The 72,089-nt window shown below is 40.4% G+C and overlaps 6 gene segments (V, D, J or C); 4 read left to right on the plus strand and 2 right to left on the minus strand.

The window, feature by feature from the left end:
- The first annotated feature begins 5,643 nt into the window (after positions 1 to 5,643).
- On the plus strand, positions 5,644 to 6,107 carry LOC137064368 (immunoglobulin kappa variable 3-15-like). The segment is given in 2 exon segments: positions 5,644 to 5,692; positions 5,785 to 6,107. Coding segments are annotated over 2 exon segments (372 nt in total).
- Positions 6,108 to 22,061: 15,954 nt separating this feature from the next.
- LOC137064369 (immunoglobulin kappa variable 3-15-like) lies at positions 22,062 to 22,660 on the plus strand. The segment is given in 2 exon segments: positions 22,062 to 22,107; positions 22,338 to 22,660. Coding segments are annotated over 2 exon segments (369 nt in total).
- Positions 22,661 to 33,493: 10,833 nt separating this feature from the next.
- LOC137064370 (immunoglobulin kappa variable 1-27-like) lies at positions 33,494 to 33,958 on the plus strand. The segment is given in 2 exon segments: positions 33,494 to 33,542; positions 33,639 to 33,958. Coding segments are annotated over 2 exon segments (369 nt in total).
- A 6,319-nt stretch (positions 33,959 to 40,277) lies between these two features.
- Positions 40,278 to 41,922, minus strand: LOC137064371 (immunoglobulin lambda constant 7-like). The segment is given in 3 exon segments: positions 40,278 to 40,600; positions 41,628 to 41,676; positions 41,887 to 41,922. Coding segments are annotated over 3 exon segments (408 nt in total).
- Positions 41,923 to 42,670: 748 nt separating this feature from the next.
- On the plus strand, positions 42,671 to 44,177 carry LOC137065384 (immunoglobulin kappa variable 3-20-like). The segment is given in 2 exon segments: positions 42,671 to 42,756; positions 42,854 to 44,177. Coding segments are annotated over 2 exon segments (375 nt in total).
- Positions 44,178 to 54,564: 10,387 nt separating this feature from the next.
- LOC137064373 (immunoglobulin lambda constant 7-like) lies at positions 54,565 to 57,404 on the minus strand. The segment is given in 4 exon segments: positions 54,565 to 54,887; positions 56,007 to 56,055; positions 56,960 to 57,032; positions 57,307 to 57,404. Coding segments are annotated over 4 exon segments (543 nt in total).
- Between the last annotated feature and the right edge of the window lie 14,685 nt (positions 57,405 to 72,089).

The following is a 72,089-nucleotide window of genomic DNA, read 5'->3' on the forward strand; positions in this document are numbered from 1 at the left end:
GGGAAATTCCTCTGGAGATTTTATGGCTCTTTGTTTCAAGCTTGAATCAATGGGTCTCTGCCCATTCATACTCTAATTAATGCAACAAACACACACTGCATTCTCTGAATAAGTGACACACATGGAAGTGTAAGTCGTGAAGTGAGCATTAATTTGATAGGAGACATATATGAGGTTACCTGAGCTAGTAAGTTGTTAAGACAAAGACAAAAAGATGCAAAATACCATACAGAAGAAACATTTTACAAGACAGTTATGTGTTTACATACAATGTCCTGGGGTGCATGTTCATTTACAGATGGTTGTCTATAATTTGAGGCAAAAGCGTGTGTTTTACAAGCTTTGTGTCTTTAACTCTGGACTTTTCATGTGGCCAAATTCTTTTGGGCCGTAAAACGTCTTATCAGATGGTTTCCAGGGTAACGGAGAATCTTTCTCTGTTGTGTTGGGGGAAGGTCTGTTACTAAGCACAAAGCATTCAAAACATATTTGTTAAATGTAACTGGCGATTGTGTGTTTGAGTCGCCTGAGTCGCTACAACAAATATAAAGGAAGAAGGTATTGAGAATTTTACACAAATTATATTAGCAACAAAGGAGCCCCCATAAGGACAGTTAAAATACAGGTCAATGTCCCCAAAAGCCATCATAAATACTCATCACTGCCTATGAGGTTAAAGTGCCGACCAAACTTTCAGGTTTGTTTAGAAGGTGTTTGTCACGTCACAGACAAGGGAAAATGGTGCGAAGACTGATGTGCAAAAGAAGTGGTAATTTATTATAAAACGAAACAAATACAAAACAAAACTCACAAGGGGGCAAAAATACATAATCAAAACATAAACTCAAAAACATACCAGAACAGAATCACGGGGAGGACGGGAGACGCAGACATTACAACAATACCACAAAGACTGACAAACACCAGGAACCACAAAGACTGACAAACACCAGGAGCTTATAACAGGGAACAAATGAGGCAGGGACCGAGGAAACACAGGTGGGAGAAATCAAACACTAATTAGATAACAAGGGGGGAGGGATCAGACAATGACAGAAGCACAAAGGCCATACTGACAAAACCCACATGTGCACACAAGACAGGACAGGCATGTGAAATTACATCCCTCCTTAAGGAGCAGCTACCAGACGCTCCACTAGGGACGGGTGGGACGGGTGGGACGGGAGGGACGAACAGGGGAAACAGAGAAAGAAGGAACAAACAAAGGGGGGGTCAACAAGGAAGAATGGGGAAAACAAAATTTTCTGGAGGCCATGGAGGCCCACAAAGTTCAGGCGTCCAGGGAGGCGCGGTCAGGGCAGGGCGCCAGGTCGGCGCAGGCAGGGCAGGGTCCACTGAAACACGATCCACCGGTACAGGGACCACCGGCAAAGGAACCACCGGAACAGATCCACCGGCACTGGGACCACCGGAACACAATCAACCGGAACACGATCCACCGGCACAGGGACCACCGGAACACTATCCACCGGCACTGGGACCACCGGAACAGGCGTGGAGGAAGCCTTTCTCCTCCGCCGCCGCCTCGAGGCCACTGGAGCAGGAACCACTGACACACAATCCACTGGAACACGATCCACCGGAATACGAACCACTGGAACTGAGTTCACCGGAACACGGACCACTGGCACAGGGACCACCGGAATACGATCCATTGGAACTGGGACCACCTGATCCATCACCAAAGGAGCCCTCCTTCTCTTCCTCCTCCCTCTCCCCAAAGGGGTCATCGGAGGACTGGGGACCTGGCAGTCTGTGAGGATAAGTGGAGGAGGACCAAGCAGACGAAGGACACCCTTCCATAACTCTCCTCCACCACCACGATTGTACATAAATCCCACAAACTGCCAAAATGATAAAATCCCCAGCATTCCCATCTTCCAAGCGCTAACAGGCTCATTTAATCCATTGTTAATGATGTCCTTGAGCTCTGCCACGCTGATGTTGAGCCCCTTCTGCAAAGACGAACCGGTGCGCAAACTCCTTCACGCTGGTTCCCTCCTGCCGGAGGGAGAGGAGCTTGCGCCGTCTTCCTGCCATGGGTGAAGCAGAGGGGCAGGGAGATGGGAAAAGGAAGCCTTCCATCTAGCTGAGTCCTCTAATGGTGGTATTGTTCTGTCACATCACAGACAAGGGAAAATGGTGCGAAGACTCATGTGCAAAAGAAGTGGCAATTTATTAGAAAAAGAAACATAAATAGAAAACAAAACCCACAAGGGGGCAAAAATACATAATCAAAACATACACTCAAAAACATACCAGAACAGAATCACGGGGAGGACAGGAGACGCAGACATTACAACGATACCACAAAGACTGTCAAACACCAGGAGCTTATAACAGGGAACAAATGAGGCAGGGACCGAGAAAACACAGGTGGGAGAAATCAAACACTAATGAGATAACGAGGGGGGAGGGATCAGACAATGACAGAAGCACAAAGGCCATACTGACAAAACCCACATGTGCACACAAGACAGGACAGGCATGTGACAATGGTATCTATCGTTTGTGGTAAGTTGTTTAAAATGTAGAAATCAATATAATTATATTACAATTTGTAATAATAATAATAATAATAATAATACATTTTATTTATAATGCACTTTATATTAAACAAAATCTCAAAGTGCTACAGAATTAAAAACAATCAACAACAATAAATAAATAAGTAAATTAATAAAATAAAATAAATAAAACTGAAAAATAAAATAAAATAAAGAAGTAACAAGTCAACTAAAAGCTCAATTAAAATTTGTCATTCATAACTCACGAATGTAGATAGGTATCGTAAATATGTGCAAAAAAATCCAGCATGCACTAACAGGGTTGGGACAAAGCCTGTAATAATGCCATCCTCGCATCGTTCTGTCAAACACATTCTGATAAACATTGTTGCTGGGAAATAATTATTACTACAGTATAATGTATACTGTGCAGCTCTGAAGCTAAATGGTTCTAAAACAACTTGTCTTATTACCTGTGTGTCTGTTGGTGAGGGGATCACAGAATCTCCTGCTGGTTGAGTGACTGGATGTGATTCTGGGCCCAGCTAAAAATCAAATTAAAAATTCAATGTTCATTGTTGAACCGTTTCTATCGCACACGTTCGATCTTTCGGATCACCGGTACAGAATCGAAAACTGTTTCTATTGGACATGTTCGATCCTTCTGATCACCAGTACAGAATTGAGAATCGTTTCTATCGCACACGTTCGATCTTTCGGATCAGCAGTACAGAATCGAGAACCGTTTCTATCGGACACGTTCGATCCTTCGGATCACCAGTACAGTATCGAGAATCGTTTCTATCAGACACGTTCGATCTTTCAGATCACCAGTACAGAATTGAGAATCGTTTCTATCGGACACGTTCGATCTTTCGGATCAGCAGTACAGAATCAAGAATCGTTTCTATCGGACACGTTCGATCTTTCGGATCACCAGTACAGTATCGAGAACCGTTTCTATCGGACACGTTCGATCTTTCGGATCACCGGTACAGAATCAAGAACCGTTCCTATCGGACACGTTCGATCAAGTATCGAGAACCGTTTCTATCGGACACGTTCGATCTTTCGGATCACCGGTACAGAATCAAGAACCGTTCCTATCGGACACGTTCGATCAAGTATCGAGAACCGTTTCTATCGGACACGTTCGATCCTTCGGATCACCAGTACAGTATCGAGAATCGTTTCTATCAGACACGTTCGATCTTTCAGATCACCAGTACAGAATTGAGAATCGTTTCTATCGGACACGTTCGATCTTTCGGATCAGCAGTACAGAATCAAGAATCGTTTCTATCGGACACATTCGATCTTTCGGATAACCAGTACAGAATCGAGAACCGTTTCTATCGGACACGTTCGATCTTTCGGATCACCAGTACAGAATCGAGAACCGTTTCTATCGGACACGTTCGATCAAGTATCGAGAACCGTTTCTATCGGACACGTTCGATCCTTCGGATCACCAGTACAGTATCGAGAATTGTTTCTATCAGACACGTTCGATCTTTCAGATCACCAGTACAGAATTGAGAATCGTTTCTATCGGACACGTTCGATCTTTCGGATCAGCAGTACAGAATCAAGAATCGTTTCTATCGGACACATTCGATCTTTCGGATCAGCAGTACAGAATTGAGAACCGTTTCTATCGGACACGTTCGATCTTTCGGATAACCAGTACAGAATCGAGAACCGTTTCTATCGGACACGTTCGATCTTTCGGATCAGCAGTACAGAATCGAGAACCGTTTCTATCGGACACGTTCGATCAAGTATCGAGTACCGTTTCTATCAGACACGTTCGGTCTTTCAGATCACCAGTACAGAATCGAGAACCGTTTCTATCGGACACGTTCGATCTTTCGGATCACCAGTACAGAATCGAGAACCGTTTCTATCGGACACGTTCGATCTTTCGGATCACCAGTACAGAATCGAGAACCGTTTCTATCGGACACGTTTGATCTTTCGGATCACCAGTACAGAATAGAGAACCGTTTCTATCGGACACGTTCGATCTTTCGGATCACCAGTACAGAATCGAGAACCGTTTCTATCGGACACGTTCGATCTTTCGGATCACCAGTACAGAATCGAGAACCGTTTCTATCGGACACGTTCGATCTTTCGGATCACCAGTACAGAACCGAGAACCGTTTCTATCGGACACGTTCGATCTTTCGGATCACCAGTACAGAATCGAGAACCGTTTCTATCGGACACGTTCGATCTTTCGGATCAACTGTACAGAATCGAGAACCGTTTCTATCGGACACGTTCGGTCTTTCAGATCACCAGTACAGTGCTACAGAAAGTGTAGAATGATTTTTTTAAACTAAAGTACATACAATTATAAACTGCAAAAAAAAAATGTAAAAGTGATCATTTTTGTCATGTTCATTTTTAATGTGGCGGAGAGACTGTTCTTCCTTTGTTTGTTATGAAACATTAGGACAATATATTGAGGTCATTATAAAAACTTCAATTTAAGACCATTTTCAAAATATACTCAAAATGTTGCAAGCAAAATGTTCTAATTTTGTTAACTTGTCACATTAGAAGAACATTTATAAAGAACATTCAACATCTCATCGCTTAATGATATCCTCAAAACAGTTTCCTAATGTGGCAGAGAGAATGTTGTTATTATGAAACTTTGACAATGTTTTTTTTTAAGATCATTGTACAGCTTGTTACCTCAGAAACATTACTAAAACATCCTTTGAATGTTGCAGTTAAAATGTTATATCTTGGTTTGCATTTAACGCTACAGGAAAAAAATTTAAATGAGAAAACATTCTTAAAATATTCATTAAACATTACATTCAAATTTTTTCTTCAGAACATTAACCCAACTTTAGGGAATGTTAGCCAAACTTCTGAAAACGTTCCCTGCAAGCTGGGATTATTCTTAAAGTGAAATCTTCAATGTCTAGAGTGTGTGAGTGTGTTCTGAGCTCAAGCTGTTGTAAATCCTGCCCACTTCTTTGCATTGTCAGCACATGCTTCAGTCTGAGAGTGTTTATAGTGCTGTGAGTTTAACACTTCATGACTGAGAGCAGAACAGAACACAATCTTCATCATCACACAAGACACAAGAACAACAATGAACACCATCATCATCTTCATCTGGACTCTCACTCTGTTTGCTCAAGGTTTGTGCTAAAATATTCAGGATTAATATAAAGGATTAATCATTCTTTTAACTTGTCAAATATATAAAATTTTCATGTCTGTTTTCTTTCAGAGTGTAGAGGACAGATCACAGTAACTCAGAGTCCATTAATAACAGCTCAACCAGGACAAGACGTCAGAATAAACTGTAAAACCAGCAGTAGTGTGTATAGGAGTAATCGTTTAGCCTGGTACTCACAGAAACCTGAAGAAGCTCCTAAACTCCTCATGTATTACGCATCAACCCGTTATACTGGAGCTCCATCTAGATTCAGTGGCAGTGGATCTGGCAGTGATTTCACTCTGACCATCAGTGGAGTCCAGACTGAAGATACAGGAGATTATTACTGTCAGAGTGAACACTCGATCAGTGGAAGCTGGGTGTTCACACAGTGATAAAGAGTCGTACAAAAACCTGTGTCAGTCAGACGTCACAGTGACTGCACTGATACAGCTGAGAGATACTGCAGCTGCTGATGGACCATCACACACAACACAATGGGGGATCAAACCTTTCACACACTTTATTTAGTTTTCACACTTTATTTAGTATCACAAAAAATGTTTAGCGAAGTTTCTAGAGAGACTTTAAAAAAAAAAATAATAGAGTAAATATAAATGTATATGTAGTAATTTATGTTTTTGTGTGAAATATCGGTCAGTGCTGATATTGATCATGGCAGCTCTGGGATGTTCCAGATCACAGTGGCCCTCATTTATCATAAGTGCAAACACCACATTTCCAGCGTACACCCAAACCCACGGTGACTTTGAGATTTATCAATAAGGACGTTAGCGTACGGCACGCTCAAATCCTACGCCATATTATGACCCACTGTAAAAAAAAAAAAAACAACAACAACATAGTAATTATAAACTTCAGTGTTTATTTTTGTGCAACATGGACTTCAATGTTAAATTTGTGTGACTATACCAATATGCGTTCCCCCAGTTGCGAGCCTGTGCGCTTTACCTGACGGTTCAGGGTTAGGCCCGGCAGCTGCGCACGGACTGGGACTGAAAATAATTCAGACTGACAAAATAATAAAAATGACATTCTTCTTCTTTTAAATAATAAAAAAATAAATAATAACGACATTCTTCTTCTAAATAACAATAAGCGTCATTAATAATAAAAATCATAATAATAATAAGAATCTTACAAATTGTCTTGCAATTATTAATGTGAATGAATGGTGCTCCACATCACATCATCATCATATCGTACACGCCAATAGCCTACATGTGCTGTCACGGATCTGCTGGGCTCCTCCTCTTTGCTCTTTCCTGTTCATTACGGCTCCCCTACAGGTGATGGAGCACAGGTGTGGTGTGTTGTGCTTGTGATTGCCTCAAGGATCGCGTGTGATTGATTCCATTTCCATCTTGGGCTTTAAAGATCTCTCCAGAGCTGGTGGAAGAGGCCGCCACTTCTCCTTTTCTCCCGCACCGTTTTGACATTTTTGTTTCCTTTTGCATGACACTTCATATCACTTATTGCCTACATGTTTCATTTCTCAACCTAACCTATACACTGACTTTATTTAACTTGCGTTGTTCATTATTTATCTTCAATAAATATATTTCTTTAAATGAACACTCCGCGTGGTCTTCCCTCTCTGTTTACATAGCCTGGAATAGGCAGAATGTAACAGTGCCGTGATACGAAATTAAATGCTAATTGTTTCAAAACATGTTCTGTGAAATAATGCATTGTGATGGTAATTTATCATCCAAACACACTTCTCAACCCCCACACTATTAGCAGTACTCATAATTTAGGTCCACATTTTGTTTTTGTGGGCGGCTTTATTCCCACTCTTTAAACTCCCAAATAAAATATTGTCGCTTTTTTCCATTTCCCTGGTGATGGTCTCGATGGTCATCTCACTAGTCCACTAGTCAGGACACTGATCAGGGAGTCAGCCCATTGATTTATGTCCTAATCAGTGCCCTGACTAGTGGACTAGGTAGAAGATTGAGACGCGCCCAATCTCCACGTCGGAGAAGTTTCGCTTCTTTGCCGTCTTCCGAGTGTCCATGGCGGAAAATGAGGGCGTGGGGGAGGCGGAGACTTGAATATATAGGGGCGTGTTATTCTAATGACGATCCTTTTCAGCCGCAGCATTTATCAAGGGCAGGTATTACCTGTGTCCCAAAGTGAAGTGCGCGCACTTCGAAGGCCGCATTTGAAGTGAGATTACGTCATTCCTGCACTACGAAGGCTGTCCCAATGTGAAGGCTGCTCCTCTGAAGGCCACATTTGAAGTGTGATTACGTCACAGCGGCACTACGAAGGCTGTCCCAATGTGAAGGCTGCACCTCTGAAGGCCACATTTGAAGTGTGATTACGTCACAGCGGCACTACGAAGGCTGTCCCAATGTGAAGGCTGCACCTCTGAAGGCCGCATTTGAAGTGAGATTACGTCATTCCTGCACTACGAAGGCTGTCCCAATGTGAAGGCTGCTCCTCTGAAGGCCACATTTGAAGTGCGATTACGTCACAGCGGCACTACGAAGGCTGTCCCAATGTGAAGGCTGCACCTCTGAAGGCCACATTTGAAGTGTGATTACGTCACAGCGGCACTACGAAGGCTGTCCCAATGTGAGGGCTGCTCCTCTGAAGGCCACATTTGAAGTGTGATTACGTCACAGCGGCACTACGAAGACTGTCCCAATGTGAAGGCTGCTCCTCTGAAGGCCACATTTGAAGTGCGATTACGTCACAGCGGCACTACGAAGGCTGTCCCAATGTGAAGGCTGCACCTCTGAAGGCCACATTTGAAGTGTGATTACATCACAGCGGCACTACGAAGACTGTCCCAATGTGAGGGCTGCTCCTCTGAAGGCCACATTTGAAGTGTGATTACGTCCCAAAGTGAAGGCTGCTCCTCTGAAGGCCACATTTGAAGTGTGATTACGTCACAGCGGCACTACGAAGACTGTCCCAATGTGAAGGCTGCTCCTCTGAAGGCCACATTTGAAGTGTGATTACGTCACAGCGGCACTACGAAGACTGTCCCAATGTGAAGGCTGCACCTCTGAAGGCCGCATTTGAAGTGTGATGGCGTCACAGCGGCACTACGAAGGCTGTCCCAATGTGAAGGCTGCACCTCTGAAGGCCACATTTGAAGTGTGATTACGTCACAGCGGCACTACGAAGGCTGTCCCAATGTGAAGGCTGCTCCTCTGAAGGCCACATTTGAAGTGCGATTACATCACAGCGGCACTACGAAGGCTGTCCCAATGTGAAAAGCTGCACCCTCTGAAGGCCACATTTGAAGTGTGATTACGTCACAGCGGCACTACGAAGACTGTCCCAATGTGAAGGCTGCACCTCTGAAGGCTGCATTTGAAGTGCGATTACATCACAGCGGCACTACGAAGGCTGTCCCAATGTGAAGGCTGCACCTCTGAAGGCCACATTTGAAGTGTGATTACGTCACAGCGGCACTACGAAGGCTGTCCCAATGTGAAGGCTGCACCTCTGAAGGCCACATTTGAAGTGTGATTACGTCACAGCGGCACTACGAAGGCTGTCCCAATGTGAAGGCTGCACCTCTGAAGGCTGCATTTGAAGTGCGATTACATCACAGCGGCACTACGAAGGCTGTCCCAATGTGAAGGCTGCACCTCTGAAGGCCACATTTGAAGTGTGATTACGTCACAGCGGCACTACGAAGGCTGTCCCAATGTGAAGGCTGCACCTTTGAAGGCCGCATTTGAAGTGAGATTACGTCACAGCGGCACTACGAAGGCTGTCCCAATGTGAAGGCTGCACCTTTGAAGGCCGCATTTGAAGTGAGATTACGTCATTCCTGCACTACGAAGGCTGTCCCAATGTGAAGGCTGCTCCTCTGAAGGCCACATTTGAAGTGCGATTACATCACAGCGGCACTACGAAGGCTGTCCCAATGTGAAGGCTGCACCTCTGAAGGCCACATTTGAAGTGTGATTACGTCACAGCGGCACTACGAAGGCTGTCCCAATGTGAAGGCTGCACCTTTGAAGGCCGCATTTGAAGTGAGATTACGTCACAGCGGCACTACGAAGGCTGTCCCAATGTGAAGGCTGCACCTCTGAAGGCCACATTTGAAGTGAGATTACGTCACAGCGGCACTACGAAGGCTGTCCCAATGTGAAGGCTGCACCTCTGAAGGCCACATTTGAAGTGTGATTACGTCACAGCGGCACTACGAAGGCTGTCCCAATGTGAAGGCTGCACCTCTGAAGGCCGCATTTGAAGTGTGATTACGTCACAGCGGCACTACGAAGGCTGTCCCAATGTGAAGGCTGCACCTCTGAAGGCCGCATTTGAAGTGTGATTACGTCACAGCGGCACTACGAAGGCTGTCCCAATGTGAAGGCTGCACCTCTGAAGGCCGCATTTGAAGTGCGATTACGTCACAGCGGCACTACGAAGGCTGTCCCAATGTGAAGGCTGCACCTCTGAAGGCCGCATTTGAAGTGTGATTACGTCACAGCGGCACTACGAAGACTGTCCCAATGTGAAGGCTGCTCCTCTGAAGGCCACATTTGAAGTGTGATTACGTCACAGCGGCACTACGAAGACTGTCCCAATGTGAAGGCTGCACCTCTGAAGGCCGCATTTGAAGTGTGATGGCGTCACAGCGGCACTACGAAGGCTGTCCCAATGTGAAGGCTGCACCTCTGAAGGCCACATTTGAAGTGTGATTACGTCACAGCGGCACTACGAAGGCTGTCCCAATGTGAAGGCTGCTCCTCTGAAGGCCACATTTGAAGTGCGATTACATCACAGCGGCACTACGAAGGCTGTCCCAATGTGAAAAGCTGCACCCTCTGAAGGCCACATTTGAAGTGTGATTACGTCACAGCGGCACTACGAAGACTGTCCCAATGTGAAGGCTGCACCTCTGAAGGCTGCATTTGAAGTGCGATTACATCACAGCGGCACTACGAAGGCTGTCCCAATGTGAAGGCTGCACCTCTGAAGGCCACATTTGAAGTGTGATTACGTCACAGCGGCACTACGAAGGCTGTCCCAATGTGAAGGCTGCACCTCTGAAGGCCACATTTGAAGTGTGATTACGTCACAGCGGCACTACGAAGGCTGTCCCAATGTGAAGGCTGCACCTCTGAAGGCTGCATTTGAAGTGCGATTACATCACAGCGGCACTACGAAGGCTGTCCCAATGTGAAGGCTGCACCTCTGAAGGCCACATTTGAAGTGTGATTACGTCACAGCGGCACTACGAAGGCTGTCCCAATGTGAAGGCTGCACCTTTGAAGGCCGCATTTGAAGTGAGATTACGTCACAGCGGCACTACGAAGGCTGTCCCAATGTGAAGGCTGCACCTTTGAAGGCCGCATTTGAAGTGAGATTACGTCATTCCTGCACTACGAAGGCTGTCCCAATGTGAAGGCTGCTCCTCTGAAGGCCACATTTGAAGTGCGATTACATCACAGCGGCACTACGAAGGCTGTCCCAATGTGAAGGCTGCACCTCTGAAGGCCACATTTGAAGTGTGATTACGTCACAGCGGCACTACGAAGGCTGTCCCAATGTGAAGGCTGCACCTTTGAAGGCCGCATTTGAAGTGAGATTACGTCACAGCGGCACTACGAAGGCTGTCCCAATGTGAAGGCTGCACCTCTGAAGGCCACATTTGAAGTGAGATTACGTCACAGCGGCACTACGAAGGCTGTCCCAATGTGAAGGCTGCACCTCTGAAGGCCACATTTGAAGTGTGATTACGTCACAGCGGCACTACGAAGGCTGTCCCAATGTGAAGGCTGCACCTCTGAAGGCCGCATTTGAAGTGTGATTACGTCACAGCGGCACTACGAAGGCTGTCCCAATGTGAAGGCTGCACCTCTGAAGGCCGCATTTGAAGTGTGATTACGTCACAGCGGCACTACGAAGGCTGTCCCAATGTGAAGGCTGCACCTCTGAAGGCCGCATTTGAAGTGCGATTACGTCACAGCGGCACTACGAAGGCTGTCCCAATGTGAAGGCTGCACCTCTGAAGGCCACATTTGAAGTGCGATTACGTCACAGCGGCACTACGAAGGCTGTCCCAATGTGAAGGCTGCACCTCTGAAGGCCACATTTGAAGTGCGATTACGTCACAGCGGTGCGACGAAGGCTGTCCCAATGTGAAGGCTGCTCCTCTGAAGGCCACATTTGAAGTGCGATTACGTCACAGCGGCACTACGAAGACTGTCCCAATGTGAAGGCTGCACCTCTGAAGGCCACATTTGAAGTGTGATTACGTCACAGCGGCACTAGGAAGGCTGTCCCAATGTGAAGGCTGCACCCTCTGAAGGCCACATTTGAAGTGTGATTACGTCACAGCGGCACTACGAAGGCTGTCCCAATGTGAAGGCTGCACCTCTGAAGGCCACATTTGAAGTGTGATTACGTCACAGCGGCACTACGAAGGCTGTCCCAATGTGAAGGCTGCACCTTTGAAGGCCACATTTGAAGTGCGATTGCGTCACAGCGGCACTACGAAGGCTGTCCCAATGTGAAGGCTGCTCCTCTGAAGGCCACATTTGAAGTGCGATTACGTCACAGCGGCACTACGAAGGCTGTCCCAATGTGAAGGCTGCACCTTTGAAGGCCGCATTTGAAGTGAGATTACGTCATTCCTGCACTACGAAGGCTGTCCCAATGTGAAGGCTGCACCTCTGAAGGCCACATTTGAAGTGTGATTACGTCACAGCGGCACTACGAAGGCTGTCCCAATGTGAAGGCTGCTCCTCTGAAGGCCGCATTTGAAGTGAGATTACGTCACAGCGGTGCGACGAAGGCTGTCCCAATGTGAAGGCTGCACCTTTGAAGGCCGCATTTGAAGTGAGATTACGTCATTCCTGCACTACGAAGGCTGTCCCAATGTGAAGGCTGCACCTCTGAAGGCCACATTTGAAGTGTGATTACGTCACAGCGGTGCGACGAAGACTGCCGCAATTCATGAGCGACTTCAAAATGCGCTCTTCGGTTCTCAGGCAAAGGAAGGGTACAGCAGATGGGACCTTCCCACAACTTCGCAGCCTTCCCTATCCCAGAATTCATAGCACACTGGTGACTACAGGATTTGACAGGTCCGCATTCCCGCGGCACTCGATCAGATTTCCCAGTTAAAGATGTAGCGGTCGGTAGCCTAACTCAACGTGTAGCCTGGATACTATCGAACACAACAGCGCAAGCGCTTTAAGTAAATAAAATGTTTAGTGCATTCGCACAGTTCCCAGTTCCCTGCCCTGAGAAACCAAGATGAACTTTAATTTCCCAATTTTTAAATGCTATTTATTTCGCAACCATTCTCTCAAGAAGATGAATCAGTTTATTACCACCCTTTTCGCTGTTTCTTTCTTTTTTTTCATACACTTTCTTTAAATAGCCTTCAAAATATAATCTGCAGGGCTGTATTTTCGTCCTGCTCCCACTATGCACCGCACCACTCCGCTCCCCCGTAAAATTCACTCCGTGCTCACCCGCTATAAATTATTTTATTCCCGACCCGACTGATCCAGCTAAATTTAGATTTTGTTTCCAGAATCTATCTTTTAAATTCCCCTTACAGAAAGAGAGACACTGGGGATAGGAATTGTCCGTGCAATCATTTATTTTTCTTATAGACGGCTATCACCGTAGCTAAAACAAATATCACAGAAAAATAGGCTAAATCAAATGTGACATCTGTCACTCAGAATTATAAGAAAAAATGTAAATAAACGAAAACGGCTGACTTAGAAGCTAAAAAAAGCTTTTTATATGAATGAATGAATAAATGTTCACTGACGACGGTCAAAGATCGATCCTCCTAAGGCTGAATCCGTGGCCGACACAGAACAATTTAAATGGCTAGGCTATAGTATTAGCTTATTATTTTGTATGCAAGTTATTTGTAAATTAAACAAAGAAATGCTGTCTATTGTTCATTTTCGTTAACTTCAAACGTAGGCTAAATTAAAGAGAAGTGGTTGTTCTGTAGCCTATTGTTTATTTTTGTAATGCACGTTATCATTTGTAGCTACATTAAACACATTTATATATGTTTATACATAGTATTTTCTTGTCATGTAATTTAAAATGTGTAAATGAAAATAAATTGGTCTATACATTAGCCTACCCTTTTTACAACTATAGCCTATTTATAGACCAATAATATAACTTAAGTTTAACATCAGAAATAACAGAAATTTTAATTATCAGCCAAACCAGAAGAAAACACTTTTCTACACTTTCATTGCGCTGAGCGGGAGAAGCTGGAGCTGGACCGGGATGGGGACCAGAAACACTTGCACAATAGAGACTGTGGTTAGGCCTGAGCGGGACATCATCTTCTGGGATGAGCAGGGCATATTTCCACTGTCCGCAGCTCTGCGGGGCTGAATCGGTCGGCGGCTGGCATGTCATAAAAAGTAGACAATGCATCTGAGATGATGAGTTGAATGAAAATAAGTAGGCCAACTTTAAAAAAAACTTGGACGTATATATATAGGCTAAATGTTTAAAATATATTGTAACATTTACATTTAACATAAGAAATAAACTGTTAACTAATATTTGCAATATTTAAGCGGCTAGATTTACATGCTATGGTCCGGTCTCCCATCGTCGCAGGCTTTGAAGCATGTCAAAACCCAATAAAAAGCTAAAAAATATATATATATTTCAACAGCCTATTGCACTAGACCAATGCACAGCAGCTTCAGTCCTGTATTGTGTTGACCTCATATTGCAAAACAGTTCAACTTTCAAATAGACATGGGTCCTTTTAGCCTAAACTTAGGGCCATTATGGGAATATTGTTTAGCTTATTTTTGGTTTAATTTGGTTTACTTTAATAATTTAATTTATTTAATTATTTTGTTTTGCTATAATTTTTATGCCAGCTTGCGATGCCCCCCCCTAGCATCCCCTCGCGGCACCCAGGGGTCCCTGTCCCCACTTTGAAAAGCACTGCTATAAAGCATATGACTTCAGTTTCTGGAGGGAAAGGGCTTTCTTATGCCTTTTGAAGCAGTGAAAATATTCTTAATATTGCATACACTGGAACTGAAATATTATTGTATACCGTAGTGTATAATGGACAATGAATATTAAAACAACAAAATTGATATGAGTAAAAGGTAGTTTCAAATACAACATGTGTGGCTATAAGGGATTTTCTGACATCTGTTTCATATTCTTCTCAGGTATGAAGAATACAGAGGGGTGGGGTACCCAAAACAAGCCCAATATTATTATATTATTATCATCAGTATAATTTATGATCAATAATTTATCAATAAATGAGCCTGCAACATATTAAATTGAAATCTCTTGGCATTTAAAAAAACAAATACAGATGGGATTTTACAAAATTCTCCAAGTCGCAATAAAGACTGTGAACAGAAGAGGTTTGGAGATGGAAAAAGAGAAAAAGTGACGTGAAGGACTCCAGTCGGAGTTACTGCACACATCGTAGGAGCAGTGGTGAACATGCACACTAAAAACCGTAAAAAGGATAAGCCCTGCATTTTTATTTTTATTTTTATAATGGCCTGTCATAATAAATAGCCTAGATTGTAAAAAAAATATTTTTAAAATTAAATTAGGTGGCTCACCTCCCTGTTTCCTCTCCATATCTGTACATCTCTGCTGGTTGCATTGTTTGTAAAAAAAAAAAATAATAATAATAATAATTCGTCTATTTAGGTCTATGAACTATCATTACATTTATAGCATCACATCACATGCCTGCACGTTGAACGGGATTTTTCTTCAATGAGGGGAAGGAGGCGGGATGTATGAGGACGAATGACTACAGCACTTTTATCGTGGCACTATGGCTATTAGCTGTGAGAAGACAGTGTCAGGCAATGTATTTGGACAAAACAGCGACCATAAATGTAAAGAAACGAAGTTCCTTGTCATATTTTCCTAACAAGCAACCACATTTTTTCAAATAAGCCCAAAAAAACTTAACCCGTAACTCAAGATTTTTTACCGCGACTTGCCAAAAAAAGAAGCCCAAAGTCACGTGTTATACGCGGACTTGGTAGCTATGGATACTGTCGAATCAAACCAACGTGGGACTACAGTGATTGTATGTCGTGGAGGCAGCGCGCGTGCTCTCTGCATCCATACAGGTGCACATTTTTTTCACAGATACACTGAGAGCGGCGCAGTCATGTGAAAAAAAATTGCCCCAGGTTTTCATGGAAAGTAGCAATGCCTTCTCGAGTCAAAAGGCGCAAGTCCAAGTGAAGTCACGAGTCATTGATGTTAAAGTCCAAGTTGAGTTGCAAGTCTTTGTACATTTTGTCGAGCCGAGTCCGAAGTCATCAAATTCATGACTCGAGTCTAACTCGAGTCCAAGTCACATGACTCAAGTCCACAACTCTGCCTAAAGGTATGTTCTGTTAGACACGTACACATAAGCAAAACGATCTATAACAATGCAATATTACATATAAAAAATATGTTTTACTCACATAAGTGTGTTGCACCATTCCTGTCGGATCCAATATAGAGAAACAGCATTGTGTTTTAATCGCAAATGTCTAAATCCAGCTCCACCTGAGACTTAATTACAAACGATTCCACAGTGAAATGAAGTCAACACACGAATGTCTTCCCCACGTCAGCTGGAACTTCATTAAAAATAAAGTTCAACCACACATTACTAAATATTAGGATCCGAAGGAAGCTTATGCAGCGACTGTTCTTCCACAACCAGGAATAGCGCAATAGCTTGCTATCTTCTTTGCATCTCCATGAGTCGGTGGGCCGGGCTACTGAACTACACATGCTTATTAGTCTGTGTAGGCGGTGTTTAATCGCGCACTGACGTCAGTACGAAGCACACTGTTGTTTGCAGGGCCTCGTGTCTTTAAAAGCTTTTCTTTGACTAACACAAACGTTTTCAGCTCTGAAACTTAGAGGATATTCTTATATCACCATGACCTTTTATATATCAAAAGCTCAAGGGAAAGATGATTTCTCGTGAGTGAGATGCTCTTATTAGTAAGGGATAATTTACACCCAGCCGGTTGCAATCGCAGAATAAACCCTGACAGAGTGATCAGGACCCCAACGCAAAGCAGATGTGGATAGAATCCCGCTAATTACACGGCTAACAGTTACTTGTAAAATAGTAAAATAAACACAAAATATTGCCTTGATTTTAAATATTTTATTATATCTTCCGCAAAGCTTCCGCAAAGAAAAACAACTCCAAACTGCTTTAAGCCTTTAACTATTGCTGAAATGATTTGTTTTCTTTTTTTACCATATAGGTTGAAATTAATGCTGAAAGGCATATTTCACCCATAAACTAAAATTAGCCCATGATTTACTTACCCTCAAGTCATCCTAGGTGTATATGACATTCTTCTTTCAGACAAATAAAATCAGGAGTTATATTTGAAAAGTCCTGGCAAATCCAAGCTTTGGCAGTAGTTGTATCTCTGTTTTTGAAGTCCATAAAAAATGCATCTATCCGTTAAATTACGTGCTCCACACGGCTTTAGGGGCTCCTGAAGAGAATCTCCTGAATAAGAAAAATGTCCATATTTAAAACTTAAAGCTCTGGCCGATCGCCTTCCGTGGAAAAAGAGTTGAAAGTGCCTTCTTGCAATTTAAGATATGTACGGCCTTTTGACCTGTAGAGGCACTTTCAACACTTTTCCCATGAGTTGAATACGGAATGTGATCGGACGAAATGCCTTTATTAAATCCACGGAGCCATGTGGAGCAGTTATTTGACGGACTGATGCATTTTTTATTTGTCATTATAAAGCTTGGATTAGCCAGGACTTTTTATATATAACTTATTTGTCTGAAAGAAGAATGTCATATACACCTAGGATAACTCGAGGGTGAGTAAATCATGATTAAATCACCTTGAAGTCTTCTTCATTGTAACCCGTGGTGGTGAAGTGTTTCTGTCACACGATGGCACGTTAAGCATATAAGTAGGACCGGTCAAGATAACTCGGTGTACCCGGATGAGCGGTGTATTCAATTTTGGCGGTTGTTATCTGGGAATAACACACTGCTGGAATATGCGATTGACCAATCAGAATCAAGTATTTCACAGAGCCGTGTAATAATATTATTTAAATTAAGTCAGATGCCCATGTGAAGTAATTTATGTGTAAAATTAAGAGGACAACCTGACTGCTGCAATCCTTTAGTCACAAACATTTGTATAACAATATGCATAATCAGTGGTGGAAAAAGCACACATTTTTTACTTCAAGTAGAAAGAGAACTTGATTTAATATTACTCTGATATATGTAGAAGTGCCTATTTATTAATCTACTTAAGTCAAGGTGCATGTGGACTAGAGGGCTGCATTGGGATTGAGTCCCGCCGGGTCCCAACGCAAATCTCGCGGGAGCGGGTGGTTTGAATTTTGCTGCGGGCGGGAATGGGCGGCTAAAAATGTGGTCTAATGTGGACTACTGAGAGTGGTAAAGGATCAGCCAATCAGAGAATACACATCTTTTTAAGAAAGATTTATTCTTGCATGTAACAAGGAATTACAGGCTTTTCAGAGAAGGTGAAGGGTAAGATTTTTTTTGTTATGTTTTGCAATAAAAGCAAAGTTTTTCCAAATGAAAATATTCTAATAAAATACTTGGATATTGCCCACCGCTGTACGTAATCATAGGTGCACATTCACACAATGTACAAACTTTCTTTTGTACCGACTCAAGTACCGGAAGCGCTAGAGCAACAACACGAGTAATTATGACATGGAATCTGTCGACCAATCAAAATGCAGTGGGAGGAGTTCATGTTATAGCTCCACCCCCTGGATCTTGTGTTCTGCAGTGAGGGGCTACTAGCCTGACAAGCCAGACCCACATCAAGATGTTTGGTCTGGAAACTCACCATAGACAGGGCTCAATCCGAGGGGCGGATAAACGGTTGTCTTTCAAACTCCCTCTGCACGCGATAGGATAGCGCTACACCAACCGGAGCAACGGCGGTGAAGGGGAGCTCGCTCCTCGCTGACTGATTAAACATTCGCGGTATCCGGTCGGCTAAACTCCGAACACATCTTCCCTTTTTAAGAATGACTTCAGTGCCGCTCTTTGTTCTTTTCTCAGAGGAAAGCTTAACTCCAAGTCTTCCGGAGGCGCGGGCAGAGCTGATTCGAAAGACCGCCGTTCGCCAGTTTCTGTGTTGACTAGAAGATTGTGTTACTAGAAGCACGCAAACGCAACTCAGCCGTCGTCATTATGGCCCCGCCCGCCTACTCTATAGCCTACACGATGTGATTGGGCCGTCCAGATTCTGAGGAATACAGCTCAGATAGGAATTGAGAGTTGCTAGACCACACTTGCGGGCAAATTAGATTTGCTGCCGCTAGGGTGCGTCTAGATTTCTAGGCTAAGGGGCTACTGGACCGAGCAGTGAGTTCAATATTACTCTGACTCAGTCTCCGCTAATAACAGATCACTCTGAATTGTACTGTAGATGCATGCATTTACTGTAAAGCTGCTTTTGGAGTAAATGTGAATTGATGCGACTGCATCAGGGGAAGAATAGCATCTTTATCGTCCTCGAGGATATAGTTGGCAGCCGTGGTGTTATTGGTGCTGGCCCCACTTTATATTAGGTAGCCTTAACTACTATGTACTTACATCAAAAAATAAGTACAATGTACTTACTGTGCCCATATTGTATTGCAAAACACCTATGCTGATATTTAGGTAGGATACGGGTAGAGTTAGGGACAGGTGTGTCGATATGGGTCAGTTTAAGGGTAGGGTTAGGTGTAAGAGAAGTGCCAACTGTGTAATTACAAATGTAACTACAGAAATTAATTACAGATGTAATTACATGCAGGTATTTTTTATAATGTAAGTACAATGTAAACACATGTAGATACACAATAAGTGCATTGTATTAAATGATTAATTACAATGTTAGTACATAGTAGTTAAGGCCACCTAATATAAAGTGGGTCCTTGGTGCTTCTTCGGTCGGTCATGCCCTGAGGCGTTCCCATACAGTGAGATACTGAACGAATGTTAGAAAGAGAACTCTGTGTCTGTATCATTGATGAGTGATGAGTAGCTCTCTTCAGTCTGTTAAAACACGTCTGAGGTCTGGCTGTCCTCCTCCAGTCTGTGTGCTGTTGAGCTTTAGGGCCGCGGCGCTTTTTAGTGGCGAACTTCAAGTCAGACCATTTTTTCTTCACCTAAATGAACAACTGGATAAAACCATTTCCTCAGTCTACTATTGCAGTGGGGAAAACTATTAATTACAACATGAGTTTGGACATTAAGTCATTAAAATAATTAAAACAATTTATAACATTCAGCTCACTTTTTAAAGTCAGGTTTAATCTAGTCTCATATGAGCTGATGATGAGTCCTGATGAACTTCAGGTGTGTGGGAAATGTGAGAAAAATAGGCAACATGAAAATATTACAACATGTCAACATTGATTCCAATGGACTTTTTGTTTAGTTCACTCTAAATATAATACAATTATATATTTATTGATTTCTCATTGTTAGCATACTCATACTCTAAAGTGTAGCACATTACTGAACTTATACAGAAATCATTTTTGTGTTTGACAAACATGTTTAAAATGATCTACACTCATGATTCTCCAACTCTAGAGTCTCATCAGCCAAACAGAAACAACAAATATTTCACAATTAATCACTAAAAGGTTGACCAACATTCTTCTGAAAGGGAAATCTTCCATGTAGAGAGTGTGTAAGTGTGTGTAACATGCTTGCTGCTGACGGTACTCGTCTGTATGACGCTCACTCACGGGAGGTTTGCAGCCTTGCAGGTGAAGTTCAATGTTGCGTTACATTATTTATTTCATAAAACACTGAGAGCGGAAAGTACATTGCTCATTCTTCGGACCAGTTCAATTACGTCACATCGCTGCCTGACCTTGATTGTGACGATAAACTGTTTTGAAATAAAATGGCCAAGCGTTACGTGATCCCGAGAAGAACCGGAAAATGTCCTGCTGTTTGGAGGTAAGTAATAAGTAATGTCACAAAACGTGAATAAAAAGTTGAATGAACATGAACCTGACCTTATCTCTTATATTCTGTTAACAGATTGCGTTCTTCACGAGTGTTTGCTGTCAGCTGTCCCTGATGACGTGTAAGCGGTCATCAGACGCAAGTGTAATGAGCAGCTCACCAGAAAATTGAATATAATGTGTAATTTATATTTCTGTATAGAGATGGTCAATGGAATTAGTTCTATTATGTGTTTTCCAACATCTTCCAGTGTTAATTTAATGAAAAACATAGTAAGTTCATTTTGTTTAGCTTTACTGAAACCATTTATAAAAATCATTGGGCTTGTTTAATGAAATGTCTCTTCATTAGTTAAGTGTGTTAGATTTGATTTAATTTATTGTAATGTCCTTGAAAACAAATGCATTCAACATTGGGAAAGTAAGTCAGTAAGCAGTTCATTAAAATGTAATGTGTAGCACATTTAAAATAACTGTATTGTGTGACATTATGTAATTCAAAGTATATTGTACAATGTATAAGTAATGACGCATTGTATTGTTATTGACTACAAAGTGTATATGTTTAGTCATTTGAATAAGTCAAGGTAAATAAAATATATATTATATTCATAGTATATTGCTTGTGTGTTCTGAAGATACTGGTAATTATTTTGTCATTTATTAAAACACAAATAAAGTATTATATAACACAAAGTGTACTTATAATACAAATAAAATATACTTATAATACAAATAAAGCAGATTTAATATCACTAAGCATGTTAATTAGTCACTATACTTAAAGTGTACTAAGTATACTTAAAGTTGTTCAAATTTAGCACACAAAAGTACACTAAATACACTTGAAGTTGTGCTTTGACACAATTTAATTACAACTTAAATATACTTAGTACAAAATTAGTTGTGTCAAAATAGCACACTTCAAGTTAACTAGTCATTAACACACTTCAAGTTAACTAGTCATTAACACACTTCAAGTTAACTAGTCATTAACACACTTCAAGTTAACTAGTCATTAACACACTTCAAGTTAACTAGTCATTAACACACTTCAAGTTAACTAGTCATTAACACACTTCAAGTTAACTAGTCATTAACACACTTCAAGTTAACTAGTCATTAACACACTTCAAGTATACTGACAATGAGTCTGGCCGCAAGTATACTTAGTATACTTTTTTTCACTAGGGATGAGCACAAGCTGTTGTAAATCCTGCCCACTTCTTTGCATTGTCAGCACATGCTTCAGTCTGAGAGTGTTTATAGTGCTGTGAGTTTAACACTTCATGACTGAGAGCAGAACAGAACACAATCTTCATCATCACACAAGACACAAGAACAACAATGAACACCATCATCATCTTCATCTGGACCTTGCTCTGTATATCAGGTATATAGAGAAACACTGATTGGTTGGTTAATATTTTATAAATATAGCACAAATATTTCTATTTCTAATTATTATTCAGTTTTTGTTTTGTATTTGTTTATTTGAATAGGGACACGTATGTCACATAAACACATGTTACATACTACAACATTTTAGCCAAAGCTAATTCTCAATACCGTCCCGTTGTGTTAATGTTCTTCACATTTGAATCCTATGCATTTCTCTTCCAGCCTCCGGTGGACAGATCACAGTTACTCAAACTCCTGTAGTTCATTCAGTTTCACCAGGACAGACTGTAGAGATGAGATGCACCGCCAGCACTCCTTTAACAGGCTGCAGTCCACCCTGTCTGTCCTGGTACTCACAGAAACCTGGAGAAGCTCCTAAACTCCTCATATATGTGACATCAAACCGTTATACTGGAACTCCATCTAGATTCAGTGGCAGTGGATCTGGCAGTGATTTCACTCTGACCATCAGTGGAGTCCAGACTGAAGATACAGGAGATTATTACTGTCAGAGTTATCACAATGATCCAGTGTTCACACAGTGATAAAGAGTCGTACAAAAACCTGTGTCAGTCAGACGTCACAGTGACTGCACTGATACAGCTGAGAGATACTGCAGCTGCTGATGGACCATCACACACAACACAATGGGGTATCAAACCTTTCACACACTTTATTTAGTTATTATGGTGGAAGTGAACATGTAACACAATCTTATATCCCATAATTAGTCTCTGTTTCAGACTCTCTCCCCCTCATACATTCACACAAACACAGCTGCTCACAGACGTGACCTGTTTTCTGAATCCAGCGTATCATTAATAGTTTTGTGGATTGAACTCTTGGAGCTCTTCCTCTCTAACCGAGTCAAGGACGATCTCAGCAGTCCAGAGGCTTCAGACACTGACAGTGTTTCATTATAAACTGATGAACATGAACAAACCTCATCTCTCCATTAGTCCAACTCTTCTGACTCATTTCAGAGAATAAAGTGTCAGACAGTGAAACTCATATTTGCATCATCAGGTGATTGTGTTCCTCTCAGAATAGAGCAGCTCCATCAGCAGATGTTCAGCGTCCTCACAGGAGCTTCATGTTACTGGAATCCACTACTTCTCTTCTTTCTGGAGATATACTGGCCTTACAAACTAGACAATAAACTCTAATGTTTCTGTGGAAGACACACAATTACTTTAATTTTAATTTGCTGAGAGTCATGAAAATTTAGAAATTGAAACATTAAAAGCAGATCACGTTACAGTAAGGATGTGTTTGTTGCGCTAGATGAAAGTGTTCATTACCTCAACGAAGGACAATGTACTGTTTATCTGTTTCATATCCCCTTCTTTATTTTTCTAAATAATAATAATTAATAATAATAATTCTTATATTTAGTCTGCACGCTCCCATTGGCCAGACATGGCTTCATCTTCATGGGCTAAAACACATGAATGAGCCTGTGACTAATGTTAAAAGTTATCATTATCATTAGTACACAACACGTTATCATGATTTGGGGTGGCTCTTATAATGAATTGTTACAATTTTATGATCACTTAAACAACAATGATAGGAATATAAAACTGAGCATGGAACATTCCAAAACGGCGATTAACTTTTCAGATCTAACCATTTCTATTGGCAAAGATGGGAAACTCCATACTACTGTATATCGTAAAACAACAGATAGGAACACTATGTTGAAAGCAGATCGTTTCCATCCAAATTGGCTAAAAAATAATATACCTTTTGGCCAGTTCCAACATCTTAGACGGATTTGTGATACTGATAATGAATATGAAGTGCAAGCTAAAATCCTGTCCAATCGATTTTTAGAAAGGGGCTATCACACAGAAATTGTACAAAATGCTTATAAGAAAGCCGAGTGTATTTCTAGACCAGAGCTATTCGAGAAGAAGACAAAACGATCCTGTTCACATAATCAGGCTTATTTAGTGACAGAATATAGCTCTTTAGCCAATCCCATAAAAAGGAGTATACACTCAAATTGGAATCTCATTAAAAGTGATCCTGTTCTTAGAGAAGTGTTTTCTGCATCTCCAAAAATTAGTTTCAAGAGGGCTCCAACTCTACGAGATAGGCTAGTATCTAGTCATCTTCCTGCTCAAAAACAGACCACTTGGCTTAACAGACAATTAAAAGGTACTTATAAATGTGGGTCTTGTAACCATTGTTCTAACATTAAAGATGGCAAAGAATTCTGTAATTTTAAGACAGACAAGAGGTATAACATAAAGACATTCGTTAATTGCAACACCACTCTTGTGGTATACAGGTTATCATGCCAATGTGGATGTTTTTATGTAGGCTGGACCAAGAGACGTCTCAAAGACAGAGTATCGGAGCATAAAAATGCCATTAGAAAAGCTCATTTAGATTAGCCTATGGCAAAACATTTTCAAAATGTGCACAATAGTAATCCAGAAGGACTACTGGGTTTAGAAATGATCAAAAAGAGCATTCGGGGTGGTGACCGATTACAATTACTTTTACAGAGAGAAACATTTTATATATATATGAGTTACAGGCCACAATACACCCTGGTTTGAATAAAGAAATAGATTTCAGCTCCTTTTTATGATCTGCCTTTCATTGCTATGTAACCTCCTAGTGGACCTTCTCTGTATGTGCATGTGATTTGTCATTCAGGTGTTTCTGATCAGCATCTATAAAAGAGTAAATTGTTTGATTGTAATACATACCCTGAAGAAGGCTGTTTGGGCCGCTACGCGTGGGTTGTTTTTTTCTCCCATGGCTTTTATACTTTCTATCATGAAATAGCCAGTTTAATAAAGGCTTTTTATAATTTTCTAAAGAAGAGTGCCTTGGATTTCCTTCTACATTATCAAGCTTCTTCAGTTGTCATCAGTACTCACACGTATTGAGCAACATGTTGGTGTCCTCAATGGGCTGCAGCTTCCTTGGTGTAGTAGGGAAGGGTGGTAGCTTAACGCCTATACAGAGGAAATAATGTAAGACTAAGAATATCCATCTCCAAAAATATATAATCTTAAAGAATCTGATTCATTTAGAAACTGGAATTGTAAATTAATTAAGTGAAAACATTACCCCTGACACTCTCGTCCGAATCCGTTAATTCTGCAAACATTATTCATAGACATTGATGTCTCAAATTTCAGGCCCAATTTGAACCAATTTTATATTTCAAATGTATAACGTATTTGAGAATGAGAAACACATCATTTCTAACAAAACCCTTTTTTAGTGCGCTTCCTCGTCGATCTAATCTCCTCATCGTTCTCCTCCTCTGCCTGACTGGTCGGGTTTAGGTGTCACATTCAACACAAAATATTTCCACATGGTCATTTATTTCATTTTCTATTCATCTACGCAGAATTTTCCTGAAGTAATTTTTATATTGATTTATGTGAATGTCATCCAGTCATTCTGGGGGTTAATTTTGTCCTTTATAGCTTTGTTCTGTTTTTGTAATGCTCATTTTATGTGGCCATTGTTACATGTATGGTCTGTTTCGGTTGTGTTTTTCTCCCTGTGGTTCTTGCTTTGAGTTCTCACATGTTCCTTTGTTCTCCGTTTCCCGCCACTTGTCTGTTCCCATAGTTACCCTCATCAGTTTAGTTCCTGTCAGCTGTGTTTAGTTAATTGTCATCGTTGTCACCTGTCCCCCTCCTTTAGTTAGTCATCAGTGTTGGTATTTAGTTCTCCCCTGTTCAGTCACTCTTTGTCCGCTCTTATGTTACGTTACTCTAGGTTTAGTTACACGTTATATTATGGTGGGTGATGTTATGTTCTAAGTCTTTTTTAAATAAAGCCCGTTTTGTTTGGAAGTCCTGGATCTCCTCATCTCTGCTGCATCCAACACCCGTAACAGCCATCTGACACTTCTCATTTCTCTGTCGCTCCAGCTGTCAGGAACTAAACCCTCCTCCTCTTGGGTTGATTTCAGCATCAGAGCACGCCAGTCTTTCTTTATCATCTCAACAGCTTCTCATTTATCAAGAAGAGTATAAGGATCACGTCAATGTTACAGCAAATGATTTACTTATGATGATTGCTCAGATGGTTGCTGCGGCTTTATCTCCATCAGCTCATCGTATCTATTGTTAATTAGAACGTGTGTGTGTGTGTGTGTGTGTGTTTATGGTTGTAGTGTCTATTTCTTCTATTAACCTGTACAGGGTGAAAAGATGCTTTACAAATGTATTTCAGCTGATTTTATTAGCCCTTTTTCTCACTCTGGAGATGTAGAGCTCTTGGAGGTTGGGCAAGGGGGAAGCAATAATCCTCTCCACAGTCTGGACTGTTCGCTGTCGTCTCCTGATGTCTGATGTGGTTGCTGACCCAAACCAGAGAGTTACAGAAGTCATAGAAGAGACTCAATGACACTCGAGGAGAACTGAGCCAGACGCTCCTGTGGGATGTTGAACTTCCTCTGCTGGGCCTTTTTCACTATAGAGTCAATGTGGGTGTCCCGCTTCAGGTCCTGAGAGATGGTGGTCTCCAGGAACCTGAATGACTGCTGCCACAGTGCTGTCCGTGAAGATCAGACCCTTCTCTGACTACATTAGGATGTGTGAGTTAAACTGTTGGTGAGATGGGAAGAGAATAATGCACCGCTGACGTAAGCTACAGCACAACAACAGTTTCACAGGTGTGTGTGCGTGCGTGCGTGCGCGTGTGTGTGTCTGTGTGTGCTGGGAGTTGGGAAACGGTGAGAAAATGTCTGGTACCCGCTAACTTTATCAGTAATAATATTAATTTATTTCTGTTTAACGGTTCCTGAACTCTGTAACTAACTGCTGCCAAGACTAAATCAGCCATCAACACCGCCGTGTGTGATTTGTTCACATACGAGCAGCGGTAGGTCTATATTTTACGGTCGGTGGTCTAACGTTATATCTGTGGACGCTTGTGCAGAGAGATATTGAAAATAAGTGAGCGTCTCTCACACAAAGAAACTCAGTTAACATAAGCAGTTAAAACGACAAATTGTGGTGTTTTATATCTATACCATATGATACAGTTAAGCAACATCACACGAGTGCTGTTTTCCTGAATAGCATACCATCACGATTGAAAATGCATTGACACTGATTCAAAATGTATTTAACCAGGTTAGTCTCATTGAGATATAGAATCTCTTTTTCAAGAGAGACCTGGCCAAGATAGCAGTACAAATTAAATCACACAATCACAAAAACACACAAACAAAGGCAAAGACAAGTGCATTTCAATTAAATCAAAATGACATTAATTAAAACATTTGCATGTGTGGATGGAGTCATGTTCTGTAGATTTAACATAACCTTTAAACTCATTTAAGGAAATTAGACTTCTGTAGTTTAAGTGTTTTCTGTAGGTCATTACAATTTGAAGGTGCAATGAACATGAAAGCTTTTTTGAACATCTCGGTCCTGGCTTTAGGTACATCAAATTAAATAATTTTCTGGGACCGTAAACCATAAGTACTCTGTGTAAAAGAAAATAAATCAGATATGTAACCTGGTAGCCTGCCTATGATACCCTTATATATAAAGATATAAAGGTGAGTAAGCCGGCGACTTGACAAAGAGGGCAAATTCACTGTGGAGTAAAGTGCAAAGTGATGAGTGAGGGGTCTACAATTCGAAATAAATCTTAAAGTGCCACAAAACACAGAGTCCAACATCTTAAGACACTTTGATGGAGTATTCATATACAACAGATCACCATAATCAATCATAGATAGAAATGTGGCATCGACTAGCCTTTTTCTGGCAGAAAAAGTAAAACAAGATTTGTTTCTAAAGAAAAAACCTAGTTTCAATTTCAACTTTTTCTAGATTCTGTAAATGAAGCTTAAAAAAAAGGTCATCATCAATTGAAAATCCTAAATATTAATAAGATGGAACTACCCTGATCAGTAAAAATATTCAGGTCTGACTCATTTTCAAATTTCCTTGTGTTTGAAAAGACCACGACTTTGGTCTTCTCTGCATTAAGCACAAGCTTTAATTGATAAAGCTGAGCTCGCACTCTACTGAAAGCAGTTCATACGCCTTCTTAATGGTAGTTGCACAACAAAAAATAACTGCACCATCTGCATTAAAATGGAAAAATGAATGTTGGACATTTTCCCCTAAACAGTTTATATAAATGGTGAATAAAAGTGGCCCAAGAATGGAGCCCTGTGGGACCCCTTTACAGATTGATTCATATTTTGACGTTAGGCCATCAACTTGCGTAGCTTGAGTCCTGTCAGCAAGGCAGTTGATAAACCAGCCCACAGAGCGCTGAGACATGCCTATACTGCTGTGCAAAGGCAAAAGGCCGTAACTTCGTTTTTGGTCAAATGAGTTATTGACATTTTTGGGACATTCAAGACCTCCTTTATCATGTGGATAAATATCGTTAGTCAATTCTGTTGTTTTTTCGAGAAAATTATGGATTGTCTTAACAGTAACTTCCAAAAGCCCAGGAGAAGCCAAGGCAGAACACCGTAACAGCAGTTACCGCTCTTTGCCTTTGTTTTGGACCGCTCAAACTGAGTTACGGTACTCTGCCTTTGTTTAGCCATTTGTCCAAATTAAGTTACGGTACCGACATGCAGGTATGGTGTCCCGCCTTTGTTTTACTGTCTATTAAAGTTTGCCGCGTTTAAGTTACGGTGTAGTCTGTGTACTGTCATACGTGTTTTCATAATGCAGAATATTCAGTCAGCGCGCCTGTCAGACAGTCTGGGGCTGCCCACTGCACGAGTGTGTGTAGATGCTCGAATGCCGTGACAGCGTGCGATCACGCATACAATCAGTAGTAACAGTTCGCAATTATATCCATATATCCTACCTTTTCTTGTAAACCCGATAAAATCCATGGCAATGAACGTCATCAGAGATGTTTAATCCACAAGCATTCTGAGAATTATTCCTACTTGTCGTTCACATCAATCTAAAAGTTGTCCTTTTAGGCTATAGGCGATTTTCATTCAAAGATGTAAAAGTAATTAAAGGGTTACTTCAGCGATTAGCATATGGCTTTGTATCAGTAGAAACCCTGGAGTATATTCAAATGGTCGTGCTCCCCCCTCTTATATCCCCCTGAGACAAGAGATTTATGCATTTTATTTCTGGAAAAATTCCTCTCGTGACGCAAATTGACGATATTTGCGTCACGAGAGGAATGATTGCCCCGAGGCTAAAGACTACAGCCAGCAGAGGGAGCCATTTCCGCATGTTTTCAACTCGTGCATGGGGAATGGAGATCACTCACAGCACAGCTCAGCTGCAGGCATTAATTTAAACGGAAGCTAAGCAATGTAAGTGGTTTAACTTCTCAAATTAATTTCTATGAAAGTTAAGCTTCCAAAGGCATGAACTGAAAACGCGTTGTGAATGTATGCCGCGAACGTGGTCGCGATTACCTCAGCTCTCATCACGAGAGCTCATCAACTCATTTATGACGTTAAATGTAATCTGACTCCTAATCTGAGTCTGCTGTGAGACTCACGCGGGAACTCGATCGTTATATTGAACACACACGTTCAGTATTTATTTGTACTTTCTGAACTCAGTCGCTGTAATCCAGTAGCGGTGGCTTTGGGAATGGCCTCACAGGGCAGCGAAGCATTCTGGGAATTGTAGTCTTTCATCCCCATGAGACAAAAATACATTTTCTGTCTTGTCTCAGTCTAGAAGGCACCAAATTCAAAAATAATTTCACATTTCTACTACATTAATGACCCAGTTTAAATACAGATTCATCTTCCCAGCGCTAAAGCCTTTAAGCTATGTAGCCTATTGTATCATTTTTTTTTACCAGATAAAAACATTAAAAACATATTGCAATAAATAATTACTCTGTTTCCTTTGACTATATCATTAATTACTTTTATAGCAGCAGTGGTAGTGCTGTGTTTTTTCCTAAAACCAGATTGATACTTAGATAAAATTGACCGATTATTTAAATACTCCTTCACCTGTTCACCAACCAAAGATCCCAATACTCTGGCCAACGCTGAGAGTTTGGAAATGGGTCTGTAATTATCTGGTAAGGTAGGGTCACCTCCTTTCAAAAGTGGTAAAGCATATGCAGACTTCCAAACCATTGGCATTTTGTTTGTGACTTAGTGAACGATTAAAAAGATGAGTCAGAGGTTCAGCCTGAGTGGGGACTCAGGCCCTGTCCACACGAAGCCAGCGCTTTCCAAAAACGATCTTTTTTTTTTCTCGTTTCAAGAAATATCTGCGTCCACACGAGATTACAAAAACGGACTAAAAACGATGTAGTTTGCATGCCAGGCCAGTGTGTGGCGCTGTAATTCTGCCACAGAAATACACTAAAAACAGAGAAGAAGAGTCGTGGCTAGCAGGGGTATAGCAGTGGTCGGAGGTGAGGCGAAATCTCACAATAAAATAACAATAAATACATTTGCTCCTTAACAGATGTGTTTTATTAATGCCTACACCTACCCCAACCCAAAACATACCCTTACAACAATGCAGATACGGTCATTAAATGAGGCGATATTGATGTGTGCATGCCCAGTGCCCGTAGTTGTATCCCTTAACCCGGTTTCGAAAAATATCGGATGCATGCTTCTAAAACGCCAGATCCATGTGGACGAAACGCTGATACGGTACAAAATGTATACGTATACAGCTAAACGCGTCTCCGTGTGGACGGGGCCTCAGTCAAGATGAGTCTGATTTCAGCTAGGATATCTGCAGCTAATTTTAAAAAGAAAGGCTCTAAGTGATCTGGGCCAGCAGGTTTTCGAGGATTTAATTGTTTCAGGGCTTTATGAACATCAGCAACAGAGAACAGGTTAAAATTGAAAGTTTTGGCAGTAATAAAAGTATAATTTATCGACTCCGACACTATAGGGGCAACAGAATTAAACAAACACCCAGATGATACAAAACGCTCATTAAAACAATTTAACATTTCTACTTTGTCAGATATAGACACACCATTCTTAACTATAGATAATGGTAAACCTGTTGGTTTAGTCGTGTAGATAACGACTTAACAGTTTTCCAAAACTTTTTTGGGTCTTTTAGATTCTCTGTGGTTTCAGATAAATAAAATTCAGCCTTAGCTTTTCTGAAAAGTGAAGTAAATCTGTTTCGCAACCAACCGTCTGAAAACCATCCAGCATCATATGACCCTTCCTTAACAATTGATTAACATAAAGTCACTTACATTGTAGATGCAATATTGACTGTTTTTGTTCGATTTCAGCAGCGAAAATAGTTCCAAACACAGATCACAGCAGAACCGTAATGCGTCTCACAGCAACAGTGTGTGTTACTGAATGATTCAGTGTTTGAATGAATCGGACCTATGACCTGTTCATAGACGACTGCCTCATTCTTGAATGAATCAGCCGTACTATAGTAAATTACGTGTTCTTTTTAGTTGTCTAATTCAGGTGTTTTCAAACTGGGGTCCGGGGACCCCCAGGGGTCCTCCAGAAGGTTCTAAGGGGTCCCCAGAAAATTTCACAGAATAAAGACAAAGCCAAAATGGATCAAGTCTACCGAATATTCTAATTGGTTCATTTCTAAATGTTTCTCTCTTTTCTTGCCGTATACAATCCAGAATTGTATATGCTTTCTGTATGAATTGTTTGCTTTGTGTCTCTAGTGACTTTTTCTCATAGTCCCCCTTTTTTATATATATTGTTTTCTTAACATAGTATGTACACATGCATGCATTTATTGTGAAAGTTGTATACAAATCATTTTTTAATTGAAAATGTTCTTCTTCAGGTTTATACATCAAACATTAATAACCAATTTAAGATGGAAAACAATATGTTGTATTTACCCTCAAAAAGGTTAATCATATTTGGGGGTCCTTGGCATTATAAAGTTTGAAAACCCCTGGTGTAATTTTTCTTCAGAATCATGGGAGATATGGATTATCAATTTATCATGGAGCTCTAACCACACAGAATTAACTAAATCAAGTGGACATGGGTCCATGATCAAATGTAAATATGTTCATCTTTCTCCAGAAGAATGGATAAACACTGTGTGTCCTTTTGCAGCCTTCCTGCATCCCCAGCCATGTTGCTCTACACCACTGTATGCTCTTTTACAGGACAATATTGTTCATTTCATTTGTTTTACATTCATTTGTTTTGTGTATAAGAGTAATTTGCTCAAACATGAGCAAGAGTTTATGAGTTTAACATGAGTTTATTTTACTACAAATAATTATTTTATTTATTTTACCTTACAAAAAAATAAAGCAATGTAAATTATGTTCTCAATTTTTTTCTTCTTTTCATTAAAAACAACACAAAGTACGGATAAGAATACCATTAAAACCCTCAGGAGTCATGTAAGGGTGGATCGCCTACAGTGGTTCTGACTGCAGGGTTGCCGAACGACTAAAGAAACGTTATCAGCGTGATGGTAGAAAACTGCACATTTCTTGTCTAAAACCACCCACTGCAACTTATACCAGCGACGGAAATAAGCGCAGTTACAATAGCAAAATATGTGGGAGAGCGTTGCTTTAATGTGACTATATTGTATTGCAAAAGGGAGCACTTCAAAGTCAATACCAAACCAAAACTAGTTAGCAAATCATTTATAATTGAAAGAATTTAATGACAAAATCCGGTTATGGTTACACTTAAAATAGTTACAAAATAGATGAATGAGATGATAAAACTTATACCATTAATCGTACCCAGCATGTGTAGAATGTTACCTGAGAGATAGAGAGTGATAGAAAGATAGAAAGAGAGAGAAAAAGAGAGAGCAAAGAGAAGAGCCAAAGAAGGCCCTAGAAGAGACAGTCAGAGAAAAAGACAGCGTCAGAGGAAAGAGACCACCAGGGGAAAAAAGAGACCGTCAGAGGAAGAAGACCTCGAGCAACAGTTGTAATCTTCTTTTATACATCCCGTGACCATGTGACTGAAACCCTGAGACATTCAAACTGACCAGTCAGACCAGACTTCCCCCGCTGTACTACAGGTGTGGCACCATTTGGCCTACAGGCCCTCAACATCTCTTTGTCTTTAGGAATCCCAAACAGCCCCACTGATAAGAGAGAGGGGGGTGAAACACAGTAAAACAAATGTCTTTGTTCAAAGAAAAATATCAAAAAAAATCTTTGATTATTTTGGATTCTTTCAGTCACAATACAAATAAAACTACTGAACTAACTCAAATAACATTAGTCAGAATGGAAATGATCATTGTGTAACTCTAGTGTGTGTGAGTGTGTTCTGAGCACAAGCTGTTGTAAATCCTGCCCACTTCTTTGCATTGTCAGCACATGCTTCAGTCTGAGAGTGTTTATAGTGCTGTGAGTTTAACACTTCATGACTGAGAGCAGAACAGAACACAATCTTCATCATCACACAAGACACAAGAACAACAATGAACACCATCATCATCTTCATCTGGACTCTCACTCAGTTTGCTCAAGGTTTGTACTAAACTATTCATAAGGATTAATAATTCCATTAATAGCCAACATGTCCAACATGTAAAATATTTAATTTTCATTTCTGTTTTCTTTCAGAGTGTAGAGGACAGATCACAGTAACTCAGAGTCCATCAATAACAGCTCAACCAGGACAAGACGTCAGAATAAACTGTAAAACCAGCAGTGGAGTGTATGATGGTGATTGTTTAGCCTGGTATCAGCAGAAACCTGGAGAAGCTCCTAAACTCCTGATTTATTATATAAACCGCCTCCAGTCAGGAACTCCATCTAGATTCAGTGGCAGTGGAGCTCGATATGGAACTGATTTCACTCTGACCATCAGTGGAGTCCAGACTGAAGATACAGGAGATTATTACTGTCAGAGTTATCACAGTGGTCCAGTGTTCACACAGTGATAAAGAGTCGTACAAAAACCTGTGTCAGTCAGACGTCACAGTGACTGCACTGATACAGCTGAGAGATACTGCAGCTGCTGATGGACCGTCACACACAACACAATGACAGTGTTGAGCAAAGTGTCTAAAGACTTAAAAGGTAAAAAAATTTATGCTAGAATGCATTAGGCCAGTTTATTGTTCATTAACTGCTATCAGTATGCCATTCAAATGCAGAGTCAGCTCAGGTGAGATTCACAAATCAATAAAAAAACATGTAAAACCTCTATTCCATGAAATATTCCATCACACTACAGAGAAAAGCTGTGAAGTTATTCATATTTCTGTGCAAAAATTGGATAAATTGTTATTTTCAGTTAATTTCATGAATGACTGTAAAAGCCGAGTTTTGAGACACATCATGATTGATGCTGATCACTGCAGGTCCAATGGAGGTAATGGAGCCTTTTATGTTTCTTTAGAAATAAACAATGGACAAATGGAGTCTTTAAACGCCTCAGATGTAAAGTTATTCACTGTCAAAGTGACTCAAAAATGAATGGGAGTCAATGGGATGCTAACAGCAGGTGATGGCTTGGTTAGCAATCGCAGCCCCTATGGGTGGAACGCTTTCCGAGTGCTAGATTACCCCCTTGGATTTATTGCAGTCGCTTTTCATGCTGAAATTCAAGAATCTCCATGGTGATCATGTTGGTTGATGGTAGGTCAGGAAAACTTCTCATTTCATGGGCGAGTTGTTTTCCATCTATGTCTGATTGTCCAACATTATGCTTAGTGTTTCACACTGCTTCATCATTTTTTTATCTTAGGGTAGGTGACAAGTACACCAAACTTCTCCTTGACCTCTCCTCCAGTGACACAATGGCCATTAACACATGTAGTCCCCATCCTCTTCAGTACATCACTGATGGGCTCATCTAGACATTCATATGAGAACTGTCTATGTGTTGATCACAGGCTCTTCTCTTTGAGAACAGCATCCACATGAATTTCTTCACACATCTCTCTTGCTAAAGCTTGAGCCGAAGCCATTGCGTCAGTAGTTAGTCAAGAAAGTTTCCGTTTTGCAGAGCGGTCTACCTCCATATCCATCTGCACAGAAACAGACTGCATCAGTTAACTGATATCTTCAAATCTGTTAAGGATGTCATACCAGACATCTGAGAGGAAAAATGAACGGATCCAATTTCCTCTGCTAAGGATTGAGCCTCAATATTAAGATAGGATCTGCTGACATTTCTTTTACCTCCTGTAGGGCTTCTCACACTTGTAGGGCCTGGTATTTAATGACTTCTACACAGTTCATCATGACTTTACTGTGATCTTGACATCATTTTTTTAAGACCATCTCTGGGTGGAAGATGAGAACAGGGTGAATATCTTCTACAGGACACCAAAATAGTGAGTAGCATTCGTTCAGCATCAGCTACAACACACACGGCACAAACAGTTCTCTAGGGTTTATCACCAGCAATCTCGTCTGAACAGCTTTCCTTCTGCCCCTCATGCTTGCCCCATTGTCATATAACTGCCCCCTGCAGTCGTCAAAATCTATGTCCAGGTGTCACGTCCCTCATTAATCAGATGTTATTAGTCTAATGTCAAGTTGGCCATAAATGCAACATGTTTTCTTATAAATGATATGGGTGTAATAAAAGTGCCAAAAATGAATAAGATATCTATGGATGATCTTCTGGTGGAGTGAGACGAGAGAGTACACCAGGCAGCTCCAGAAGACTGAGAAGAAAGAGAAACAAACTTTTAAAACGGCAAGAAAAGAGAAGTTCTCCCGGAAGAGAATTGACCTGGAGAGGAAAACAAATGTTTAATCTCTTTCGACAAATGAAGAGAGTTGTTGAATGTGACTAAAAATCTTATGTTGGAAAGTGAATTTGAATGCTCAAAGTGTGAAATGTTTAAGCTGCGAGAGAAGGGGAATATTTGTCCATTCTTCCTTGCAGAATTTCTCACGTTCAGTCAAATTTCACGGTGAAAATCAATGAACTGCTCTCTGAAGTCCATCCTCAGATTTTCTATCAGGTTTAGGGCTCTGGCATGGCCACACAAGAACATACACCTTCCTCTCCTTAATTCATTATGTTGATCTTTTGGCGGTATGTTTAGGATCATTGTGGTGTTGAAAGGTGGAACGTCTAGTAGAGGGACGCAGGTTTTCCATCCATTTTCCCTTCAATTCAATCCTGACCAATCGCCCCGTCCCCACTGAAGAGAAACACCCCCACAACATTATGCTGCCACCACCATGCTTCACAGTAGGCATGGTGTGTTTTGGGTGGTGTGCTGTGTTTGCTCTTCGCCATAGCGCTTGGAGTTCAGTCCAACAAGGTCAGTTTTGGTCTCATCAGATCATAGCACCTTTGGTCAGATGGCATCAGATTCTTCAAGCTGTGTTTTTGCATAGCGCAAATGAGATGAGTGTGGCACTTTTTCAGGAAAGGCTTCTTTATTTCAGCGTTATGTTTGGAGAAAAGCACACAACCCTGTGAAATATGGTGGTGGCAACATGATGTTCACTTTGATGATGAAGGATATAATGTGACTTACAGACTTATTTTATTTTCCAGGGTGTAATATGACAAAAGGTGAAGATTTTCCCAGAGTATGATGACTCTCTATAGGCACTGTAATTAAGCCCTCCCTTTATCAGACAGGGCAGGCCAGCCTGTAGGATCCAGGGGCGGTGGGCTGACAGACTCTCCAGCAAAGACAAAGATTGAAGACCAGCTGCAGTGGAAATGCTATTTCAGAAAAGTGCATAAACATTAATGTCTGCCATTAAGAGTCATTAACGTGATTCGTACCTCTATATTGCTCTTTTTTTTCCACAATTTATTTGCAAATCAAGGATTGTTTAAGGTGAATATGTCCTTAAACAACCAACGCAGTTAACGCAGCCGTCTACAAGGACATTTTAGAGCACTTCATGCTTCCTTCAGCAGACAAGCTTTATGGAGATCCTTACTCAATTTTCCAGCAGGACACACTGCCAAAAGTACCAAAACAGGATTACTGTGCTTGATTGGCCGAGTTTGCTGGCCAGTCATCTTCCTCTTCATCATAAGTGCCATTTGTGGACTAAATGTGCTCAGAGCGCCCTCAGGCTGCCAGTGTTCTGTGAACATTTAGTCCACAAATGGCACTTATGATGAAGAGGCATATCATGTGGCATTTGACTCCCTGACATAAAAAAGATTCCAGAAATCGCGATAACATACAGAGAGTACGGAGCCCCTAAAGGGACGTGGTGGTGGAAAAGAGTTAGGATGGGAGGAAAAAATATTTTTTTCAAAACTTTTCCCTTACTGCAAAACCTGCTGTGAGTTAGGAGTGTAAACACTTCCTGTTTAATGTCCCGATGGCAGTGTGCGTTTTATTTTGAACTCCGACTACGAGCTACAACCTAATTTTCCTCAAAAAGAGCCTTGAGAGACAAGTCCGTAGGGACCTTCTGCAAAGAAATGTGCCTCTTTGTACCTCTAAAACAATTGAACATTCCTACAGAGCCCTAAACATGACATGCAGGTAAAAAATAGTATGCTAAACCGGGCGCACAATTTGAACATCGAGGGAACAAAAATTAGTAAATCGTGTGGATGATTTAGCAAATCAAGGGAATGAAAAAGCAAATTTCCACCTGGGATTTTTTCAGAAGTGGCTAACAGGTTAAGTGACTCTGGGTCTGCCTGTCACTTGAGTGATCACAAACAGGAAACAGGAAGTAGACCAGCATAAAGGAGCAGCATGGCATTCAAACGGGGTCGCTAACACAATGGCCAATTGGTGATCACCAACCACCTGGACCGTGGAGTTCCCTTTTGAGGACTTGCCTTCTCAGAAAGCTCAATGAAGGTGGTGGATGTATGCCTCTTCTTCTATTATATAATGAATTGGAAATCATAGTCATATTTTATAGAAAGAGAAATGTGAGTTTAAACTACACTCGCCGGCCAGAGAATGAGTCAGTGTTTTAATATGATCATCATGTTTTAGGTGTAATATATGATCCCTGTCAATCAAACTGAACAGACTGCATTCAGTCACTTCTGCTGTCTGGACGAGATGCTTTCCATTTGACCACAGAAAGATTTACATTCTTACACAATTACTGTCACAGCGGCTGATTCTTGATTTGGGATCATGTTTTTAATGATTTGTATTATATTTGTATATATTAAAGGGATCCCATGGTGTTGTGACTTGTATGGCTTAATATAACATAAACAATGTCTCTTACTGAATTATGTAGTAGAAAACCCATGAAAGATCTACTTTATTTTAAAAATCGATTTTATATTTGGACCATGGGCGGCGCCATTTTGTTTGCGTTCTAGGTTGATGACGTAGAGTGGTTGCACTACTCAATCAGCTGGCGTTACCCGTAGCTATTTTTACCACAACGCAACTCGAAAATTGTTTCAGAGTTAAACAAAACCAATGAATTGCTTTGTAATTGTACTTAAAACACACTCAAACATACATGTGCACACAAACTCACCTACACAAGTCACAAACAGATCGGCGGGCGGGCACACACACCTGACAGACTGCGCTGTCTCAATCGAGATGTTGGGCTGCTCAGTCTCCACGACAGGGGCTGAATCTGAAATCGACCCCTATACCCTGAAATAGGGCATTATTTGAAGGGACGGCCATTTGTAGTGTTGTCCGACACCATAGTGGACATGTTCGAGTGCAGTCATTCAGTCTCACGTTCCACCGCAATAACGAGTGTACAGCCGATGTACACACAACAGCTGTCCGACTTCACGCACTCGTCTTCATTCACTACAAGTTGTATTAGTGAACAAAAGTAGCGAATGTTATTTGTTTCTTAAAAGTGAAAGTTTAAAGATTGAGGTTAATTCACTGAGCTTGTGCTCAAACTTTAATGCACAAACCAATCCCATGCATCATCACCAAAACATCCTGCCTCTCTTCCTCACGTTAACTTATCCCATCATCCTACCTAGATATTTCCCTCTGCTGGATACATTAGGCATTACAGTTAATCTACAGCAAATCAACAGTCTGTCTATGATATCAACACAGGGATTGAGGGTTATGTATGCGCGCACGCAGTGCCTGTGCGTGTGTGTGTGTGTTCGCGCCGATCTGTTGGGGTGTGTGTGTGTTCGCGCTGATCTGTTGGGGTGTGTGTGTGTGTGTGTGTGTGTTCGCGCCGATCTGTTGGGGTGTGTGTGAGTCTGTGTGAGAGAGAGAGTTTGTGTGCACATGTATGTTTGGGTGCGTGAAGTCTGACAGCTGTTGTAAATCGGCTTTACTCGTTATTGCGGTGCAACGTGAGACTGAATGACTGCACTCAAACACGTCCATGATGTCGGACAACACTACAAATGGCCGTCCCTTCAAATAATGCCCTATTTCAGGGTATAGGGGGTCGATTTCGGATTCAGCCCCTGTCGTGGAGACTGAGCAGCCCAACATCTCGATTGAGACAGCGCAGTCTCTCAGGTGTGTGTGCCCGGCCGCCGATCTGTTTGTGACTTGTGTAGGTGAGTTTGTGTGCACATGTATGTTTGAGTGTGTTTTAAGTACAATTACAAAGCAATTCATTGGTTTTGTTTAACTCTGAAACAATTGTCGAGTTGCGTTGTGGTAAAAATAGCTACGGGTAACGCCAGCTGATTGAGGAGTTCAACCATTCTACGTCATCAACCTAGAACGCAAACAAAATGGCGCCGCCCATGGTCCAAATATAAAATCGATTTTTTTAAATAATGTAGATCTTTCATGGGTTTTCTACTACATAATTCAGTAAGAGACATAATTTATGTTATATTAAGCCATACAAGTCTCAACACCAGGGGATCCCTTTAAAGTTCAGCCCCTTCTGTAAATGTAAATGTGTAGCAGAAGTGAAAGTGGTCTGTTCCAGTCCAGATCCTGTAACCAATCAAAGAGTGAGACTGAAAATCCCATTTGCATTGTCAGGGTGGAGTGATTGTGATCCTCTCAGAATAGAGCAGCTCTGTCTCCAGAGACCATGTTCAAACCCCAAGAGCTTTATTTGACATTTACTGCTACATCAACCTTCTGAAAAGCACCTGCATCTTCATCTGTTAGTTGAATGATGTTGTCAGACACAAAGTGAACTTGTTGAGAAGCTTTATTGAATGTTGCAGCAAACACAGCAGATTGAAAGATCACACAGTGCTTTGACACACGCGAGCTCTCTTTCAGTATTGAGTTGTAAATCACTACAGCTGCAGCACTAGACTCATGTGAATCCTGCCTGACACAGGACACTCAGATACGGCTCATCTTCAGGAGAGAAACATCAGCACTCAGAGCTCTTGTGGAACGAGACCTCATGAGGAGGAGCTCCATCATGTGTTACTCTGCAGACGTACACCTCTCCCTCTTCCCAGCGTGCTTTGCTGAGGGTCAGGACGCTACTGCGGCTGTAGCGGCCATCGTCCTGCTGGCTCTCTGCGCTGGTCAGAACCCCCTCGGTGACCTCTGACCCGTCCAGTGTCCAGCTCACCAGCGCCCCCTGTGGAGAGTAAGAGCTGAGCAGGCAGAGCAGTGCGGCTGAGTCTCCAGAGATCTGCAGAGAAGAGGGCGGCAGCAGAGACACTGAGGGCTTCACTGTGGGACCAGCTGCAGGAGACAAACACAACACATTCACAAACACAAAGAACACACACTGCACTTTCATTCACAGCATTTCAACAGCAGGACAAATCACACTCACAATCTGATCCTTCATGTCCTTCAACATCACTACAGCTGATATATATATATATATATACAATATACAAACGACATATCTTTACTGAGATATTCAACTCAATTTCAAACAGAATTAAAAGTCACACATAAATTGTGTTTGTATTATAAAGCACTGAATTATAATCACAACATGAGCAAAAGAGATTCAGTATCATTGACTGAACGACAGAAAGTACAACATTTACATTCTGATGTCAAATCTCTTTTCTCCATGTATGATATCTACAATAAAAGATGAACTATATATGAACTCAGTGTAGAAATAAATGAAGGAAAACAAACCTGTAATAAACTCAATAAACTCATAGTGAGACGCTTTATGGAAATATGTTTAGATTTTGTTGTTGAAAGGAATAATGCCGTTCTTCTGAATGTATAAACATGACAATATCATTGATTCAGATTAAATAATTATTACACAATATCAGAAACACTTAAAGCCTTTATACAAAATGCATTATAAAAGTATTTTAATACATTAATTATGAATTGTTATTCACATTATAATGCATGTATGAGCTCATGAATAATTGTAACCACAGTTATAACACATTATAATATTATCTATTCATTGTTACACCTTTAGAAATTATAATACATTAAAACTCACGACAAACAACCAATTTCAGACGCAACAAGGAATTTGCAAATATTATAATGCATTTTAACTTTGGCTACAAAGTTTATGAAACTTATTTATGAAAAGATATAAGGCATTATAATCTCCATTATGAATATCTTTATAATGCATTATACATAAAGGCTTCAAGTAAAGTTTCAGCACAATATCTAATAATCATTATCATTAATAAATGTTGTTCTTGTTTCGACTGTAAAACACTTTCTGAAATCTAAACTGTATTTTTTTATTCGGTAATTAAATAGACAGACTTACCGATCACCAGTTTGGTTCCTCCACCGAATGTCCACCACAGTGATACAATCTAATGAAACGCTCGTACAAAAACCTCTATTCCACTCGAGTGAACACACACTCCAGCAGAGAGAGAGAAACAACACTTCAACACACTGATATTAGAAGCTCCTCAGCTCTTCTCAACACTCACTCATTCAGATTGACTCAATGATTTCTGTTATAACACTGTTTAAAGAAATATATTTGATGAGCTGTGACCTCTGAGGTGACCTTTGACCTCTTTGATCATGGATGATGTTGTGGAGTTTCTCATAATGATGCTTCTGTTCTTCATATGCAGCTCAATCTTCAGGATTGACAGAAAAACCTGCAGCTTCAGACTTCAATCTTCAGTGAAAATCTGCTCAAATCATGAGTTTATTGAATATTATAGCCAAAGTCAATAGAAAGTGTCAACAATGGAAATAGAAAAGGTATTTTGCATGTTCTCCACAGTCAAGCATGTTTTCATATTCAAGGTCTGTTCTAAAAGTATCTGGACTGGTTATGAATCTCCACACAAGATCATGAAACGTGAACAAGCTCTAATATGTCTCCATCTTTAACAGCCTGTTTCTTCTCCATCTGATGATTTCAGACACACATGAGGCTTCATGATAGATGGAGTGACACCATGAACTCTGATTAGAGATTCACAATCAGTCCTGATACTTTCTGAACAGACTCATGATTCATGATCTGACTTTAGTGATGGCGGTTCATCTAGTGGAAGTGTAGCAGTGATGATGGTCACATGACTGAATATGGACACAGAGATGGACGTTCATCTGCACATCCTCAGTGTCTCAGGAGTCACAATACAAATAAAACTACTGAACTAACTCAAATAACATTAGTCAGAATGGAAATGATCATTGTGTAACTCTAGTGTGTGTGAGTGTGTTCTGAGCACAAGCTGTTGTAAATCCTGCCCACTTCTTTGCATTGTCAGCACATGCTTCAGTCTGAGAGTGTTTATAGTGCTGTGAGTTTAACACTTCATGACTGAGAGCAGAACAGAACACAATCTTCATCATCACACAAGACACAAGAACAACAATGAACACCATCATCATCTTCATCTGGACCATTTCACTCTTTATTCAAGGTGAGACAAACATGTTGACTCTGGTTTTGGTGTTCTTGTAAAAGTATATGATGATAGTAGTTTTAAACACTGATTTATTTACTTTTCTCTTCTTCAGGATCCAGAGGAGTCACTCTGACTCAACCTGAAGTTAAAACTGTCCAACAGGGTCAAACAGCTTCAATAGAGTGTCATATAGATGTAGGAATATACGGCGGCTACTTAGCTTGGTATCAGCAGAAACCTGGAGAAGCTCCTAAACTCCTGATTTATTGGATAAACAGCCGTTATACAGGAACTCCATCTAGATTCAGTGGCAGTGGAACAGCAAATACTGGACGAGATTTCACTCTGACCATCAGTGGAGTCCAGACTGAAGATACAGGAGATTATTACTGTCAGAGTGCACACTACATCAACAGTCAGTATGTGTTCACACAGTGATAAAGAGTCGTACAAAAACCTGTGTCAGTCAGACGTCACAGTGACTGCACTGATACAGCTGAGAGATACTGCAGCTGCTGATGGACCATCACACACAACACAATGTGTAGCAAAGTGTCTAAAGACTTTAAAGGTAAATGTAATATATAAGATGTTTTATGCTAGAATGCATTACCCATGTGGTACCTGCCAATCAGTACCGTCTTTTTAGTCAGACTATGCCACCCCTGATGATGGGCAGGAGGGATCCACAAATCTTTCAGTGAATAAAGTGTGGCTAACTCAGTTTTTCCCCACACAGGGACAGTCAACAAGAGGCAGATATGAAAAAGTATCACAATTTATTACACTTGGGTATAAACAGATGTAACAGGTTGTTAAGAACGGATCTTAAAAATACTGCAATAGACTGGTGGAGTTTTCCTCAGTCTAAGAAGGTCAGATCAGCCGATGCAAAACCCCGGCTCCGGAGGTCCCTGGAGAGACAGAAACAGGAGACAGCAACCCCACACCAGTCGAAACATGCAACACAGCAAGCACTACACACGTAATATCTTTAGAAGCCACTACAAAATATCACACCGTGTTGTAGCTACAAGTACACACCAATACAGTGGTATCTCTCCCAGTGTGGTCCCCTGACGGGAAGGGGCAAAGCATCAGTGTTTCATTATAAACTGATGAACATGAACAAACCTCACACACAATTACTTAAATTTTAATTTGCTGAGAGTCATGAAAATTTAGAAATTGAAACATTAAAAGCAGATCACGTTACAGTAAGGATGTGTTTGTGAAGGACAATGTACTGTTTATCTGTTTCATATCCTCTTCTTTATTTTTCTAAATAATAATAATTAATAATAATAATTCTTATTTTTAGTCTGCACGCTCCCATTGGCCAGACATGGCTCCATCTTCATGGGCTAAAACACATGAATGAGCCTGTGACTAATGTGAAAAGTTATCATTATCATTAGTACACAACACATTATCATGATTTGGGGTGGCTCTTATAATGAATTGTTACAATTTTATGATCACTTGAACAACAATGATAGGAATATAAAATTGAGCATGGAACATTCCAAAACGGCGATTAACTCTTCAGATCTAACCATTTCTATTGGCAAAGATGGGAAACTCCATACTACTGTATATCGTAAAACAACAGATAGGAACACTATGTTGAAAGCAGATCGTTTCCATCCAAATTGGCTAAAAAATAATATACCTTTTGGCCAGTTCCAATGTCTTAGACGGATTTGTGAAACCGATAATGAATATGAAGTGCCAGCTAAAATCCTGTCCAATCGATTTTTAGAAAGGGGCTATCACAGAAATTGTACAAAATGTTTATAAGAAAGCCGAGTGTATTTCTAGACCAGAGCTATTCGAGAAGAAGACAAAACGATCCTGTTCACATAATCAGGCTTTTTTTGTGACAGCATATAGCTCTTTAGCCAATCCCATAAAAAGGAGTATACACTCAAATTGGATTCTCATTAAAAGTGATCCTGTTCTTAGAGAAGTGTTTTCTGCATCTCCAAAAATTAGTTTCAAGAGGGCTCCAACTCTACGAGATAGGCTAGTATCTAGTCATCTTCCTGCTCAAAAACAGACCACTTGGCTTGACAGACAATTAAAAGGTACTTATAAATGTGGGTCTTGTAACCATTGTTCTAACATTAAAGATGGCAAATAATTCTGTAATTTTAAGACAGACAAGAGGTATAACATAAAGACATTCGTTAATTGCAACCCCACTCTTGTGGTATACAGGTTATCATGCCAATGTGATGTTTTTATGTAGGCCGGACCAAGAGACGTCTCAAAGACAGAGTATCGGAGCATAAAAATGCCATTAGAAAAGCTCATTTAGATTAGCCTATGGCAAAACATTTTCAAAATGTGCACAATAGTAATCCAGAAGGACTAATGGGTTTAGAAATGATCAAAAAGAGCATTCGGGGTGGTGACCGATTACAATTACTTTTACAGAGAGAAACATTTTATATATATATGAGTTACAGGCCACAATACACCCTGGTTTGAATGAAGAAATAGATTTCAGCTCCTTTTTATGATCTGCCTTTCGTTGCTATGTAACCTCCTAGTGGACCTTCTCTGCATGTGCATGTGATTTGTCATTCAGGTGTTTCTGATCAGCATCTATAAAAGAGTAAATTGTTTGATTGTAATACATACCCTGAAGAAGGCTGTTTGGGCCGCTACGCGTGGGTTGGTTTTTTCTCCCATGGCTTTTATACTTTCTATCATGAAATAGTCAGTTTAATAAAGGCTTTTTATAATTTTCTAAAGAAGAGTGCCTTGGATTTCCTTCTACATTATCAAGCTTCTTCAGTTGTCATCAGTACTCACACGTATTGAGCAACATGTTGTCCTCAATGGGCTGCAGCTTCCTTGGTGTAGTAGGGAAGGGTGGTAGCTTAACGCCTATACAGAGGAAATAATGTAAGACTAAGAATATCCATCTCCAAAAATATATAATCTTAAAGAATCTGATTCATTTAGAAACTGGAATTGTAAATTAATTAAGTGAAAACATTACCCCTGACACTCTCGTCCGAATCTGTTAATTCTGCAAACATTATTCATAGACATTGATGTCTCAAATTTCAGGCCCAATTTGAACCAATTTTATATTTCAAATGTATAACGTATTTGAGAATGAGAAACACATCATTTCTAACAAAACCCTTTTTTAGTGCGCTTCCTCGTCGATCTAATCTCCTCATCGTTCTCCTCCTCTGCCTGACTGGTCGGGTTTAGGTGTCACATTCAACACAAAATATTTCCACATGGTCATTTATTTCATTTTCTATTCATCTACGCAAAATTTTCCTGAAGTAATTTTTATATTGATTTATGTGAATGTCACCCAGTCATTCTGGGGGTTAATTTTGTCCTTTATAGCTTTGTTCTGTTTTTGTAATGCTCATTTTATGTGGCCATTGTTACATGTATGGTCTGTTTCGGTTGTGTTTTTCTCCCTGTGGTTCTTGCTTTGAGTTCTCACATGTTCCTTTGTTCTCTGTTTCCCGCCACTTGTCTGTTCCCATAGTTACCCTCATCAGTTTAGTTCCTGTCAGCTGTGTTTAGTTAATTGTCATCGTTGTCACCTGTCCCCCTCCTGTAGTTAGTCATCAATGACTACATTTACATGGACAACAATACTCCGATATTAATCTGATTAAGACAATACTCTGATTAAGAGGCTACCATGTAGACAGCGATTTCTAATTACCTTAATCTGATTAAAGTCATAATCTAACTACACATAAATCGGATTATGTTTTTTGTTTAGTTTCATATCATCAATGAATGACGCGTTCTGTGACGGTGAGCTGCATTACACGCGGGACTGAAATGCTGGCTACAAAGAAATCTCTAGCTCTCGTTTTGGTCATAGTTTGTCTTGAAAAACCGAGATATTTGACGGTCGTCGTAGGAGAAGTCACACTGCAGGATTGTGTGCCAAATCTTCTGACACTGCCAGAATTTCGTGTGAGGTAAAATTTGATCGCAGCGCTCATTAATCGGCTGCCGGTGAACATGTTAAACTAACGATCAAAGACGTCAGAGTTTAGCCTCGGATCAGAGGAATCTTTTAGGATCTTTTAGGATTTGCTAAATTTGTCTCAGACGGCCAAATCGTGGGCAAAAACGCACAGTGTGCATCTGGCTTTAGTCGCATTATCGGAGAGCATTATAGACATGTACACACCTTAATCTAACTATTAATGTTGTGTCGGAGATTTCGCCGCATTTTGTGACAGGACATAACGTTACACACACCAGGGAAGTGCAGAGGGGAGGCTTTGTGGGTTCGAGCCTCTGCCCTTTTTGAAAATTAATCAAAAGTGCCCCTCTCAGCAATCATCGATAATATTGTGGCCAATAAAACAGAATTGGAATTATAATTAATATAACAACGTCTACAAACCAGTAACAAATGGCGGAAAAGTCCCGTTTATCTTTTATGTATCTGTCAGTCTGAAATATAAAACTATAACGCGTCTCTATGGGCGGTGTGTGTTTTACTTGACTGTTCATTGTGAACACTGCGTCCTCTCTCTATATTTTTATTTTTGTTGTAATTATTATGCTGATTGTAAAAGTAAAATACAATAATTTTGTATCTGTAATCGCGAACCAGATGGGTTATTCAGTGAACGCCTGTGGCTCGACGGCAGGAAAAACAATCCAAACAGTCACGAGTTTTTAACCTTTTTCATCATTAATCAAAGCTATTATTATAAATGTAGGCGGTCAATAAGGAGGAAAGAGGGGCAGTGTCTCTTCAAAAGAACAGAAAGAGACAATACATAATATTACAAAAATAAATCAACGTAAATGTATATAAAACATTATAAAAACGAGTGATTTTATACTTCTTAATGTAAAGTAACCCTGTCCAACAGCGACACCCGCAGGTGAAGTTACAGCGGGTTTCCTGAGCCCATTAAATTAACAGACCTGCCAAAGTCACGCTATGATTGGATGTTGGAGAACGTAGCGTGGCATGGGGACGTAATGACGTGCCATAATCGATCTATGTTCTATCACATGTAAAACGGGAACATGAACGGAGTACTCTAAAAGCAACTCATGTAAACACCTTAATCAGAATATTGTCTTATTTAGAATAAGGTCAATAATTCGATTACTGCTGTCCATGGAAACGTAGTCAGTGTTGGTATTTAGTTCTCCCCTGTTCAGTCACTCTTTGTCCGCTCTTATGTTACGTTACTCTAGGTTTAGTTACACGTTATATTATGGTGGGTGATGTTATGTTCTAAGTCTTTTTTAAATAAAGCCCGTTTTGTTGAAGTCCTGGATCTCCTCATCTCTGCTGCATCCAACACCCATGGGCGTAGATTACGCGGGGGACGCGGGGGACGTGTCCCCCTCACTTTTAATAAAATGTATTTTCGTCCCCCGCACTTTTACTGGGTCTCACCGATCCTAGTCGACCCACTCCGAGCAGGATTCGAACCGGTGTTACCCTGTGCGGGGGCGGACAAGGTAACAGGAACGCTAAAAACAGCTTTCTTTAATCTCGGTTGATAGCGCGCTTATTGGGGTCACGGGCAAGTGTATTTACATAGAAACCAATGTGAATACATCAAGATTTAAATTCAGAGACAAAAAAATATCTATGCATGACCTGTAATTTTTTCCGAATCTTAATATGAGGAGGGCGCTCTCACAGAAAGTCCAAAAGTGGATTCGCAATACCCTGTCAAGCTGGAGCTGCAGCTGAAGGAAAACAATCGTTATGAGTGATGAAACGTGACGACGTCAATCAGACGAGTGCGACAATATATGCTTTATGTGTGTTTTTTAAGTCATCTCAATGTAGGCTATTTATTGACAATAAAGTATCATATGAATAATGCAGCTTTTTTTAATGTTTAGTAGGCCCTATTCTGCTCACCACGGCTGCATTTATGTAATCGAAAATAGTTAAAACAGTAATATTTTGAACATTATTACAAATTAAAACCGCTTTTTTTCCCTATGTGAATATATAGTAATTTATTCCTGTGATTAAAGCTGAATTTATCATCATTACTCCAGTCTTCAGTGTCACATGATCCTTCATTAATCATTCTCAGATGAGGATTTCATAATCAAGAAACATTTATGATTATTATCTGTGTTGAAAACAGTTCCCAAAATGTTGTGGAAACCATGATAGCCTACATGTTATTTTTCAGGATTCTTTAATGAATAGAAAGTTCAATGGACAGCATTTATTTGCATTTATTAAATAAATTATCTAATTTGTAATATTAAAAATATCACTTGTGATCAATTTAATGCATGTCTGATCAATAAAAGTATTAATTTCTCTCTTTTTTAATTTTACCACAAATGTTTAGAAAATTAAGCATCACCATGAGCAGCACAACTGATAATAATCCTAAATGTGTGTTGATCATCAGATCCTCATCTGAGAATGATTAGTGAAGGATCATTGAAGACTGGAGTAATGATGATAAATTCAGCTTTGATCACAGGAATAAATCACACTTTACTATATATTCACATAGAGAACAGATGAGTTACATCAGAATATATATATTTTTTTACATTGCATAAAATCTATGGAGTCTTAATGCAGAAGTGTTTGTAGTATATAAACCAATCATAAAATTGGCACAAAAAAAAGGAGAATAGGAGAATAATATTATAGATATTAATTATTGGTTATTGTTCAGCAGTGTATTTGATATCTTGCCCAATTAAAAGCAAGAGATGCGATAAATTATATTGGTCAAAAAAAAAAAAAAATATGGTATACAACATTTCTGTCCCCCTGTTACGACCCAAAATAGGGACCAACATTAGAGCCATTCATAAAGGGGTATAAACCCAAATCACAAAGGCCATGGTAGTAAAAAGAAAGATTTATTTACAACAAATTAACAAAAACAAACAAACATATAAAACTTAAAGTAAGGACTGGTGAGCTAAACTAATCTAAACTACAACTCAGAGTTAATTCTTTCCTAACTCCCGAGAAACACAAAAGAAAATACATAAACAAATCTTCCGGGTCAGCTTCCTTACCTATGCTTTCCCACTAACCTAACATAACTAAACAAACAAAAACTCACCATCCTGTACAAAAGAAACCAGAAACACAACAGGTTTCCAGAGGTAGGCTTCCCCCCCCTCCTCCAAACTGAAGTTTCACCAGCAGCTCTTAAGTAGGCAGAGGCCTCAGGTGTTAGGCATAATCAGGCTCCACCCCCATCCAATTGGCAGCTATTCTCAGACAGGAAAGAAAACAAGAGAAAGAGTAGGGGCTCGTAACACCCCCACACATAAAACATTAAATATAATTAAAATAATTATTTTAATGAAGTCAGTACTCACCATCTATGATGAAACAAAACATTCAAATATCCTAAAATGAGATTGCACAGCTCCAATTCATGCAAGCTCTTACCAGAATTGTCCAAGTCAGTGCTCACTGACCTAACCCATACCGAAGGAAAGGCTGGTAGTCCTCTAAAGAACAGTTCTCCATTCCAGCACTCAGAAAGCGCTTAAGAATCATAGAAGTGTTCACAAAAACAGTAGGCTTAGCTCTGGCATTTCTATGAAGTGCCAAACTCTGCCATAATATAACGATTTATAATAAGAGCAAAATGGCTTATGCATGATCGCAAACTCACTTAGCTTATCTGCTGCTTACTTGGCTAAAAGGGTCAAGTTCATTTCAAAATGCTTATCAAAAATGAACACTAGACTTCTGTACCCAAAAGTATGTTTAAGAATCAGCTAAAACAGAAGCTTTGTCAACTAAAAATCACCTTCGGTTGACTCAAGAAGGTTATCAAAGCATCAAGGAGGTCCAAGCAGAGCAAAGTTGGTAGCACTTTGAGGTACACACGAAAAATCAAATAGCCTCCCTTTCAAATGCAAACTCTGGTTTGCGCATTAACCTCGATTGTTACTCCTACATTACAGTTCAAAGTTCCATTACATATGAAGATCTCAGCATCTTATTCTCTAGAAAAAAAAAATCAAGCTGAATTAAAATACAGCCTGCGAGATCTTTTAAAGAGCATCACTGGAGAACAGTTCCTAAGCCACTAACAGACACATTTTGTTGTCTCACGGCATTTGAATCTGCCACAAACGATCTCCATTTCTGAATTCACACATTGAAACCCAGGGTTTCTACAGCGATTTAGCTGTTCTAATGAAGGAGTCTAAACAAACTTCTCCAAATCAAAATTCTCCATCACAAATGTCACCTGACAAAACAGAAGCACTAACAAAGCCTACTGCAAAATACAATTAGGCAAATCCAGAAACTCTACCCCATAAACAAAACCAATGGCCGAAAAAAAGAAAAAAAAAAACGATTACACAAAAGAATGGCAAAGACAAGTGGTCAAATTAAGCACCAGTTAAACTGCCAAAACCAAAAGGGAACAAATGCTACAAAAAAGACACAAGTAGCAATGCATTAAACACAAAGCATGCTACCGAAGAGACACGTAGCGATGCATTAAACACAAAGCATGCTACCGAAGAGACACGTAGCGATGCATTAAACACAAAGCATGCTACCGAAGAGACACGTAGCGATGCATTAAACACGCATGCTACAGGAAACAAGTAGCATTGGATTCAAAAGCACTTCGTTAAAACAAGTTACAAGAACTAAAGTAGCATTGCAAACAAAGGCAGTTAAGATCGATCCCGGACGAGCCCCCAATTTATGTTACGACCCAAAATAGGGACCAACATTAGAGCCATTCATAAAGGGGTATAAACCCAAATCACAAAGGCCATGGTAGTAAAAAGAAAGATTTATTTACAACAAATTAACAAAAACAAACAAACATATAAAACTTAAAGTAAGGACTGGTGAGCTAAACTAATCTAAACTACAACTCAGAGTTAATTCTTTCCTAACTCCCGAGAAACACAAAAGAAAATACATAAACAAATCTTCCGGGTCAGCTTCCTTACCTATGCTTTCCCACTAACCTAACATAACTAAACAAACAAAAACTCACCATCCTGTACAAAAGAAACCAGAAACACAACAGGTTTCCAGAGGTAGGCTTCCCCCCCCTCCTCCAAACTGAAGTTTCACCAGCAGCTCTTAAGTAGGCAGAGGCCTCAGGTGTTAGGCATAATCAGGCTCCACCCCCATCCAATTGGCAGCTATTCTCAGACAGGAAAGAAAACAAGAGAAAGAGTAGGGGCTCGTAACACCCCCTCACTTCTGAAAAGATGGCTACGCCCCTGGGTAGAAAACTGTACATTTCTTGTCTATAACCACCCACTGCAACTTATACCAACGACGGAAATAAGCGCAGTTACAATAGCACAATATGTGGGAGAGCGTTGCTTTAATGTGACTATATTGTATTGCAATAGGGAGCACTTCAAAGTCAATACCAAACCAAAACTAGTTAGCAAATCATTTATAATTGAAAGAATTTAATGACAAAATCCGGTTATGGTTACACTTAAAATAGTTACAAAATAGATGAATGAGATGATAAAACTTATACCATTAATCATACCCAGCATGTGTAGAATGTTACCTGAGAGAGAGAGAGAGATAGAAAGATAGAAAGAGAAAGAAAAAAAGAGAGCAAAGAGAAGAGCCAAAGAAGGCCCTAGAAGAGACAGCCAGAGAAAAAGACAGCGTCGGAGGAAAGAGACCCCCAGAGAAAAAGAAAAGAGACCCCGAGCAACAGTTGTAATCTTCTTTTATCTATCCCTTGACCATGTGACTGAAACCCTGAGACATTCAAACTGACCAGTCAGACCAGACTTCCCCCGCTGTACTACAGGTGTGGCACCATTTGGCCTACAGGCCCTCAACATCTCTTTGTCTTTAGGAATCCCAAACAGCCCCACTGATAGAGAGGGGGGTGAAACACAGTAAAACAAATGTCTTTGTTCAAAGAAAAATATCAAATATCTTTGATTATTTTGGATTCTTTCAACATACATGATGGGCTAATTATATTTTTAACTCGAGTCAAACCAGTTCATTTACGTTACCACATTAAGCACATTTTTATGTCAACATTTTTTCAGTGTATTTTTAGTTTTTTTGTTGAGCAAAATAAAATCTAATAAACTGATTTTAAGTGACAAACAATTTAATTTCATAGAATCAACTTTACACCAACAAACAGAATCAAGACCGTTGGTGAGGACAGCTGAAAGTAGGACATTTTCACTCAGGTTTCCAGATAAAAAAGAAAGTTTAGCACATCTGTAAAGTTGCCACCCAATAAAACGAAATAATCCCCATATCTATGCCATTCGTTTTGAGCTGATTTGGTGTTCGAGATATTGAGCATTATTTTTTTGTACCGGTGACATAATTCTCCAAACAAACGTTAAAACAAACACTGTAACTGTTTTCCTTCCACAGATAATGCAAATATAATATAATTCAGAGCTGTGACGTCACTCTCCACTCCACTTCACCTAAATCACACGAAACCGGAGCCATTAGTTTGTGCTCGATTTGTGTCGTTAAAACAAGCATTGGAACTAAGACATCTTCTTCAATATAACGAAGGCTTCCAGTTCCGGCTCACACAGAGAAAGCCGCTCTCGTCTAAGCTCCGCTAACCCTCCAAATAATTTAGCAATAAATTAATCTGAAACTCGACTTTTAGTCCTTTAAAGTTATTTAGTAGCAAGTAGAGAATTCACGAAAACAGCAGCAATGCCAAAACATTTGATAAAAGACAGCAGGCATCATGAGGAGGCCGACGAAAAGAGCAAGACCTCGAGCAACACAGCGGGGGAACCGAAATTAACGGCGCTAATGATAGCTCAACCTCTCCGACCACTCAAGACATCATGGACGCCATAACAGCTTTAAACGCTTCATTTAGCAAAATATTTGACACGTTCATGCAAACATTATCAGAGATATGATCCACACTTTAATGCATCATAGATTTGTTTACTTTCCATGCCATGAATTTCACATAAAAATATAATAACTTAATATGGTTTAAGAGCCTACAAATAGTTTTAACAATTGTTTCACTGTTGAGACATCAACTGACCTCATTTCAACCAAATTTCAATGTTGAAGGTCAATCATGTGCCGGCTGGGTAATAACACTATATCATTACAATCAACATCAATCTGTGTTTCTGAAGAGAATGAGTCAGTGTTTTAATATGATCATCATGTTTTAGGTGTAATATATGATCCCTGTCAATCAAACTGAACAGACTGCATTCAGTCACTTCTGCTGTCTGGACGAGATGCTTTCCATTTGACCACAGAAAGATTTACATTCTTACACAATTACTGTCACAACGGCTGATTCTTGATTTGAGATCATGTTTTTAATGAAGGATTTATATTATATTTTTATATATATTAAAGTTCAGCCCCTTCTGTAAATGTAAATGTGTAGCAGAAGTGAAAGTGGTCTGTTCCAGTCCAGATCCTGTAACCAATCAAAGAGTGAGACTGAAAATCCCATTTGCATTGTCAGGGTGGAGTGATTGTGATCCTCTCAGAATAGAGCAGCTCTGTCTCCAGAGACCATGTTCAAACCCCAAGAGCTTTATTTGACATTTACTGCTACATCAACCTTCTGAAAAGCACCTGCATCTTCATCTGTTAGTTGAATGATGTTGTCAGACACAAAGTGAACTTGTTGAGAAGCTTTATTGAATGTTGCAGCAAACACAGCAGATTGAAAGATCACACAGTGCTTTGACACACGCGAGCTCTCTTTCAGTATTGAGTTGTAAATCACTACAGCTGCAGCACTAGACTCATGTGAATCCTGCCTGACACAGGACACTCAGATACGGCTCATCTTCAGGAGAGAAACATCAGCACTCAGAGCTCTTGTGGAACGAGACCTCATGAGGAGGAGCTCCATCATGTGTTACTCTGCAGACGTACACCTCTCCCTCTTCCCAGCGTGCTTTGCTGAGGGTCAGGACGCTACTGCGGCTGTAGCGGCCATCGTCCTGCTGGCTCTCTGCGCTGGTCAGAACCCCCTCGGTGACCTCTGACCCGTCCAGTGTCCAGCTCACCAGCGCCCCCTGTGGAGAGTAAGAGCTGAGCAGGCAGAGCAGTGCGGCTGAGTCTCCAGAGATCTGCAGAGAAGAGGGCGGCAGCAGAGACACTGAGGGCTTCACTGTGGGACCAGCTGCAGGAGACAAACACAACACATTCACAAACACAAAGAACACACACTGCACTTTCATTCACAGCATTTCAACAGCAGGACAAATCACACTCACAATCTGATCCTTCATGTCCTTCAACATCACTACAGCTGATATATATATATATATATACAATATACAAACGACACAATCACTATATACATTTACATCAAACCTCATCAATCAAACTGAACATTGTAATACACCGACTGATTTCATTACAGCAGTTTTTAACTCACAACATAAAGTTCTTACATTTTACTGAGATATTCAACTCAATTTCAAACAGAATTAAAAGTCACACATAAATTGTGTTTGTATTATAAAGCACTGAATTATAATCACAACATGAGCAAAAGAGATTCAGTATCATTGACTGAACGACAGAAAGTACAACATTTACATTCTGATGTCAAATCTCTTTTCTCCATGTATGATATCTACAATAAAAGATGAACTATATATGAACTCAGTGTAGAAATAAATGAAGGAAAACAAACCTGTAATAAACTCAATAAACTCATAGTGAGACGCTTTATGGAAATATGTTTAGATTTTGTTGTTGAAAGGAATAATGCCGTTCTTCTGAATGTATAAACATGACAATATCATTGATTCAGATTAAATAATTATTACACAATATCAGAAACACTTAAAGCCTTTACACACAATGCATTATAAAAGTATTTAATGCATTAATTATGAATTGTTATTCACATTATAATGCGTGTATGATCTCATGAATAATTGTAACCACAGTTATAACACATTATAATATTATCTATTCATTGTTACACCTTTAGAAATTATAATACATTAAAACTCACGACAAACAACCAATTTCAGACGCAACAAGGAATTTGCAAATATTATAATGCATTTTAATTTTGGCTACAATTATTTATGAAAAGATATAAGGCATTATAATCTCCATTATGAATATCTTTATAATGCATTATACATAAAGGCTTCAAGTAAAGTTTCAGCACAATATCTAATAATCATTATCATTAATAAATGTTGTTCTTGTTTCGACTGTAAAACACTTTCTGAAATCTAAACTGTATTTTTTTATTCGGTAATTAAATAGACAGACTTACCGATCACCAGTTTGGTTCCTCCACCGAATGTCCACCACAGTGATACAATCTAATGAAACGCTCGTACAAAAACCTCTATTCCACTCGAGTGAACACACACTCCAGCAGAGACAGAGAAACAACACTTCAACACACTGATATTAGAAGCTCCTCAGCTCTTCTCAACACTCACTCATTCAGATTGACTCAATGATTTCTGATATAACACTGTTTAAAGAAATATATTTGATGAGCTGTGACCTCTGAGGTGACCTTTGACCTCTTTGATCATGGATGATGTTGTGGAGTTTCTCATAATGATGCTTCTGTTCTTCATATGCAGCTCAATCTTCAGGATTGACAGAAAAACCTGCAGCTTCAGACTTCAATCTTCAGTGAAAATCTGCTCAAATCATGAGTTTATTGAATATTATAGCCAAAGTCAATAGAAAGTGTCAACAATGGAAATAGAAAAGGTATTTTGCATGTTCTCCACAGTCAAGCATGTTTTCATATTCAAGGTCTGTTCTAAAAGTATCTGGACTGGTTATGAATCTCCACACAAGATCATGAAACGTGAACAAGCTCTAATATGTCTCCATCTTTAACAGCCTGTTTCTTCTCCATCTGATGATTTCAGACACACATGAGGCTTCATGATAGATGGAGTGACACCATGAACTCTGATTAGAGATTCACAATCAGTCCTGATACTTTCTGAACAGACTCATGATTCATGATCTGACTTTAGTGATGGCGGTTCATCTAGTGGAAGTGTAGCAGTGATGATGGTCACATGACTGAATATGGACACAGAGATGGACGTTCATCTGCACATCCTCAGTGTCTCAGGAGTCACAATACAAATAAAACTACTGAACTAACTCAAATAACATTAGTCAGAATGGAAATGATCATTGTGTAACTCTAGTGTGTGTGAGTGTGTTCTGAGCACAAGCTGTTGTAAATCCTGCCCACTTCTTTGCATTGTCAGCACATGCTTCAGTCTGAGAGTGTTTATAGTGCTGTGAGTTTAACACTTCATGACTGAGAGCAGAACAGAACACAATCTTCATCATCACACAAGACACAAGAACAACAATGAACACCATCATCATCTTCATCTGGACATTGCTCTGTATATCAGGTATATAGAGAAACACTGATTGGTTGGTTAATATTTTATAAATATAGCACAAATATTTATATTTCTATTTATTATTCAGTTGTTTATTTGTTTGTTTATTTGAATAGGGAGAAGTATGTCACATAAAAACATGTTACATACTACAACATTTTAGCCAAAGCTAATTCTCAATACCGTCCCGTTGTGTTAATGTTCTTCACATTTGAATCCTCTGCATTTCTCTTCCAGCCTCCGGTGGACAGATCACAGTTACTCAAACTCCTGTAGTTCATTCAGTTTCACCAGGACAGACTGTAGAGATGAGATGCACCGCCAGCACTCCTTTAACAGGCTGCAATCCACCCTGTCTGTCCTGGTACTTACAGAAACCTGGAGAAGCTCCTAAACTCCTCATATATTATACAAGCAGCCTCCAGTCAGGAACTCCATCTAGATTCAGTGGCAGTGGATCTGGCAGTGATTTCACTCTGACCATCAGTGGAGTCCAGACTGAAGATGCAGGAGATTATTACTGTCAGAGTTTACACTGTCCTAGTAGCTGTGATGTGTTCACACAGTGATAAAGAGTCGTACAAAAACCTGTGTCAGTCAGACGTCACAGTGACTGCACTGATACAGCTGAGAGATACTGCAGCTGCTGATGGACCATCACACACAACACAATGGGGGATCAAACCTTTCACACACTTTATTTAGTTATTATGGTGTAAGTAAACATGTAACACAATCTTAAATCTCTTTCTGAGGAGAAAATGTGAGTGGTGAGGATCAGAAAGAGCTTTATTTATCAACTATCCAGTGTAGGAGGAAAGTGCAGACATACAGAGGTATTACACAAAAATGAAATATAACACAATAATAATATTATAAGAAAACAAACAATAGAAAGAAAATATTGAGCTAGTTCTGTCATGAGCCTCTAGATGGCGCCGGTCTTTAACTCGTTTAGAAGCGATCGCATCATCATCTACAAAGCAGCTGATTGGTTAACTGCGTCGGTCTGAAACTAGCAAAACACACTTGTGTCGGGTGTGTGATGAGGCCCAAACAGTGTCTTGTATAAAAAATACATGTAAGTGTAGAAAATAGACATTAATAAATGAAATACTTAAATCATGCAGGTCTGTTCTCACTCATAATCCAGGTCTGTTCTCACTCATAATCCAGGTCTGTTCTCACTCATAATCCAGGTCTGTTCTCACTCATAATCCTGGACTGTTCTCACTCATAATCCAGGACTGTTCTCACTCATAATCCAGGACTGTTCTCACTCATAATCCAGGTCTGTTCTCACTCATAATCCAGGACTGTTCTCACTCATAATCCAGGTCTGTTTTCACTCATAATCCAGGTCTGTTTTCACTCATAATCCAGATCTCTTCTCACTCATAATCCAGGACTGTTCACACTCATAATCCAGGACTGTTCTCACTCATAATCCAGGACTGTTCTCACTCATAATCCAGGACTGTTCTCACTCATAATCCAGATCTGTTCTCACTCATAATCCAGGTCTGTTCTCACTCATTATCCAGGACTGTTCTCACTCATAATCCAGGACTGTTCTCACTCATAATCCAGGACTCTTCTCACTCATAATCCAGGACTCTTCTCACTCATAATCCAGATCTGTTCTCACTCATAATCCAGGTCTGTTCTCACTCATAATCCAGGACTGTTCTCACTCATTATCCAGGACTGTTCTCACTCATAATCCAGGACTGTTCTCACTCATAATCCAGGACTGTTCACACCCATAATCCAGGACTCTTCTCACTCATAATCCAGGACTGTTCTCACTCATTATCCAGGACTGTTCACACCCATAATCCAGGACTGTTCTCACCGATAATCCAGGACTCTTCTCACTCATAATCTAGGACTGTTCTCACTCATAATCCAGGACTCTTCTCACTCATAATCCAGGACTGTTCTCACTCATAATCCTGGACTGTTCTCACTCATAATCCAGGACTGTTCTCACTCATAATCCAGGACTGTTCTCACTCATAATCCAGGACTGTTCTCACTCATAATCCAGGTATGTTCACACTCATAATCCAGGTATGTTCACACTCATAATCCAGGTCTGTTCTCACTCATAATCCAGGTATGTTCACACTCATAATCCAGATCTGTTCTCACTCATAATCCAGGTCTGTTCTCACTCATAATCCAGGACTCTTCTCACTCATAATCCAGATCTGTTCTCACTCATAATCCAGGTCTGTTCTCACTCATTATCCAGGTCTGTTCTCACTCATAATCCAGGACTGTTCTCACTCATAATCCAGGACTGTTCTCACTCATAATCCAGGTCTGTTCTCACTCATTATCCAGGACTGTTCTCACTCATTATCCAGGACTGTTCTCACTCATAATCCAGGACTGTTCTCACTCATAATCCAGGACTGTTCTCACTCATAATCCAGGACTGTTCTCACTCATTATCCAGGACTGTTCTCACTCATAATCCAGGACTGTTCTCACTCATAATCCAGGACTGTTCTCACTCATAATCCAGGTCTGTTCTCACTCATAATCCAGGACTGTTCTCACTCATAATCCAGGACTGTTCTCACTCATAATCCAGGACTGTTCACACCCATAATCCAGGACTCTTCTCACTCATAATCCAGGACTGTTCTCACTCATTATCCAGGACTGTTCACACCCATAATCCAGGACTGTTCTCACTCATAATCCAGGACTGTTCTCACTCATAATCCAGGACTCTTCTCACTCATAATCCAGGACTGTTCTCACTCATAATCCAGGACTGTTCTCACTCATAATCCAGGACTCTTCTCACTCATAATCCAGGACTGTTCTCACTCATAATCCAGGACTGTTCTCACTCATAATCCAGGACTGTTCTCACTCATAATCCAGGACTGTTCTCACTCATAATCCTGGACTGTTCTCACTCATAATCCAGGACTGTTCTCACTCATAATCCAGGTATGTTCACACTCATAATCCAGGTCTGTTCTCACTCATAATCCAGGTCTGTTCACACCCATAATCCAGGTGTGTGTTCTCACTCATAATCCAGGACTGTTCCAAGAGCGTTCAGAGAACATTCAAAAGTAACAATCCCATAATATTACAAATAAAATGTTATGTTCCATTAATGTGCAAATAAAAAAAATTAAATTAAAAAAATTAAATTAAAAACATTTTAAAAACTTTAGATATACAAAGACACTCATATTACTATGAACTGACGACAAGGACTTGAAAGAGCAGCCATCAAGTGTTAGACAGTATTCTAGGTTACTACGTGCAGAGGTTTTTGGTCCAATAATTTAAATCTTTAAAAGTCTGTCATCTTTAACAGCCTGTTTCTTCTCCATCTGATGATTTCAGACACACATGAGGCTTCATGATATATGGAGTGACACCATGAACTCTGATTAGAGATTCACAATCAGTCCTGATACTTTCTGAACAGACTCATGATTCATGATCTGACTTTAGTGATGGCGGTTCATCTAGTGGAAGTGTAGCAGTGATGATGGTCACATGACTGAATATGGACACAGAGATGGACGTTCATCTGCACATCCTCAGTGTCTCAGGAGTCACAATACAAATAAAACTACTGAACTAACTCAAATAACATTAGTCAGAATGGAAATGATCATTGTGTAACTCTAGTGTGTGTGAGTGTGTTCTGAGCACAAGCTGTTGTAAATCCTGCCCACTTCTTTGTGTGGCAGGAGGGATACACATTAGCAGACTACGCCACGAGGGGACTTCCACCCAAAGATTTTGTTATCTTATGTTAACCAGGCACTCAAGTTCATTGATGGATCAGCCAGAGACAGTGGTCCGATAAAAAAACAGTATTTTTATTGTTACTTTAAAACTCAACCGCACACACACACACACGCACTCCAAAACTAAGTCAAACTTCATAGCAACCAAAAATACACAGTACAACACAATAAAATAAAAAAAACAACACAAGCACACAGGGCGGAATCTTACCAGTGGGAGACTAGTAGCTCGAGCAATGAGCATCAAAAAGAAACACCCCAATCACACGTGTCAACCTCACACACGCACTGCAAATGAAACGACCACACTCGGTGAACACAGCACACACCAAGGGACCCACCACCACAAGGGGCACTGCTCCCACTGGCCGCGTCTCCGCACCTGGACAAAAGAAATAAACTTAAAAGTTAAACAAACATACACAAAAATAAACAGTACAATAAATAAATGTCTAATAAACAACTCGTTCTGTAAAGACTAACAGTTAGACAGTAACTCTAAATAAACATTTAAACGGAAGAAACATTATCATAAAACCATCCACAACAATCAATAACGAAACAGAAATGCCCTCTGGATCGAGCACGTCCAGGATTTAGTCAGTGGGCAAATCACAAAGAAAGAAAAATCACAATTAAACTAGTCCTCTGGTATATCAACAGCAGAAAATGACTTCCATACAAGAGTTTAAATAAATGAAACAAACAAATAAAAAAAGAAACTTATAAACAAGTTACAAAAAATAATAAACAAACAAAACAATCAAAGTGGGGCCAGCTAGCCCAGCAACACACTTTGCACTCAACCACTGATTCACAAAAATAACGGGAAGGGTCAAACGGAGTTAAGCAGGCAATAGTATCACACGCCAGCCAACCGCCGGCCACGAACCAACCACGAGTCCGATAATCATAAGTCCCGGGTGAAAACAAGCCAACGTGTATGACGAACGTCCGTACACAAGACGTAACGTTAACAGGAAAACAACCATAAGCAAAGCAGCAGATGTTCCGCGCCGATGTCGCCAACTGGCGGCTGCACCCCGGCTAAATTGCACTCCCTGAAATACACATAAGTTCTACTTGTAAACGTATCCCACAGTAACATTCCACCATCACTCCGTGTAGTCACCTACCTAGGATTACCAGCGTTGAGTCTCGGGCCCCGGCTCTGAATGCCAATTACAGGGTACGCACTCAGCTGGAAAAAAAAGGGCTACTGCAGCACAGGGGATTCTACTACACAAAACATTCCTATAAGCCCAAGTTGCAATGTCAAACGAGTGGATAGAGGAACGGAGCTAATCATACCTGCGGCGCTATGATAGAATAGATAACTGAAGCAGATCTCCGATCGCTAGGCAGGTAAACAGGAACAGTCGCGTGCCGTGACGTCACTTGTCAAAAGAAAAGTCCCGGTTTATAAAGGGACTTGGCCATCGCGGGTGGCTCCCTGTTAACTGCCCAGCGCCACTCACAGCACAGAAAATTAATTACCACTTAGGGTGGCAGAAACCCAACAGCTGCATCCTGCTACATTTGCATTGTCAGCACATGCTTCAGTCTGAGAGTGTTTATAGTGCTGTGAGTTTAACACTTCATGACTGAGAGCAGAACAGAACACAATCTTCATCATCACACAAGACACAAGAACAACAATGAACACCATCATCATCTTCATCTGGACTCTCACTCGGTTTGCTCAAGGTTTGTACTAAAATATTCATAAGGGTTAATAATTCCTTTAAAAATTAAAATACATACAATTTAAAATTTCATTTCTGTTTTCTTTCAGAGTGTAGAGGACAGATCACAGTAACTCAGAGTCCATCAATAACAGCTCAACCAGGACAAGACGTCAGAATAAACTGTAAAACCAGCAGTAGTGTGTACTATAGTAATAGTTACGGTAGTTACTTACACTGGTACTCACAGAAACCTGGAGAAGCTCCTAAACTCCTCATATATCTTGCATCAAGCCGTTATACTGGAACTCCATCTAGATTCAGTGGCAGTGGATCTGGCAGTGATTTCACTCTGACCATCAGTGGAGTCCAGACTGAAGATACAGGAGATTATTACTGTCAGAGTTTACACTATCCAAACAGTCAGTGGGTGTTCACACAGTGATAAAGAGTCGTACAAAAACCTGTGTCAGTCAGACGTCACAGTGACTGCACTGATACAGCTGAGAGATACTGCAGCTGCTGATGGACCATCACACACAACACAATGGGGGATCAAACCTTTCACACACTTTATTTAGTTATTATGATGGAAGTGAACATGTAACACAATCTTATATCCCATAATTAGTCTCTGTTTCAGACTCACTCCCCCTCATACATTCACACAAACACAGCTGCTCACAGACGTGACCTGTTTTCTGAATCCAGCGTATCATTAATAGTTTTGTGGATTGAACTCTTGGAGCTCTTCCTCTCTAACCGAGTCAAGGACGATCTCAGCAGTCCAGAGGCTTCAGACACTGACAGTGTTTCATTATAAACTGATGAACATGAACAAACCTCATCTCTCCATTAGTCCAACTCTTCTACTCATTTCAGAGAATAAAGTGTCAGACAGTGAAACTCATATTTGCATCATCAGGTGATTGTGTTCCTCTCAGAATTAATCCAGTACCTGGCCTGTAGACCCGTTCGCAATTTGGTGCTGGGGGAATTTCTCACTTGAACTGAGTAGGTGGGTCCCTAGACATGAAAAGAGGTGCTCGTCCACCACAGTGCCACAAATTATGTAATGGTCAAATCAAATATGGCCGCTGTAATGGCACCAGTTGCTTTTAGTTCTTCTGTACCACCTTTTGAAGTCAGTCTAAATACAACCAGTATTTGAAACACGAGCAGACAACTGTCTTCTTTTTATATGTTTACTTCCAAACAAACAAAAATATACATAGACATGGTACGCACGGTCAAAAAACTGTGTTGCTTCCAACGTCTCTAACTTCAAACTAACACTACATGCAATCGCTACCGCTATGACGTAGTGATATCTGACTGGAAGCTCAAAATACTGAAATGTTATAGGATATAAAGATTACTAAATCTTGCATTTTAAACCAATACATTTCTTATTAGTTTTCATGAAATGGTTTATATTTATTTATTACTGTTTAAACTAAATTATTATTTCAAGTGAACTAGTCCTTATGTGGCTCTTACATTACCCGGCCCCTAATTGGTTAGGCGGGAGGACTAAGCAATTATAAACTCAAACACTCAGAGCCAAACTAATTTTTAAAAGTCCATAAACTATCAACTTGTTTCTTTTTTCTTCACTCTTCTGACATCGCCTCTTCTAATAAGCACAGTTTGTTTACAGGCCTTTCCAGAGTGTTGGTCTTGGTCTTTATCTTCACTCTTCGTACCGTTCCATTAGAGTCCGGCAACGTTTCAACAACTTTTCCCATGAGCCAAGAGTTCCGTGGGGAAGAACTGTCCACTAGGAGCACAACATCTCCTGTCATGAAGTTTCTTCTTGGCTTTAGCCATTTCTGGCGCTCCTGAAGAAGTGGAAGGTATTCACGTGTCCATCTAGTCCAAAATAAATCCACAAGATACTGAACCTGCTTCCATCTCTTTCTTGTGTACATATCATCTTTGCTGAAAATCCCAGGAGGCATGTTGGGTTGCGATTTCAACAGCAATAAGTGATTGGGTGTTAAAGGTTCTACATCGTTCACATCATCTGAAACAGTGGTAAGCGGCCTACCATTGATGATGCTTTCAACCTCACACATTATTGTCAGAAGAATCATCGTTCACTGCTTGCTCTTTCAAAAGGGAGTTAAGGATTCTTCGCACAGTCCAAATTTGCCTTTCCCAAACCCCACCTTGGTGCGAAGCGGCTGGGCTGTTGAATATCCACTTTATTCCATTTGGTTGCAAGGCCCTTTCAATCCTGTAGTTATCCAGTTGTTGAATGGCTTCTCTCAACTCTCTTTCAGCGGCCACAAAATTTGTGCCATTGTCAGAACGCATGATGGTAACTTGACCTCTCCTACACATAAAGCGACGGATTGCATTAATGCAGGAGTCTGTGTCTAGGCTATCTGCAACTTCTATGTGCACCGCTCTAAGAGTAAGGCAAGTGAACATCACGCCGTACCTTTTGACTGTACTCCGGCCCCGCTTGACATCAAACGGCCCGAAGAAATCAACTCCGGTATTTGTGAAAGGAGGCTTGTCTGGTAAGAGCCTATCTTTAGGCAGGTTTGCCATCTTTTGCTCACCAATCTTTCCATTATTTCTGCGGCACACTGTACATTTGTTGATTATCTTTCGAATTGCAGAATAGGCTTGTGGTATCCAAAACCTGCATCTTAATTGTGCCAAGACATAACTGCGTCCACAGTGTCCTGTCCTTTGGTGTATGTCTCTCAAAATCAGTGTAGCAACTCTGCTGTGCTTTGAAAGAATTACTGGATGTTTAGCATTTTCTGGCAAAGCAGACTTGTTGAGTCTTCCGCCAACTCTTAACGTGCCATCTTGAAGAATCGGATCCAATTTAAACAGCTGACTGCTGCAACTTAGCTGTTTACCCTTCTCCAGTACTTTGATTTCTTCTCCATACTGTTGTCTTTGACTGAATTTTATTATTTCCGATTCTGCGGCAACCAGATCATCCAATGTAAGTGATTTCTTTTCTGTTGCTTTGAAATTTTCCATTTGTTGTTCTAACTTTGAACTTTTCTTTTCAGGGTTCTTTTCAGCTTGTCTGTCCATTCTTGATATGTTCTTTCTTTCCTCTTTCAGTTTCCAAAGATTTTCCTTCACCTTTAAAATCCAGGCCACTGATCTTTTTAATTTATGCCAGTCTGAGTAATAGTTAATCAGTTTTTCGATTGGTTCTATGCTTTCTTCAGCTTTGATCATGTTGACTGTAGCTGCATTCTTGACTTCCGGATCATTTTGAAGGCTTTCTTTCCTTCGCACTGGCTGTTCCAACCAGTCACATTCATTGTTCAGCAAGAAGTCTGGCCCATTGATCCAGGTTCCTCCTCCAACCAAACTCTTAGCTTTCAGTCCCCTGCTTGCTTGATCTGCAGGATTTTCCGTTGTTCTGACGTACTTCCATTGCGATGGCTTGGTTGCTTCTCGGATCAATGAGATTCTGTTCGCAACGAAGGTTTTGAAACGAGCAGTTTCACTGTCAATATATCTGAGCACTGTAGTGCTGTCTGTCCAGAAAATAGATTGTTGCAGTGGAACTTGAAGCTCTTGATGTAACATCTTATCTATTTTAACAGCGACAACTGCTGCGATCAATTCGAGTCTGGGGATGGTGACCAGTTTGAGTGGGGCCACTCTAGACTTTCCCATGAGGAATGCACAACACTTCTCACCTTGACTATTCTCTAGCAGCAGATAAGACACAGTGCCATAAGCGAACTCTGAAGCATCTGAAAAATGATGTAACTGTGCTGCTGCAGTGCCTCCAAAATCTGTAGGCTTCAAGCACCTGCTCACATGGAAAGTAGAGAGATGACGGACATCTTCGATCCATCTTTTCCAATTTTCAGCATGTTTTCCGTCAATGTTCTCGTCCCATCCGTACTGTTCTTTACAAAGATCTTTCAGCAGGAGTTTAGCGGGCAAGATGACCGGAGCCAGAAAGCCAAGGGGGTCGTAGATGGAATTCACAACTGATAAAATGCCTCTTCTGGTCAATGGCTTGTCTTGCAGCTTTATACTGTAGGTGAAATTATCAGTATCGGTGTCCCACTGTACACCGAGCGTCCGCTCAACTGGCAAAGCATCATGTCTTAAATCTAGGTTTTTCACTTCGCTAGCTCTATGGACTTCAGGGATTGACATTAACACCTTCCTGCTATTGCTCATCCACTTTGTTAAAGCAAAGCCTCCGCTGGCACACAAGGTACGAAGATCTTTAGCTAAAGTCACTGCCTCTTCTTCTTTAGCTACACTCTTCAAACAGTCATCTACGTAGAAGTTGCGTAGAACTGTCTGGACAGCTTCTGGAGATACATCAGCCTTGTGATCTTCAGCAGTTCTTTTCAGTGCATATGAGGCAACACTTGGTGAAGAAGTGGCTCCGAAGAGGTGCACGGTCATTCGGAATTCCTCCAGAGGTTCATTCAACTTGCCATTGGGCCACCAAAGCAAACGGAGTAGGTCTGTGTCACGCTCCGATACCTTGACCTGATAAAACATCGACTCGATGTCTGCCATTATAGCTACTGGCTCCTCACGAAATCTTAAAAACACACCCACTAACATGTTGTTCAAGTCGGGTCCCTGGAGCAGTTCACTATTCAAAGACCTATCCTGAAATGAAGCTGTGCAGTCGAAGACCACCCGCAACTTTCTTTTCTTCGGGTGATACACCCCGTGATGTGGTATGTAAAACAGCCTGTTGTCGTCACGGTTCAGCTGATGAACTGGAACTTTAACAGCGTACCCTTTGTCAATTATGGTTTCCATGAAGATCTTGTACTCTTCAAAGAATTCAGGATTCTTTTTGAACTTTCTAAGCAAACCGGCTACGCGCTGTTCCGCAACACAACGGTTATTAGGCATTTGGAGCTTCTCATTCCTGAGTGGCAGTCCAATGCTGTAATGCCCGTTCTCAAACATTGTTGTTTAATTCACAGACTGTAAAAACTGTTTGTCTTCTTGAAACGACATCTCTCGGTCATCGTAGTTACGCTCTGGAAAATCAGTGTTATACTGTTGGACCAGCAACTTCTCAATTTCCATCACAGAAATTCTGTTTACTGAAAAGTTAGGCGTTTCATTCATTGCATCACCCAGTTCCTTTCTTACGGGCCCGTTTACAACCCAGCCAATGGCAGTCTTCATGGCATAAGGGCCTCCATCCTTAGCATTAATAACTTGCCATGGCTCCATTGCTCTTGAACAGTTAGCTCCAATAAGCAGGCCTATATCCGCTTCTATCTCTGGCAAGCGTACTTCATTGAGATAAGGCCACTTCTGGATATCTGACTGTTTAGGTATGTTCTCGGTGTGAACAGGTATGTTGCCATGAGTGAACACCTTAGATAGCTCAATGAACTTGGTGTCCTCCAGCCCACACACTTCCAAGTCTGATATGACGAAACTGTTCATGAGCTTCTTTTCTCCAGGTTTGTCTTGACCCATGGTGCTAAGAAGTATTCGTGTCGGTTTCCCTTTAACGTTTAGTTTCCTTTGTAGGTCTTCTGTGCAGAACGTTGCTGTGCTTCCCGGGTCCAGAAAGGCATTTGTTTCAACACACTTGTCACTCCTTTTTGACTTGATCTTCACCGGTACGATTGAGAGCACACATTCCACTTCTCCGGCCCCTGTGAGGCTACAGGAGTCTCGCTGAATAGAAACTTGAGCACACGATACTTCACTTCCATGATGACCATCTTTCCTTTCAGATGAGACAGAACCTTCTTCTTTTATTATGTGCAGAATGTCTGGATGCTTTAATGCACACTCTTTACACTCAATTCTTCTTTTGCAAAACTTACTAAGATGACCCGGAACTAAACATCCAAAGCACAAGCCCTTCAATTTTAAGAAATCCACACGCTCTTTTTGTGGTTGGTGTTTGATTTTGCTGCATGAGGCAAGGGTATGAGATTGTTGGCAGTACAAACACGGCTTCTCAAAGGCACTCACAGTTTTACTTGAGTTTACTGGCTTAACTTGCGTTTTTTGAGGCCCTTTGCTTTCTGTGAAAACATTGGTTGCGAAACTGCTTCCACGGACATCTTTCCTTCCATAATGCTTTTCTTTTTGGTCCATCTTTCCACTTGAGATTTGGCGACTGTCTGAGATATTACCAAAAAGGGGATCCATCACTATTCTGGCTTGGCGGTCTATGTAGCTCACCAAATCAGCAAATTTTGCTCTCCTGCCTCTTCGCTCTTTCATATCATAAGCTTCTGCACGCCAACGTTCTTTTAATTTGTATGGTAGCTTAGACACCACTGTCCGTAAGTTTGTTGGATTGTCCATCTCCTCTAAAAATTCGATGTCTTCCATTGTATTGCGACATCCAATCAAGAACATTGCATAGGCGCTCAATGCTTTCCCATCATCAGACTTCACTTGAGGCCATTTAAGTGCTTTGTCAATGTACGCGCTGGCAATCCGTAATTCATCCCCATAGTGCTTATGGAGTAGTTTCTTTGCCTCGCAGTAGCCTTTGTTGGGCATCATATGAGCACAGCTGCGTACCAGCTCTTGAGGTTCACCAGCCGTAAACTGTTCCAAGAAGTACAATTTGTCTTGATCATTGCTAGTTTTCTGCTCTATTGCTTGCTCAAACGCCCTCATGAAAGATTTGTATTGTAGCGCATCACCCTTGAACACCGGAATGTCTTTTGTTGGTAGATGAGATAGCTGCTGTTGTTTTACAAGTAGCTCAGTGATTACATTCTGTTTTTGCATAACTGCTAGTATGTCATCACCAACCGTTAGGTTGAGCATTAGACACAAAATTGGAAACTGTTTGAGACTGATGTTGTATTCGGGAGTGCCGTGTTTGTGGTTGAACATGAGTGCTCGTATTAACTTGCTGTGGAAGCATAATGCTAGTTCTTTCCTTCACATGCCCATCTTGTGGCTTTTGCACTGCCGCGCAGCTGCTAATACCATCTTCAGATCTTTCATATTCTTTAAGCACTCTTAATTTTGCTTTACTCTCAGCTAACGCAGTTTCCAGCTCTAACTCTTCTTTTTCAGCTTTTATTCTAGCTGCTTCAAACTCAAGCTGTTGCATTTTCTTTAGCGCTGCAGCACGTTCGAGTAGGGCTGCATGTTCCGCTTCCTGTCTAGCTCTTGTTGACGATACTCGTGAAACAGCTGAGGTGCGACTTACTCGTGATCCACGTTGGCTGGCATGGCTAGCATCGCTGACATCCACCTGTGAAACGCTGTCATTTGGTTATCTTCTTGCAGTACACTTTCCACTGGCAGTATGGGTTCATGCTCAGCTGCAATCCAATTTTTAGTCCTTTTCATAAATCCTCTAATTGTTGCCCATTTAGGTTCGAACCAGTTCTCTTGATCGTGGCTTTTTTCATCTTCAGTCAAAAGATTTGCCACTTCGTTGTTGAGACGGTTAAACTCCTTTAGTGATGTTGCAAAATCATTTTCCATCATATTTTTCACACTTTGTACATTTTTAGCATCACTCATCATTGTCTCTAACACTTTTCTTTTGCTTGTCAGAGTTGCTAATGTTCTTCTTCTCTGTGCAATGCACCTCTGCAATCTCTCCTCTAATGCCTTCTCTGTCAGCTTATGTGACCTTCCCTGTTTCATTGTATCCTCGATACATCTATGTTCGTCTTCCTCAGCCATCTTACAAATTGCAGAGTTAATGCTCTAATTGTATGCAAACGTTTAAAGCACTTTCTTCAAATGTACTTTTCTTAATAAACCGAGTGCAAAACAACTTCTACAAGATCGCTATATAACTCCAAATTGGCTGAATCAGAGCCTGCTATCAGCATTTGTTTCACAGGGAGAAGTGGACATATTTTCGTTCTTTTCCAAACTCACTCAATATCTTCGTGCGTCCATATCGTGGCTTTACTTGACAATTCACACAGATAAGTAGTTTTTGTTACCGTATTTCTGTCTCCGTCTTCTGAAGAAAAAAAGTCCACACTTCAGCGCGCAGCGTCACTCTCTCAAACAGCGGTAAAAACTGCGGGCTCGTGCCGTTCCGCAGCAGCTCACTGAGCTTGTTTTCGGCGATAAAGTCCGATCCGCTGCTTCTTCTGACTAACAACCAGCTAGCCACGTCCACTTCGTTATCCAGATAATCCAGCGTAGCTTTGTATTAGCGAGTTTTTTGACTAATGTAATGGCACCAGTTGCTTTTAGTTCTTCTGTACCACCTTTTGAAGTCAGTCTAAATACAACCAGTATTTGAAACACGAGCAGACAACTGTCTTCTTTTTATATGTTTACTTCCAAACAAACAAAAATATACATAGACATGGTACGCACGGTCAAAAAACTGTGTTGCTTCCAACGTCTCTAACTTCAAACTAACACTACATGCAATCGCTACCGCTATGACGTAGTGATATCTGACTGGCAGCTCAAAATACTGAAATGTTATAGGATATAAAGATTACTAAATCTTGCATTTTAAACCAATACATTTCTTATTAGTTTTCATGAAATGGTTTATATTTATTTATTACTGTTTAAACTAAATTATTATTTCAAGTGAACTAGTCCTTATGTGGCTCTTACAGCCGCCATTGGATGATGATGAAAATTCTCTGATGATGAAAACTTTTTTTTTTTTAGAATGTATATGCACATGTGATACCTCCTTTTAGACATATTATGGTATGTGGAATTCATTTCTGATATTGTTATGACCATAGTGGGTGATTTTTGACCTTAAAAGGTCATGGTCAGGGTAATTTTCCTACTCTGAAGACCTTGGCCATAACTGCCATTATTAGAAATAAAAATTCTATTATTCTATTATTTCTATTATTAGAAATAAAAACCAGATGCAATAAGTCTAATTCTAAATTAGAGTCTAAATCTGACATTTAACATTAATTGCTAATATTTTAAGGATAATTTTTGTCATTGAAATGTCAACATAATTTTTCAATAACTAAATTAAGATTTTTTTTCTTTATAGTCACATTTTATTGTATTTTTTTTAAATTGTTTTAATTATAACAAGAAAAGAAGAGAAGAAACGTAACCATTATAAACATCTCCTTTTATTAAACTTTTATTTTAACTGTGTGTTAGTACAATGATATAAAATAAAAATACAAATTGGGTTCAAATAAAACTACATTGCAGTGACAGAAAAATTAAAATTACATTGTACCAAATTAACTAAAAGTGCACCATATAGTCTGCAGGCATATTAGTGGGATGGGTTTTTACAGGAGAATTTTTCACTTTTTCCATGGCAGAATACGGTGCATGAAACTCCAGCAGCACGACAGCCACATCGGCGATTTTCACACTTGCCTGCACACTTACATACTGTGAGCAGATTTGGTGGTAAGGGCTTCAGACATTTTGATGGCAGGAGTGTGCCAAAGTGTTCCTTCCATCCATGTTCCATTGGCTCTAGTCTTGCTTTGGGGTCCTTGGCTGTTGCAAGCAAGTGACATGCCGTATGAACCAGGAAAGCCCCTCGTTGGAT

This window comes from Pseudorasbora parva, chromosome 25 (assembly GCF_024679245.1).
Source record: "Pseudorasbora parva isolate DD20220531a chromosome 25, ASM2467924v1, whole genome shotgun sequence".
In the NCBI taxonomy this organism is placed as follows: Eukaryota; Metazoa; Chordata; class Actinopteri; order Cypriniformes; family Gobionidae; genus Pseudorasbora; species Pseudorasbora parva.